Source organism: Hippoglossus stenolepis, chromosome 17 (assembly GCF_022539355.2).
Source record: "Hippoglossus stenolepis isolate QCI-W04-F060 chromosome 17, HSTE1.2, whole genome shotgun sequence".
Classification (NCBI taxonomy): Eukaryota; Metazoa; Chordata; class Actinopteri; order Pleuronectiformes; family Pleuronectidae; genus Hippoglossus; species Hippoglossus stenolepis.
This window is the reverse complement of record NC_061499.1, coordinates 9,222,819-9,275,430: the sequence shown is the minus strand read 5'-3', so window position 1 is coordinate 9,275,430 and position 52,612 is coordinate 9,222,819. Positions and strand designations below refer to the sequence as shown.

Sequence of the window (52,612 nt, the reverse complement as noted above, 5' to 3'; positions counted from 1 at the left end):
AAATTTGGTTCTTTCACTTCTCCAATGGCAATAAAAGAGCATGAAACAATATAGTAAAGTGGAATGTTTATTTTCCCATTAAGAATTGGTTATTTATAATATAGTTAAATCTTAATATGTATTGTGTTATGTATTTGAATTTGGCCATTCCACCAGTCGTTTTTCTAATCTTTCTGTCTGTTTTCCTGTGGGTCTCTCCAGCCACCGGGGTGATTTTTTAGTGAAATCTGATCTGGGGCTGTCTCATCAGATCCGTCCCATCAGTCCCACAAGAGCTGTCATTTTGGAATAATAACAAACCTCTGATGCTATAGTTTGAAATATAGTTGCCAAGTTTTGACAATGGGAATTTTGGTTGCCAGATTTTCAGATAAAAAAATATAGAACATTCCTTGTCTAAGTATCCGCCGACTGATGATACTAAAAGGGTAACAGATCAGATCTCTCCAATCAAACCTGTCCCATCGGACCTGTCCCATCAGACCCATCGGATCCGTCCAATCAGTCCCATCGGATCTGTCCCATCAGACATGTCCCATCAGTCCCATACAAACAGTCTGTGATCCCATCCGTCCTGTCCTGCTGCAGCACTGCATCGCCTCCGATCTGTGACGTCACACGCGACGTGTCATCCAGGGGGCGGTCGCAGCAGAAATCCCCTGCACAGGCTCAGATGAAGCCGCAGCTCTGAGGCAGAAGCAGGAAGAGCTTGATCTCACTGCGGAGGGAGAGCAGCCATGGGGAACGCGCAGGAGAAACCCTCCGGCAGCGGAGCAGCGCGATCGGATCAGGCCTCAGCGGGAAGCGGGACGAGGAGCCGGGGCGGAGGCGCCGCGGACAACCCCCACGGCCAGAGACCCTCGCAGAAGGGGGTGGCCAATGGCACTCGGAGGGGGACAGACGCCGCCGGAGGACAGGAGGAGCGGGACAGACCTGCGGTGGACACGAGTTACCTGGACGCTCCTGCCGGGGCCCTTCCTCCTCACCTGGGCCGGCTCAAGAACGAGGGGAACCACCTCTATAAACACGGACAGTTCGGAGACGCCCTGGAAAAGTACACACAGGCTATTTGTGGGTGTGCTGAAGCAGGTGGGGAAGACATGAGCAGTTTGTTGTCGTCAGAGAGACGGATACTTGTGGTCATAACATGTTTGTACCTTCGGGCATTTGTGGTAGAGGGCATTCTTAAAGCCTGACGTACATAATTGAGCGGTTAAAAGAAGCGCAAAGAGCCCGTTGACATTGTCTGTGTCAATACCGTTTGCGTGCTAACAACTAGCTATTATCTTCTTAAAGGTTCAGTGTGTAGAATGTAGTGACATCTAGTGGTGGAGTAGCATGTTGCAGCTGAACACCCCTTACCTCACCCTCCCCTTCCAAACATGAGGGAGAACCTGTCGTAGCATTCAGTTGTCATAAAAACTCAAAAGGTGATTGGGCTACTGTAAAAAACATGGCGGCCTCCTTAGAGAGGAACAGCTCCCGATGTAAATATAAAGTATTTAAATATAAAGGACCCATTCTTGGGTAAAGTAAACAACAATACGTACATTTGAGATGAAACACACTCGTGAAAACATTACTAAGATTATTTTATATTCTGCCAATAGATCCTTTTCACCTAAATCTTACACACTGGACCTTGAAATAAATTAATAATAGCTCAGGTTCGTGAAATGTCACAACCTACTTGTTATATCATGAATTTTTGATTCTATAAATCCAAAGTTGACTTTTTCAAAGTACTTGTTTGATCACAGTGCACAAACGGCAAAATATATTTTTTTAACAATCACAAAATTGCTGTAAATTGTTAATCGATAGAATTCTCCAGCTGCGTATTTAATGTTCTACTTAAAAAAAAAGATTGTAGTAAAGTATAAATACTTAAATCTGCTCTGTTTCAGAAGCAACATCTGATGGACAATAAGTGTTATAATGTAGAAACAACAACAGATGAGTAGCACAGTGTCAGAGAATGAAGCGTCTTCTAGCATCTGTGTATTATCGGGAAGGGAATTATAGGAAAAGGTTGAATTAGTGTCATTTGTCTCCATGGTCCACAGTGTCCCATGTCCTATGAATGCATCATGCCAATGTCTGCCATGCTGCACAATTCTATCTCTATATAATAACTGAAGCATAGTATGTGCAGGTCACTTCTCAGTTATGTCACTGGTCTGTTTGGAGAACTGGGAATCTTTCCTTTTTAGCCGAACATTTACCAACATTATCTAAAACACGAGGAGTGATTGATGAATGAAGTGGAATGTTGGCACAAGACAGAACCACTGACCGTAGAGAGAAGTCATGTGTTGGTGCAAGGAGCTTTTAGGTGAGATTGAATGTCATGCTTCAGAGCAAGCGGCCAACTTTTCACAACTGGCCAGAGTCATGGCTTTTTCTGCAGCACCGGAGACAAAACAATAAGACTCGACCTATTATGACACAAGAGAAGGATGCTTCAGGTGAGACGGACTGACAACAATGTGTGAGGTTGGCTTTTTTGTAGGAACATTACAAATCTAGAGCAGTATGATCACTGCTGACGTTAGTTCCAGGACCGAAGCAGTGCGTAGTGAATGATGCTCTGCTAAGTGTTGTGAAACCGCAATGGAGGCTCATGAAAGAAAGGACAGAGAAGAAAATGACTCTGCCAGAAGGACACATCCATTCATCTGTCTACCGTTCCCCCTCTCAGCATCTCTGGACAGTCTAATGATTTTAAATAGAACTGTCTGTGTTGACTTGATTTCACTGTAGCCCGGAGCTCCTGGTCCAAACCGCTGAGGATACCATCTTTATTTTCTCAAGAGAAGCTGTTATACAGTGTTTTTACACTGAGCTCACTGATGACTGTGTTCCTTTTCTATCTGGTCTCCCAGTTGAGTGGTTGTTGTTGTTTCCCTGCAGGCATTGATAGTCCAGAAGACGTGTGTATCCTCTACTCCAACAGAGCTGCATGTTACCTGAAGGACGGAAACAGCAAAGACTGCATACAGGACTGCACCAAGTACGTGATCAGTGTCCAACCTGTGTGTCTATGTGTGTGTGTGTGTGTGTGTGTGTGTGTGTGTGTGTGTGTGTGTGTGTGTGTGTGTGTGTGTGTGTGTGTGTGTGTGTGCGTGCAGACATTGCTTTCCTATGTAGTTCTTTTATTAGGTAAACAATAATTAAATTTTCTGTTGACACTCAGAAGTGATGGAGAACTGTGTTTTGAAAGGTGTAATGAGTTTATTATTGCATTGAATTCCTTACATGTTACTCAAATAGTCTAAGAAATCATTTAAAGAAGAATTGACCTCAAATGCTTTTTCAGTTACTTTTGAAGGCAGACATTATTATTTCATACAAACACATTAAGGGATTACTTGCAATGTATTATCCTTTTGCAGGTCATGATTATGCTGCCTTAGATCCTCACTTTATCCTCACAAGAGAATACACAGACAACAAATTAAAATGTACTTTTCCACACATTGCATAATAGCAGACAGGAGATCTTTATTGCGTGTGAAGAAAAGGGACATTTGCTTTGTGCTTAGTTTATAATACCATCACCGTGGCTGTCACAGACCGGAGCTTAGCACAGAGCCACAAGCTCAAACACAAGGTTGTTCAGCATTTCCACAAAATCTTTAATAGTTGTAAATGTTTCATGGAATAGTTTTGGATCCACAGGGTTTGTTTTGTCACTGTTGGTTCCGGAGGCTTCAGGAATCTCTCAGTCTCCAACACTCCCTCACATGTTTATGAATGGAAAGCTTCAGATCATCCCAGCCACACCTGTGCAGGCGTGGAGGGTTTGATCCTCTGTCTCTGCGTCTTTCTGATCCTCTTAGGGCTTTGGAGCTGCAGCCCTACTCCGTGAAGCCCCTGTTGCGCAGGGCCATGGCCTATGAGTCACTGGAGCGCTACAAAAAGGCCTACGTGGATTATAAGACCGTCCTGCAGATGGACACCGGGGTGCAGGCGGCTCATGACAGCGTCCACAGGTCAGCTCAACTCAGCTTAACAGTGAACCACCCTCGTGTGGCTTATGTAACCTTATGAAAGAAGAGGAGCTATTTACATGTTGCAGTTTCCGAGTTCATTCGAAAGGGGAAGTCACATTCTGTTTTAGCTTGCACTGCATTTTCATTTATTTTAGTTATATAATATTTATCAACCTCAAGACATAATGTTTTGACTCCACTGGGCCAAACAGACACGCTTGTGTTGAATGCATTATTTTTTACACCAGTCTCCATTGGACATAATTGATAATCCTTTAAAATCTTATTATCCTGTCTGGTTGTGTGGATGTGTGAGTTCTTATCAGAATTTCCTCCTGAAATCCGCTGCTGTAGCGTTAATAATCATGGGAAGTGGTCAGGAAACCTTTGGTCTCTACTACAGAGTAGATGAAAAAATATAAATATTCTAATTCTGTCCCTGGAAGGATGCACCTGAGGAGGGCACGAGGGCTAAACTTCTCCTAACCTCACTGTGACCACAAATAATGCTGCATTTAAAAGTCTTTGAAATGGGGCAGTCTGTTATTTTCTGTAGCAGCCATGGAAGCAAATGAATGATTACACTCGCATGCAGCGGTGATGGCTGCCACTTAGTCTGTGGACTGCAGCCCTGTGTTGAGACAACACGTTCAGGAACATGACGAGCGCCCATTCGCCAAGTATAGAAACATCACGTAACCTAGTAGTGGCCGCGGCATTAATTAAAATACAAATACAATACAAACATTCACCAACACTTGAGCCATTCCTGTGCTCATCTTTTGCTCTCCTTGTCTTTTTCTGCCAGAATCACTAAGATGCTGATCGAGGAGGAAGGGCCCGAGTGGAGGGAGAATCTTCCAGCGATCCCTGCCGTCCCTCTGTCTGTCCAGCTGCAGCACAGACAGAAACCAGTCAGCATTGAGCTGGCCCAGGCTCGAGCCGCGAGGGTTGTTCAGGACGAGGGTGAGTGACATCACATCCAGTGAACTACATACGCGTGTGCTTTAAATGTGAACATCTGTTAAGGGGGTGGTAGCCTCCTAGTTTTCCCTTCAATCATGCACAAGCACACACATGTATGTTACACAGCATACATTAAGCAATTATAGCATTCACTATATAATTGTGATTTACTGGTTTTAAAAAGAGGTAAAAACATTCTCTGGTTTTTGACATAAATTGCAAATGTTTATTATTTTTCTTCTTATGTGGATAAAATCATTTATTGTTTTTTCAAATCTTACCTAATGAATTGAGGTTGTTTGAAATGATAGCATTGAATTATGGAATCATAAGCCATCAGCAGCAGCAGAAGTCGGTCATGGGCTCAGTGAAGGCACCCCTGCTGAGTGACAGAGTGTGTGTGTGTGTGTGTGTGTGTGTGTGTGTGTGTGTGTGTGTGTGTGTGTGTGTGTGTGTGTGTGTGTGTGTGTGTGTGTGTGTGTGTGTGTGTGTGTGTGTGTGTGTGGTGGATTATCAATCAATAATGCAGAGGGGGAAGGCGATCTCCACAGAGCGTAATGCTGCTGTAATGGAACAATCCAGGTCAGGTTTCCTGTCGGCTGCTCACACAGACCACAAGACATGTCTCATACATTATATAATATATATTTAATATATTTAAAAACAGGCAGTGTAGTACACAGCTATACAAACACACCAGCACATACATCTTATTTGTATTCACCATGCAGAAATGCCAAAGACAGGATTTAACTCTTAACACTGATAAAGGACAGGACAGACACACACACAGACACATATACATACACCCTTAAGGACTATAGCACCTACAAGTACAGTGTTAATCTCAGAATAGCCCACTGCTGTTGCTGGGGAGATAGAAACTTGTTGTCAGTGTTAAAAACGACGTGGTGGTGAGTTCCTATTTTCACTGCAAATATGCACCATTTTATTATCTATACCTTATCTTCCATATGTATAGCAAGCGGTTTATATAAGGCAGACTTTTGCCTTTTTGATTAGTCAAGAGGGGGAATTCTAAGACTTAATTATCAATCTATTAGATACTACTGCTTTGTATTTGATATATTTCCCTATTTAAAATATTACAGTTAGATTCACAACACTTAACATTGTAACAGTTTAAAACAAACAGATAGACGTTAAGATAATATAGCCTCTGTTTATGTAGAAAACGCTCCCTGGAGGATAATAGTTTATTTGTTCTAGTTCTATATTGAAACTGAAGAAAATCTATTTTCTGACCCAGTTACTAATCAGTTTTTGGGCATTTACTACATAACACCACATTTAAGCTTGTGATTACAAGCTTCAGTCCAACATTCATTTTATTTATCCATAAAACATTGAAATTACAGTGATAACATCCTAATTAACTAATGTTGATGACCAAAACATGGAAAGAAATAATACACAAAATGAAATCATAGATACTCAGTAAAGCGCATACCTCAGTCCCCTTGAATTCAATCAAGCTGCACCAAATTACACACACTCCAAGACATCAGTTTCCTGAACATGCCTGATATTATTCAATCAAGATTCATGAATTATTCCCTGTAAAATCTGTGAAATGTAAGTCCCACAAAACAACGGTGAAGCTCTTGATTGGCTGTAGAATTACACCAGGGAAGGACCTAAGTTAATTTGCTCTGGTGCTTTCTTGTAAAAAGCTGATGCAGGAGAGCGTTGGGCTTTAACCAGACACAGACACAGCCCTGAGGTCTAGCTGAGGGTTTTATTAAAATTATATTGCTCTCCTGATGCCTGCTTCTGTTTATCCTTCCCTTTGCCAGAGCAAGAGGCTTATTGTGTCGCCACTTATTTCACATCCCACAAGTGTGTGGTTTTTTTATTTTATTGTTCATAAACAGGCACACTAAGGAAAGACTGACTATCATACAACAGTTGCCGTGTTGAACTGTAACTCAGGGGTTTTATTTGCTCAGTTATAAAGGGATCTTTGGAATAGAAAGTCCGAGACGTGTTGTTATTGTCAGGGTGTGTGTATGACTAACATGAGCCAGCATTCGACACCTTGTTGAGTCAGCTGTCTGGTCCCACTGGATAAATAATTTAGACTTTATATCAATAACTGGGTCGATTGATAAAGGCCCAGCCTGGATTATCTGTGTGTAGTATTCACACACAGATGTGTGTGTGTGTGTGTGTGTGTGTGTGTGTGTGTGTGTGCCCCCAACTCATTGGACATAGTGGCTTCCTCAGCACAGTGGAGCGCTCAGTAAGCAGGAGTTGACTCCTCTGGTTCATTTAGACTGCTGCTGATTGACTGATGGCTTTATTGACCTTACTATGAAAAACTTTGTGTGCTGACCTGATGTGAGAAGCTTCTTTAAAGACAAATGCATCCAATACGATTTTCTTCTGTTGTGTGTAATCCATCCATGAGGTCTAGTTCTGTCATCTTGCCATCTGTTTTTGATCAATCAAAGGGATATTGACTGTTCTACAGACAGATATTAAATCACTGCAGTTTCCCTCAGCGGGTTCAGTGTTGAACACATTTTTCTTTCAACAGTCAGGAAAAAAGAGTCCCAGTTTACTTTACTGAAACAGAAAGGCAACGATCTGGTGAAGAACGGCAACTTCCAGGAGGCTCTGGAGAAGTACAGTGAATGTCTCGCTTTAAAACCAGACGAATGTTCACTCTACACAAACAGGTAAGAATGAAACAGCCCTGGTGTGTAAAACCTAAAGCCTTTTCAATTTTATCACACATTTTAGAATTGGTTGATTCCTGGACTAGAGTTCATTAAAAGTTAAATGTAACCTGTGTTTTGAGAAGAGGTTGTAGTTTTAATTATAGACTCCTGCATATAAGAAAGAAGCTGATGACTTTGCAGATTGAGGCATTAATAATAGAGAACATATAAATAAAACAAGGATGTATCAGCGTGTGACAGGTAGAACATTACAGGATACAAGAAGCCTTCTTAAATCGGGCTTATACCAGGCCAAATAATATTCATGTGTGATTGCTCATATGAAGATAGCTTGGTCCTACATATGATTAATTGTAGCTAAATCCTGACACTTTGATTCCAGAGCCATTTGCTTCCTGAAACTGAATCGCTTTCAAGAGGCCAAGGAGGACTGTGACTCTGCTCTGCAGCTGGAGCCGGGGAACAAGAAAGCCTTCTACAGACGAGCACTGGCTCACAAAGGTTTACAGGTGCCTGCCACTCTTCTTTTTTTTGAAGATATTGGAGCAGCAGCGTTTGCACATCTAATTATATCTTAATTTATTGTGTGTGTGTGTGTGTGTCACAAACCCAGGACTATCTGTCAGCCAGCACTGACCTCCAGGAAGTCCTCCAGATGGATCCAAATGTCCGGGAGGCCGAGCAGGAGCTTGAGGCGGTGACAGGTTTACTGAGACAGAGTTTGATGGACAACACTGCACACACACCAAGGGTGAGAGAGCCTTTAACACACACGCACACACACACTACTATAGCTGTGATTTGCATTTCTTTGCTGCTGGCTGGATTTTATGTTGGTAGCTCTAACATTTATCTCACCGCAACCCACACCCGACAAGGTCGTATTTCAAGTACGTTACACATGATCTCACAACAAACAACAAACTAGAAGGGTGCTCGGAGAGTATGTACCTCCCCCCTGGCTGACGCCTCATCTCCCCATGTTATAGAGAATAAAATTAAAATATCTGCAGCCACTGAAGAATTTAACGGGTTCCTCCCTGGGTCATGCCACACGCCTCGACCTAATTTAATGGAAATTGGTTCAGTTATTTTGGAGTAATCCTGTTGATAGTCAGACAAACAAATAAATGGCAATGAAAACACAACCTCCTTGGCGAAGGTAATGAAACCTCCAGGAAGGCTAACATCTGCTGATGTCCTCTGTAGGTTTGATGTTTGTGGATCAAGAGGCAAAGGAACGAAGCAGATGTGGACTCTCACTGCACTGTAGCAGCCCTGGAAGAAAAACACTTTTAAAGCCATCAACCCGAGTAAGTCATTCCTGGGACGGGCTCCTCAGAACGACCACCGTTTGAGCTCTGCACCATCTGCAACGTGTGTTCAAAACCACACCATAACTTCTGAGCGCACAACCTTACGTAATGAGGGCAGCTTTGTTTTTTTTTTAAAAAGGCTATTGTCATAAAACTTGACCTGCTTGCACTATAAAACCATTCTCGTTATGATGTAATATACTGTACATACAGATTCATGTACCAGGCTGCCGAGCACTGTTCTTCGTTTGAGTCAAATGAGGAAAGAGAGGGTGTGTAATAACGAGTGCCTTATTGAGATTTCTACCGGGTTGGGATGAAATACGCCAAGAAAGTTTTGCTCTGAATTGTTTTTAAAGACGTTGTGTTTGGTTTCAAAGTGATTCACTGAGCTCATGACAAATTATTGTCAGGATAACGAAAGGCAAAGAAAGATGTAAAAAGGTCAATAGGTCATTATCTGGTACGTTCTCTATGTAACCAGGGTTCAAACTCTTCCAGCTGCGATGCAAGACATGTCACCGTTTACGATTATTATTACATCTGCTGCTAATTCAAGAAGACAAGCCAACAACTCACTATAAACCACTGACTTCACTGGAATTACAAGATGGTAAAATAGTCATTTAAGTTAGAATATCCAATCGATTAGGAGCTCAGTGCATTCGCTCGGTGTTAAAGTCAATCAAGAGGTTGTCGCTTTTCCTGGTTTTAGATAAATATGCTCTTGTGTACTGTACGACTTACCGTAGGTCTCAGGTTCAGTCGTGAACGTTGACAAATCTCCTGCTTCACCTGTTATAACTAATGTCTCCACAACCTCCCAACTCCAACGAGGACAAAAGCAACATGTTCGGGTTGTATTCATAGAACCCGGCACACAATCCTATAAGAACAACATCCTAAGACACATTCATATCACAGGACTAAACAGTGATTATATACGTCTCTACAGATTCAAAGTATTGATTCCACTCCAAGCAAAAGTGTTAAACTCCTGAAGCTTAAGTGGCTGAAGTCAGGGATTCTGCTTTAAAGTTTAATGAGTGTTAAGTTCCTTGGAGCCTAATTTCAGTCGGAATTAACTGAACTTCATTTTTCTTTAATTGCTCCCTCGGTTCGAGTTCAAAATGATAAATAATCAAATGGCTGGTTTATATAAAGATGGATGACAACCTGATGTCAACCTCCCTCCCACTGTACAAAGATTAACGGACGCCGCCATCTTGTGCTGTTGACATCATTTGAATCCTGAGTCTGCTCAGTAGTGATCATGAAGCGAAGCCGCAACACGTGCTCCCGACCAATAGCAAGTCAGTCTCGGCTGTCAATCATGACATTTTCTCTAATTTTTGGGCCTGAAAACACTAATTAAAACCAAACTTATTTGAAATGTGAAAACTTGAACACACATCTGCTTGATAAGCATTACCTAAAACGACAGAAAACCTCTTTGAGAAAATGTATTTGTTGTGTACTTTGAATTTTTAGTTTGGTCCACGTTCCATCAACTAACATGGAGGAGGTGGGTGTTTATGACCAATACTGCAGCCAGCCATTGTGGGGGGGGTGATAAAGATGATTTGGTATCGTCCATCTTTATACACAGTCTATGATCTGACTGCATTTTAAAAGCCTCCACAGAGACATGGTTCTGTTTCTGGTAACGCTCGCTGTACCTGATCCGCTCTGGAGTTAACAAAGCTCCGCCCAGTGATTAACTACACTTAAAATCTCCTGTGTGAGGGATCGGGTTTTCAACAGTGGGAATGTTTATACAGCACAATGTGCCACCGCTTTTATTTCACGTCTGCTTCCTGATATCGACGTTTTCATGTCCAACCCAAACTTCCTGGTTTTATCTCATTTTCTGGTTTTGGTTGTCCAAATAAAAGCATAAAAATAACAACTATAAGTGAAAACACTTGACACGAGGCTCCAGCGTTCCAGACATTGTTTGTCTTGCTTCTTGGAATGTAAAAGCATGTACTGTATGTAAATAGATTGAATGCAGATGTAAATAATAAAGTGCAATGTGTACGCTTTAATGTGCCCGTCTTATTAAAAGTTCACTTAGTTCTGAAGATGTAACCAAATGCTCAGCTAAAAGGAAACGAGTCAAAATTAAATATAGTTATGTTTATGCTTTTCACCAAAACGGCTCCAGCTGCAACAATTCTTTGTCCAAAAAAAACAAACAGACAACAAAGCTTGATTGAGGATTTTATTGTTTAAGGATATGCATTAACATGCACATTATAAAGCAAATAATTAGGAAATATATACTTTTTGAAATATAGCATACGCTGATTTTGACCAAGTTAAAAAATAGACCTGGTACTCGTCTTCAAATAATAATATAAAACTCACTGGAATCAAACATTTTTTTCATTCACATAAATGAGGTGGGAATTTCCTGCAGCTGCTGAACACAGAAGTAGTTTAGTTCACCTCACTCAGATACTTGTGCTGCAACTTGCTTTGGATAAAAAGGGTTTTATTGCCTCTACCAACTCGGAGACTTTGGCTACTTAAGAGAAACGTTCTCCACACATTTTGGTGGTAAAGATTTAAAGTAATGCCCCCAAACTAGATTTCACTCCACTGTTGCATTGTCGGGTCAGCTGGTGTCTTTTTTTCTTTAACTTCATGGACTGAACTCATCATGTATTAAAGTGGATTTAATGGAAAACCTTTTCACATTTGTCATTTTCTTATGATTTTTATGTTTATCATTTGAAGACACACAGAACGAGGAAATGAAAGTAAAAATAAAAACGCTATACAAAAGGATTTTCCCCCCTGAAAAGGCACTGTGGGTCCAACAGATATCAAATACAAAATTATTTGCATCAATCATTAAGAAAAGACCAGCGGTCTGATTAAAAAAAATTATATTTTGATTCAGATGTTAATAAGGGAGAATCAAAGTTGTAACATTATTACTGTACATTCATTAGTGAATATTAAACCACCGACAGATGTATGTGCTCTAATACTAAAGAAGAGTTTCTCGTGGCACAAGAAACTGTTTTTTGGAAATAAGTCTAGATGTGTTTCTTTGATCGGACACATCTTGAAAGCTTTATTTTTTTATTGCAAATACATGTCACTTGGACAGTGTTCCAGTTTAAGTGATGTTTAAGAAATGCTACACTAATATAAAGACGGTAAGTTTGTTTTTTTGCATTTCTCAGTTTACAAGGAATAATGTAAATGGAATTTTTGTTTAATACGCCTCTCAAATTAAATGAAATACTAAAAATGGCTGTGAAAAATAAATGTAGTGAAAAATTGGTTACATTTGCAACCACAAATATTTTTTACCACTTCAGACAGTCTAAAAACTAACTTCAAATAAAAATGAAGGGTTACAGTTCGAGTCTTTCAACTTAATTCCCGCCCGATTTTACTCAAAACCATTTTTACTGGACCCAACACAGGGCTTCAACATTAAAAAACAACTTTCCCAAAATGGAAAATAAAGCAGAAAAACAGACCAAAAACATACGGGTCACATTTTAAAACAAAAGCAATAATAATAATCACTTCTTTATAGATGATTATGGAAAAAATACAATATGCTACTGTAAGGACTGGTCCCGCTCAGGTTGAGGTTTAGACGCTCGAGTTGACAGAGGGTCGAACAATCCTTTAACCTGTGGTGTTTCTCACCATTAAGAAGTCACAATGAAGCGGTGGCACAGCGGTGGACCACAGTGATGGCGTCTCCCTCCCTGATTCAAGCAAAAACCCTGGAGGGAATCAGACTTTTGCAGGTGTGACGAAGGAGAAAAGCCGGTGACGCTTTATTTATAATAGCAGCTCAGTTTACTTTTGAAAGGAATATCAGATGTTTGACTTGCTCTCCAGCTTCAGTTTTTTTCTTCCAAGTATGAGAAAGGGGTAAAAACTGGAGGCTGGATTCAGACAATAATTCAGGGAATAGCTGGGTAGATTAACAGCCTCCTGTAGTATCTCACCACCCTGATAACCTGCTTTACACCTGTCCACGTACATTCAGCGCTACCTCCTATAGGCCCTGCTGCTCCAGCTTCACACACCGTGCCTCTAAATGGCACCCAACGACCTGCTCTGACTTGACTGTGCTCCCGTTCACTTGGTTATTCACAAATCTCTCTCCACCTCAAACCTCTCTGTAACTCTACAGTCTCACATTCACGTAATATTCCTGCTTCGCAGCAGATACAAATATCGTATAATATTAAACTCGACCACCAGCTTCCAAAGAAGAATCGGCTGCTTCGGTTTAAGAGTGAAATTAGGTGATAAGGCTGATAACTGAGCGAGCACCGGTGACAAAGCTTCAGATATCTGTTTGTACACAGTGAATCCTCGTCGGGCTCTCAGGCTCTGCTGCAGTGTTATTGCTGCCCTCTGTCGCGCTCTCTTCCACCTCCGGGTCCGCGATGGCACCGACGCTCTCCTCGCTGATGTACAGAAACGTCCCGCTGCTTCCCTCTTTTGGCGAAGCGGGTGGAGAAGCGGACAGCAGACGGTGCGTGAAGGCCACGTGGCTGCGCTGAGACGGATAGTGCTCCAGGCGGTCGTTCTCCACCTCAGGCATGGGTGTGAGGGCGACGTCGATGAAGGCGGCGGCAGCGGCGTGATGAGCGTGGGGGTCCATGGGGGCGGAGCAGAGGGGATGAGCTGGTCTTGAGGTTTCGGGGTCTGAGCAGCTGAGCTCTGACGAGAAGTGGCTACAGTGCGAGTCGGCCACTGAGGGCAGGCTGCCGCTCAGGGATGGGGAATCGAACTCGGAGGAGTTGGTGCTGCGCTGCTCCAGGAGCTGAGCATCCATATCTCCTTGTGTTTCATTCATTCTTCTTTCTCCCTTGCTGCCGCTGACTCTTTTCCAGAGCTTTCCTTTGCTCTTTTTGCCCCCCGACGTGGAGGGTTCCTTCGTCCAGGGAGGTGAGGGGCAGCAGTGGTTGTCTTGCTGAGCGCAGCAGCAGGTGGACGGACATGAACACGGGCCACCGCTAGCTCCTTTGAGACCAGCGGTGCTACTGCTACAGCTAGCTTCATCCAGGCTGCTGCTGGCGCTGCAGTGTCTCACCTTCTCCTGCTTGGACTCCACGTCTGCCTGAACTTCCAGACTATTGTCTCTGCAAAATAAAACCACTCACATTTAACCAACAGTATTACAATAAGATTTTTTTAACACTGTGAAAACTTGCTGATTGTAGGAGGAATATCTTTTCTGTTCTGACTACCGACCTTTCCAGAGGCATGTAGGCACTAAGGATGGATCCTGCCATGGCTTTTGTGCTGGCGTTGTCACTGATTGTCCCGAGGCTGACGGTGGCCGACTCTCCGCTCAGACTGCAGCGCTCCTTCTGGACGTCAGCCTGCACCTCCATCCTGGGGAGAGAACAAAACATTTAATACCACGAGACAACAACATGAACTCAAGTGAAATATGATTGAACGACAATGTATAAGTTACTTATGTTTCTTTTACCCCTTTCTTTCTTTTCAACATTTAAATTATGTATATGTTTTATTTGTCTATGACTCAACACCATATTGTATTACTTTGCTTGTTGTCTTTGCTGTTTTTTTTTTCTTGTATTTATTTGACCGTCCCTCTGAAGCACTTTGTAACGGCTATTTTTTAAAAGTTATTATAAAATCCTAAATACACCTGCATGAAATAAGTCATAATAACATTTGTTCGGATCAAAATCAAGCGCATGTTGATTATTCAATCAATTTCCGTGGCTGTAATTTAAACCATAAGAATGTATAACAAAGCAGAGACAATGAGGTTGAGTCTCTCACCTGTTGTAGCAGCTGCCCGACAGGCTGCCAGTGATGCTGGTCCCGGCGAGCGCTGTGGTGCTGGCGTTGTCGCTCATGTTGTCACGCTGAGCCGAGCTCATGCCGCAGCGCTCCATGTGGCTCCCGCTGACGCTGAGGCTCAGGCCCGTCAGACCGCCGACGCTCGCACCATCGCCAAGGCTGGGGTTGTTGAGCCGCGTCTCTGCCACCGAGGTCGTGTCTGTGGAGGAAAGGACGGAAAAGGGATTTAGTAATTTCATTGAATTTACAGACGGTTGTATCTGATAAAAATAACTTCACAGATGATCCCTATGAACCCACAGACCCTGATCAAAGCATGACACCACATGACCGTGAGGGAAAACAATTAATTGCTTGAGAAATCGTAAGTATTTTTGTATTCAGTGACTGTAAATGCACAATGACTTCAATGATTCAAGCTGAAAAAAAAGCTAAAAAGAAGCAGAAGATAAATTGAGTTTATTATTTTAACTTTAACCAGTGACTTTACTTTCACCGCCTTTACTTAGAGTCATGAAACAACAGATTGATGAATTCTAAGGTGTGAATAAGTGCCGCCATGTCTCACACCTCCCTGCTGTCTCGTGGATTTTTAATTATCATTCAGAGAAGCTGTGAGAAACGTGGTCCCTTTCCTCAAGCACCGACGAGGTGAGAGAAGAGGGCTCGACCTCAAACAGCCGCCAGGTTGATGCTGACAAACACACACTTGACAGGAGAAACCACTGACACTGCACCAGTCGTTTGACACCATCACACAACTCCCAACACTTATCGGCTTCTCACATCAACAGTGCTGGCATTTTGTGGGCTATGAATAATCTGCATGAGCAGACAAAGGGCGTTGATGCAAGTGTGCTTCTTCATGCCAATGCAAACACATACCAAACCTCCTGGTTGCTAAAAACTCTCGGTGTTTTCCAGATACTCCGTTTCTATTTTAGACCTTAAGAAAAAGGTCACATGCGCCAGTCTACAGCAACTACATGTTTATGAATTAAAGAGAACAACTTGATACGTATAGAAGCAGATCATTATTTACCTTCCTGTGTTTGTAGTTTTATTTTCACCCAACATGTTTTGATTGCATATATTTGGCAGACTCACTATATCACTTTCAATTTCCCCTCGTCGGTTTACCAGTAGACTTACCTGTGGCTGCAGCTCCACTGCCTATGTTGTCATTTTCGTCATCGAACTCGATTCGCACCCCTTTGCCGTTGCCCGCTGACACTCCACAGCCGCCGCTCCGACACAGTGAGATGGGGACGACTCCGTAGACATAAGCCAGCATGATGGGAACACCGATGCCTACACAGCACAACGTAAACACTCACTTTAAAAGCAGAAGTTTCCTTGTGGGTCAGTGGTAGACTCCAAATACAGTGTATATAACATGTTCCTCACCAAACACTAAAAACATTTCACATTTTGAGAAAGATGACATGTTACAATTCAATTCAAAACCCCCAGGTGAAGCTTTTCCACAGTGTTCACTTTCTACTACTGAGCCACTGAGAAAACGAAACCCTGTAAATAATTTAAGTGTAGTTGAGAAACAGATGGTGGCGAAAGACAAGAGGGGAAAAGAGAGAGAGAGAACAAAAACACTTCTTTCTTACCAACAGTGACGGCAGCAACCACAGGCGACACGATCACCGACAGCGTCACACCGCCTGCGATCACCAGGTTCCTCTTGTGTTTGGAGATGTCCTTTCCCTCATAGCGGTTATGGATCTGAGGGGAGGAGATGTGTTTATTGCCTTAAAGGGTTCAATCACAAAATGAGAAGATGTGACTGCGAAACAACAAAAGATCATATTGTCCATGTCATGTTCCTCACATCTTAAAACTGATATATGGCTTCATAACAAACTGGATTAGATTATACACATTTTATTCAATGATGAATCTCTCCAGAATCTCATCTGCCACGTTGAACAGGTTCACATGTGATCCCCAGTAAATTCAGATCTATTTTCACTGTCTTTTGTATTTGTGTTTTTGGGCTGTTGACTGAAAGTGTTTCTTTCGTTCATCAAATTGCAGTGAAAGCAATTCTCACAATGTGATTCACACCTGTTGATGTCGTTTTAGTTGTGGTGTTGACTCAGCCACCCACATCTGATCTTTAAAATATATTGTTATGGTTATCGTTCTTGGTGTGGATGGGCCTTTAGTCAACCAATCTGTTTCAGTGATTCCACATCTCTTGGTTTCTAGCACGGTTATTTTCTACCCTGCCTGCCTCTCCTTTACACACTATCAGAAAAATAATCATCTCTTTCTTTCCTTCGTCTCACTTTAGGTTTACAAACAAGTCAAAAAGTAGTTGGGTTTTAAAAATCAACTCTACAAGTACAATTGTACCGTCTGTTCCCCTATTACATGTTATTCCTACGCTGTCTGGAGGTAGCTCTCACCTTTCTGCCCACATAGACTGGGATGCCAATGATCATTGCGGGGATGGCGATGCCGGCAATAAGGGCGATACCCACAGGAGCTCCGACCAGTGTGCCGAGCTGCCACAGAATCTTCTTCTTTCTGCTCCAGGGCTTCTTTCCCCAGAAGGTGCAGCCTGACGGACTGAGAGGATGGAGAGAGAGAAAGAGAGGAGAAGATTTGTCAGGGGAAAACTGAGAGACAGAAATGCATGCATGTGTGAGAGAGTATATTATACACTAAAACGATAAGAACTTAAACTAATGTAAAAGAAGTCAAATGTCAGCTGAAACACAGAAAGGTAAAAGGGCAGTTTTCATCGACTTTATGTTTGTTTCACCTTAAATAGTGCAGGTCAGAGATCTCCTTCATGCAGAGCCAGCAAAACTCACAACCGCATACAGCACAGGTCATGTGATTACAGCTCCCATCATTCATCTTGATGATGTAGGCAGCACACCGAGGACATGGCTTGATGTCATCACCTAGAGGAGGATGATAGAGGTTAATACAGATAAGAAATGCCTTTTATAGGCAGTATTTTTGGTAAATATTTACAGTGAATATTGTGTACTGAGAAACCTTTAATCTATGACTGAGAATAAAAAAATGTGATGTATGAGCTGAAGGTACAGATGTGCGGTACCATTTTTTATCTGTGTAAATTCCTAAAAACTGGCCATGTTAGTCCATGTGCATTAAGGGCCTTCATTTCTAAACTACCTGCGGCTCCGCTCTCTTGGCTGTAGCTGAGGGACGAGGACCTGAAACTCCTCAGCCGGAGGTGCTGGGCCCGCTGTTGCCGTGCCGTGTCACACGTCTGGTTGGGATGCCACAGCTGTTTGCAGTGGTAGCAGAACTCTGTCCCGCAGCCCTCACGTCCACAGGTGATCTTTGGGCAGCTGGCACAGCCAAACGCAATGACGGCATAACTGAGAGAGGAACAATACAGACAATGTGTTTTTTAAATAGTTGCCAGTAGGAGTGCACGGGTGTAGTAGTGCAGCACGACACTAGGGGTCAGCAGGGGTAAAACGACAAGTACAGGAACAGTGCAGGAGAATTAAACTGGGTGGGTAAAATATCTAACGTGCATAAATACAAGATTTCACAGTTGGTGACATGAACATCGTCAGGAATGTGTTGGTTACGTAAACACAGGAAATTAGCTGCTACATACTTTCCATGATGATTCCACCTATAAGCTCTGTTACAGTAAATCAATACGGGCACAATCACTTCTGCATGAGCGCATGTCACCATGGTGTCGCTCATCAATCATTGCAACACCCAATTGAAAAGCTGTTATTGAAAACTGCACAGCAGGATGGAGCGGAGAGGGAATTTCCAATAACTGCTTTATTATTGTAAGCACACAACTCTAACGCAGCTTGACAAACAGGTACCACAAACATCCATTGTTGCAGTAGTCATTCATGACCTCACACTATTATTGCTTCAAATAAATGACCTTATTATTTTTTGAATAGTAAAATGAAAGGCAGAACTAAGTCGCTTTCTGACTCATAAAGCGACTTATGTCTCACTGGTTTGGATAAAATGAGACATTCAAAGTTTTGTTGTTGAAACAAACACCATAGATACTGTGGGAAGGACCAAAGAGCACCTGGTCTATAAATATAATATGTATGTATATATAATGACAACCTCAGCTAAACCCTGTGACTCTTGTGGCCATTCAGGCTCCCACAGCAGAGGCATCATGGGAAAATTTGAACCAGGCAATAAGGAAAAACAAACACTTGTGGACAGATAAAGTGGACAATTTGTTACGGTTCTATAGTGAGACAGAGGCCCAGTGTGTGTGTGTGTGTGTGTGTGTGTGTGTGTGTATGAAGCCGTCAGCTGATCCACTCAGACCCTGTATGCTACACCACAGAATCTACGGCTAAAAATTCTATTGACTTATTTTCATTTCTACAGCGACAAAGAGCTGCGTATTCAAGTCAGCACAAACGCCCTGGAAAAGATTTAGGACAAATAGAAATGATGGCATCAGCTGACACACACACACCACGTCTGTTGGTCCATCTACACACATACACACACCTTCTAACTGGGAAAAGATCTTAGTTCAAATGAGATAAGCATTTAATCAAATAGACATGCTCAGGTGATACTAGACAAGCAACAGTGAGTTAAATTATAACAGAGCTGGTCAGTGTGTGTCAGCAGTGACTCAGAATTTATATTAGAAAACATGACCCATCATGACCTTCTTTCTGTCAATGTCTGCATGGTTTGGCTCATACATTATGTAATATTTCCTATAAAAGCATACAAGCTCGATTACACTTTTTTAAAAGAGTGAAAACTCGAGCGCTGATTTTTAGTGAGCAAAATTATGTTTTTATTTTCTTTTAATAGGTTGCCACCACAAAGTGCCTTCCTTCCTCTGTAACAAATTAATATAACAAAAATAAGATTGGAGTACATAAAATGCTCTGATAGAAATTCATTATAAATAATATAATAATTACTCATCATATTTTTGGTGGTTTCATGATTTCTGGTATCAGCACTGATCAGTTTACTCAACATAACCTCTTCTTATCTTTTTATTATTATTATTATTAATAATAAATTATAATTTCACAGTGCCCACCCTGCTAGATTACATTCGACAGTCCAGTTTTGGGGACGTTGTGTGTGTTGAAGCTAAAAAACATTCCGTACAGACAGTTTGCAGACAGTCTGCAGTAACACCTTGGTGAAGCAAACTGATGCCAAATGGTGTTTGACAGTTGTAACTGGATGGGAGAGATTCCAAGTCGACCTTTTGCTGTTAAAACTATCTCACATATATATTTCAGTGTAACAACACATTTCTGTATGACGCCACTGCAAGGTCAGGACTCCCCTGTGCATAGATAGAATTTATTTCCTCATGCAGAGGATTCTTGGGAGTTAATATCCGCAGAGCTGAACAACAAAGCCCAATAACTCATGAGTGCAATTACACGAGAATCATCAGCGAGGGCATTAAGCAGTGGAGAGTGGGGCGGGGAGCCAGAGCTGAACTGTGTGGAGGAATAGAGCAAGAAGAGCTGGAACAAGCTTATGAAAGAGCCATTCTTCGAACAGACAGGGTCAGCAGTGTTGATGAGACAAAGCCATGAGAGGGAGTGAAGGGTAAAACCATTTCTGAATTCAGCCATCATTAAGACAGGGAAAGGGCGCGACTGAACCACAACGCTGATGAATACATATGTAGTGTTAATTAAACCAGTCCAACAAGCGCCTGCGGTAAAAAAACACAGACGGGTGCAAGTGTGGATGAGCAGCACAAGTACACGGGGCAATGAGCAACATGAAGCAGAGTGACCTACTGAGCAGGGACAGTGTTATGTCAGCCTCAGCTGGGGCCGCTCTGAGCAAACTTCTGCTTCTCTACCAAACACACATGACCCTGAACTGACCCTCAGCTCCACCGTCACCTCCATGTGACAGGGTCTGAGTTAGAAATAAATCATTTCTAACTGAAAAGTAACAAGCGAGTCAAATGTGCATTTTTTATAAAGTGGCTAAGGGAATTTTTGCAGAACCTCATTTTATCCATCCGTCCCTCCATCCGTCCATCAACAACCTTTCACATACACCTTCAGACCATATCGAGTCTCTAATTAACCAAACCCCAATCTGTCTTCGGAATCCACTTTGGTAAATATGCTTATTTATGACATGTTTTATTGTTTAACAATTTGAATATGTATTCATATTATTCAAACTGCGTCTGAGCCCCTATTCACTGGTAAATATACTTGTGTATTTAAAATACCTCTACATTCTATTAGCAGCACAAAAATGACGGATGACTCATTCGGCTGACAGAATACACAGCTCTCTCACTTCTACGAGTTATTTATAACACACGCCATCAATGCAAAAGCCTGGGTGAGCTTCAAAAGGACAGATTACAGCCTGTGAGTTTCCTTGATGCTGCTGCTTACTGTTATTTTGGGACCCGTGTGTTGGTTATATCAGAACATCAAGCATAAGGTAAGTGGAACACAGATTCTGAAAGGTTAAGATTTTGTGGAAATAATCTCACAGACCGGAAACCTTTATGGCAGATTGGATAAAATAGATTAAATAAATTGTTGTACGTTTTGCTGCTTGGCATTATTCATATTTGTAGGTAATTTTTTATGTAGAAATCAGGTTGTTGAAATATGTTAGTCACCGAGTGAACTTTATAATCCCATTTTCTTACCCACAGTCCGGGGCAGGACACCAGCGGCAGTCAGGCTCAGCCACCAGCCACCTCCTCAGCATAAACTCCTCATACTTCTCCATGAGGGCTCTGTTTCCCAGGATCATGCGGATGTCATGAGGATTGAAGCGCTCCGCACACTCGGGGCAGCTGATGTTGACGCGAGACTCTGAGATCTCAATGCGCAGGTACTGTCGCAGGCAGTCCGCACACGAGCGATGGTGACAGGTCATGATGTCCGGGAAGCAGTCGCGTCCATGGCGCAGCAGGCACAGGGGGCACTCCAGGTTCTCTGATATTGACACTGATGAAGTTGACGCTACGCCCGGTATAGAGTGTTCTGAGGTTTTATCTTGGAAAGTCTCTGACTGCACAACTTCAGTGCTGACAACGGCGTCCACTACAGATCCAGTCTGCAGAGGCCTGGTCTTGCGCTTGGGGTCGCGGTCAGGTCGTCGCCGCCGACCAAACAGCGCGTGTAGGGACAGACGGCGCTTCTTGGGGGTCTTTCTAATCGAAGGGAGGCTGACAGAGGAGGTGGCAGATTGAAGATCTCTCTCTGAGCCTGTGCTGCCATGATGTTGCTGGTGCAGGCTGCTCATCATGCAAGCTGTGTTGGTGTTAGCACCAGAAATTACCACATCAGGAGAGGAGATGAGGCAGAGCGGAGGGGGGGAGAGGGATTGGGTTTGAAGGGACAGGGTGATTGGGGAAGGGAGCGGGGCAGCTGTTAGCTAGGACATTGCGGCTTGAAACTAGTATAGGAGGTTTTGAAGACCGTGGTGTGGTCTGTCCCAGGTGTAAACCACAGTGATGCAGGGGCGAGGATGTAGATGCTCAGATATGGGACACCAACCTGAGAGAAACAGAAGAACAACAGAAAATAAGGTACCGAACCACAGCTGAATGCATTAACTTTTAATGCGCTGCTGCAAAAACAGAAACAAAATGCAAAACCTGTTCTTCAGGAAGCTAAACAACTTCTCTCCTGGGGATACGACAGTTAAGATATGATATAATCTAATCAGCAAAGTCTATAAAGCAAGAACATCCCTTGAATTAGGTTTTGCAGAGTGCAGACATTTTCATCAGGCATGTCTCCCACGTACGCATATTAGCCTGCTTGCATACACAACTGCAGGCTTTCCCCAGAGTGTGCATTAGTCAAGTGTTGGACAAAACAAGTCCAAATCTTCCACGATAGATCTCAGATGTGGCCACAGCTGTGCGGCCGCACCTCTACACTCAAGTGCTCCCACATGTTCGTATTTTACGATGTGAACAACTTCAGGATAACTCATCACTTGTGAGGGCAGAGTTTCTGTAGTGCAGACCTACATCCACACTAGACATACGTAGTATTGACGAACAAATTCCCTGCATTTCAGAAAGGGACACAACCTCGGATTTCATCAGTGACACCCAAGGCTGTGCTGCCGCCATAATGTACAAAGTGCAGTATATGTGCGTTTAATCAGGTTAACCTGTCAACAGGATAAATAGTTAGTCTCAGTAGCCAATAAGACAACTGACCAGAGGAAAGTGTGTTTTCAAGGTTTTTAAATCCAAACAGATGTTGAAAATAAATTGCATCATCCTTTTTACAACACAAAGATTCCAGTTGTAAAAAAAAAAAACTGCTTTACGCACGTAAGCTATGACAGACTTTCCTTTAAATACCTGTTTGTTTTTTTAGGCCAGTTCGAAACATTCAATGTATGTTTAGTATGTCCACTTTGTCCGACTTCTCTCTCTGCTTGTGTGTGCACCAAGGAAACCAAGACGTGGCTAATTAACAAGACGACAGTAAATCTCAACAGGGGCAGCGATCTCGCAAAGGCTCAGTCTCATAAGCTAAAAACCTGGCTGACTGGCTGCGGTTCTTCTTTCCTCGTGATGTCAAGCAGGCAGAAGTTAACTTTTATTACAGCTACTTCTGTGTTAAGAGTTTTTTTTTTTTTTTTAAAGAACTTCACTTCTCTGGACATTTAATAAAGCTGAGTGTCCTTCCCCTTCGATATCATCCAAATAAGTTAGATAGGTAATCCTTGATTGATCCCCACTGAGGAAATTCTAGTTTTAGTAGCTCAAGGGCAGAATAAATACATGTAAAAATAAGAATAGAATAACATAGAGGTGTTGATTTGTTTTTTTCTGTCGAGCAGTGATCAGTTTCCCCAGGATCTTATCACAAGTGGTCACTTCATGTGCACTCGAGAGTCCATCTGATGCTGGCTGTAAAATGTGATCCATCTAAACTGGCTGCTGACACATTTGAGAAGCACTAAATATGGCCTCCAGCATAAAAGGAAGATATCTGTACTTCCGTGTACAACAAAAACGAGAGAAATGGCCTCGTCGTTCCAAAAGCCTTGGAGGAATGTGCATAGTTAACTGTGTTCTAAAGATAAACGTGAATTAAAAAGCCTGTCAACCATAATTGCATCTCATCGAGCCATTAGCGTCGAAGCCAAGTTGTAAAGAATAATGTTTTAAATGACTAGGAAAGTTTTAAAGTCACATTTGAAAACCAAAGTCAGCACATCGGAAATTTCGGCGATAGGGGTAAGACGAGGTGATGTGTGGTGATGAGATGACACATCAGACAGTGTGTAATGCATCTGATTCGAATAAAACTCAAAATCAAACGGCTATGGTCATACAAATACTTGGGTGTGGTCGGCCATCTGTTGTCCTGGAAAGATCACATGGAGTATGTCCACATAGTGTCTGAAGTCATTTGGAGGCAGTAGACAAATCCTTTTGTTTAGTTTTTTACTTTTGTCATACAGTACTGTAGTACTACGTGGTACAAGTAGTTTTACTTTGAAGTCAAAACTGCTCCACCAAATTTAAAAAAGCTGGTCAAAGACTTTTTGGAAAACCCCCTTGAGAAACACTATGACTCAGGATTCCACAGTTACATTTGAAGGCTGGTGAATAATCGTTTAACAATGTCAGACTGAAGCACATTTTGTTCACCAGTCGATCCTAAAAGTACCTAGAAGGCCACTTTGGAGAGTGCGTGCCTCCGCCAAGGCTAATGCCCTATCATGCCATGTTAAACAAAGTGAAAGAAATGACTGGATGGTGTGTATCCTTAGTATGTCTAGTGTTGTAAATGGAGCTGCTGCTGTGATGCAAGACAAACTTTACATGCGTCAGACGATAAAGTATTATCACTCAATCATTTAACTCAAGTTGTATCAGGGCCCTGAGCCAAGCTCCCTGGGGCAAAAAAAAGTCCCAATACCGGAGTTTCCCTGAGGAGAAGGAATTTTTTTTGAAAATCTCAGTTCCTCTATCAGAGTTTATACCATAGAAACCGAGGGCTGAATCAAATTCATCGGGGATTCAACTCCTAAAAGAAAAACATCCCTGCTCGGGAAGCTGTACTTTCTTAAGTCTCATGAACTTCCTGATTTTGGCTTCTAGCACCGAATGTCAACTGACTGTTTTCTCTCTGCGCTGTTACATGTCTGCAAACACTTAGTTTTGCTTTTAGTTTGTGCCCAGCAATAATCTAAATGGATCAGCCGGAGTTTTTAGACCTGATGGACCAGAAGTTCAGGCTTTGTTGTTCTTTTCTGCATTGCACAAAAATGATTGTGCTTTTAATACGTCAGCCAACTAAGTTGTTCTAATAGTCACACGACTTCAGCCCCGCTGTGGAAACACAAATCACCATGTGCTGGAGGAACTTTCACCCGAGGGAAATGAAAAGGTCATTGTTTCTCAGGACATTAAATGTTCCTGGATCTTTTGGTGGGAAACCACCTTCTGATGCCACTGGACACATTGTGTCTCGTGGTGGAGACAAGACGCCTGTAAACCTTTATGAGATAGGATCTTCAGATTATCAGGTAACATCTTTAATCTTTAAATACCTTCAGTCAAGTAGAACGATCTCTACAATCTACACTTGAGTGCCCTGGCTCTGAGCTGTATCATGACCAAGGAAACAGAGGATGCTTGGTTTGGTGAGGCATGAAGATAACTTTGCAGTATGATGTCCTCACACTATAATTCCACATCATAACAAAGCTCATCATAAAAGTCCAAACCCCCAAATCACGTGCATGAGAGGAAACTTTAACAAGACTGAGGAGCAATTTCAAGCAACCCACAAGTCGATGTGAAATTACACTCCCCAGGAGTAATTAAACTGGAAAAGCCTCAGCTCTGTACTGACTGAGAGTGAGTGACTGGGACTTTCCATGTGACTGTGGTCAGTGTGCGATTGTGTTTTTGTGTGTATGTACATGCATGTATTCAAGTTCTAAGGCAATCACATGCAACCACGGCTCACACACTGGGATGTTGTCCCAGTTCCTGAGACAACCCCAGGGCACGAAGCCTACCGCGGCAGATTAAACGGTTTCAACCTTCCGTCCGCTCTACAAAGAGTTTGCATCGGCTGATGCTATTATCATGATTACCGTTGTAATATGATTCAAACCGGTGGTTTTCTTCTGGAGAATCGGGTCAATGCAAGGTCACCAAGTTGAGGTTTTTTAGGAAGTCACACTATAATCTGTGTGTCAAGATGGATGAGGGGAAAAATAGCAACAAAACGTGTCACCTGAGTCTAAAGCAGTAATGGTTTTAACAAGTTTAGCCCTGCAGACCACTGAGCAATAACATGTTGGCTCCAGCACTGCAATAAACAAAATAAATCCAGGTTATCATCGCCTGTAATTTCACAAAGTGACAATAAGGTGTATAACCACATTGCAATGGAACAATTTGTGCTGCACGTCTATGACTGCACGCTGCTGTGTCTAACCCAGTTTCACGAGCACCATTTGTAATTTTTTGCGGACTATTAATAAGCCATAAACAGAACATGCCTGTCTCCAAAAGAAACATCCTTTCCTGAATATTCACACTAACAATGTTGCACGCAAGGCTTATCATTTCCAAAGTAAACAGGAGAGCTGAAGCCTAAATAAAACAGGCTCACAGTGAAGACATAGCATCTGCATGCAATTTCTTTCCAGTAAAAATATATATAACCTTCAGCTGACCTGAAACCCGTCTCCTTGAACAATTAACACACAACAGTTAGATTTGTCATCTCTCAGTGTCCCAGAAAAATTAACAACAACAAGATGATGTGGTTTAAATCAAGTAAAAATTTTTAATTTCACAGTAAAATGAAAGTCACAGTGACTATTCAGTTGTTGATGTTGTAGTATATATGTCAGACTGTAACCTTAGGGTACTTGTGTAACCTGGGTTCCTTATGTTAGATGTAGAATGGAGACGCAACAGTGATTCGGCCGTTTGATTACCACCTGTCCAAGACTGGTTTTCTTAATCCAATGTCGATATTTGAGAGTTACTAGAATCTGAAATGTTAATAGAACCTACACAACAATATGCTTAAACTTTTGTTAATAAAGAACTGTGACAAATACTCAGCAGGATATTTGATAGTTGTTAAATAAACGTGTCAGTGCTCTGTGGTGGGAAGTCGATAAAGAAAAAAACTGCTCTGCGGTTTCTCAACGCTTCAGTCTAAATTTAGGTGACGGTGGGATTTTTTTGAAAAACTCCTAGTTTCAAAGAAATCGCTTGTGAAATGAGCGGCTTCCACGACTTCAAACCAGTCAAAGTATTCTTCTGCAAAGTGTTCATCACGTACACTAATTTCCGCTGACATTCCAGCTGGAGGACAGACTTCCTGATCATGACAATGCAGCCAGTTATTACGACTATGTACAGAGGAACAGCCAAGTGACAACAAACAATTCCACTTTTTTTACATAATTTTTTGTTTATCTAGCTGTTATATTTCAGTGTTTTTAAACTGCTACAATATTCTAAAGCCCCGTTCCTCTGAACAAGTTCATATAGGAATAAAAAGTTATTGTTAGACTGGCCTGCACTCATCAGGCCAACTTTCTGTCAGCCGGACATCGTCACAACCAAGTAGCTTAATGAATCTCTGTTTAGTCTTTCATCTGTCAGCCCCAGTATAATAATAAGGTGTGATGTTGGACATAGTGGGGACAGGAGACAGTGGAGTGAATACCTCTGAGGCTGCTTTTAGCACTGTTTACTAAACAGTCAGATTCCGAGCCAACAGAGGAGGGTACTTTTCCACTGTATCTGGTACATTACGATGAGGCAACAGTTTTATTCAAATGTCACTGACAATAACGGTGAGGATGCAACTGATGATGCAAATGAATTGTTTATGGCACTAAAAAAAATGGTACATCATATAAAAAAGCTAATTGAACATGAGGTTTTATTATTTTGCATTTTCTCTATTTAGTGCCAAATAAAGAAATAGACTTATGTTTGTATGAGGAAATGCCAATTGCATTTATATATATATATATATATATATATATATATATATGGCCAACTAATTGTCTTAACTTAGTCGGACGCTACAATTCTAAACTGAAAATGTCTGCTCCGTGCAGCAGCAGAGTCACATCAGAGCAGCCGAGTCGCTCTACACATATTGAGCGGACACGTCTTCTCTTTTAAAATGTTTGGCCTAATCCGTAACACCGATGTTGTCGTAAGTTTATCACCCAGTGGAAAATGTTCCATCCTGTGGCATCGCTGTGGTCCACACTCAATACAGACTTAGGTTAACTGTCCTCGTCTTAACCAGAACAGTCAAGCCATTTAGAATAATGACTGCCTGCAGAAAACCACCGAACCAAATGCTAGATTAAATGAATTTTCAAGCAAGACCGAATAAGTAGTTGGTGAATCCACTCCATCCATGGCTGTGCAAAATAACGATATATCTATTACATCACGACCTGACCTCACTCGTTCACCCCACTCAGACCACGACACGCCAAGACGCTCTCTACTGCAACAGGCTTTTCACCCCAAACAGCAGGGGAGTAGGAGGCAGATGGGGGGTGTGATGGCGGTGACAGCCCTGCTCCATTCTGTGCTACATGAAGGAGGAAAGAGACATCGACAGCGCTCGTCTCACGGTTTAATCAAAGCCACTGATTTGACAGTGTTTGAATTAATTCAACTAGAAAATTTGAAGAGATGTGTGGGAAACTGAAAAGAGCTTTTTGATCTTATTAGTCAGCTCGTATCATGTTGAAATCGTCAAATCTTCAGTTGCCTTTGAGGCCGGGCAGCTGTTCATGTTTACTGATAGGTTTACAAAAATGTCAAGATAACCACAAACTGTGAGAACACTTCTTCTCATTGGTCCCACATAACAAAACCACACATATTTTACAGACGAATCGTAACTAAAGAATTCAAAAACAAAGTTTAAATGTCCGCTATGTGTTCCTGGTGCACAAATGTTTGCTAGCTCAAACAGTCAAAGTCTAGAACCGGCCCCGAGCTTGTCGATTATTGCAAAAAAGCAAATGTTTGCTTCGCATAACAACTCATTGGTCTTGTGTGTCGATGTCAAATGAATGACAGAGGAGCGTTGGACACTGAATTACACAAAAACAGCTTTAGATAAAATATTTTCATTGGCTATAATGGCAAAAACCTTCTCCAGCCATAAAGGTGAACATCAGAGAACGTCCTCAAGAATTTAAACATGGATTTCTCAAATTTGACAACTGAATTTACTAATTGATATCGATCTTACAGGTGGACATGGAAATGGAAAAAAGACGTTTCATTATGAACCGGATGGCCCCTGCATAACTGGTCACCAAATTTAGGTCAGTTAACCATAAACTAGTTCAGGCTGAGAATGGGTGGCGGGTGATGGCTTTACAAACCAGTTTCTGGTATATTAAAATGCTTAAACAGGAATTTAAATACAAAGAAGTATAATTCTGGGCCGATATTCTAGTATATAAAGCAATATAAAGCATTGTGCAATGTTTCCAAATGTCCTTTCAGCAGCAAAAAAAACAAAACATGGAATTAAGCAATGTGGTGATAAATGATGACACGGCAGTTACACTCAAATCCTGAAGTTTCACCAAACTTCTATGCATGAAATTTTGTTTCAGTATCATTGGCTGAGTGCAAGGCTGAGATTGGTCCAGTTAAACAGTAACAGGTTGTTAGCAGGAAACAAAGCACCGTGACTCATTGACAGAAAAGCTCAGGTGAGGACGGCGTAGATAAATGAAGCGAGCAAGCTGTAAAAGTCCCACAGTAAATACAGACGGACTGTGCCCAGCGGTTGATACGATATCTACTCAGGAAAAACCATGTTGACTGTGCCATAAAAGTGACAACAGAAAAACAATGTCGGTGATTGTTCCCATTTGCTGAAGGATACTTGTGTTTAGCAACAGCACGAGTCAGACTCATTTAATGAAATATTAATGTAACATGAAGCTGATCCCCATTAAAAATTAAAACCAGTATTAACTTAATATATTTCAGTGTAATTAACATTAAAAAATAAAACAGTCTTTGCTTTTAAGTCACACTAATCTTTACAAATTACCCAAATTTAAGAGAATAAAAAGGGACATGAATGGATGACAAGGATTAATAATTCATATTAAATGTTTTTATAAGTGTCCTTTTAAAAACGAATCAGTTATTTGTAAAGCAGCTACAAAAGACATTGAGGGTTTTGTAACGTGCAATATTTGTAAACCATTACATGATTATACCTTAACCACACACAATTATTGACAAATGCGTTAAAAACCGCTAAACAAATAAAAAGGTAAGAATAAGAGAGTTAAGTGTCCCAGAGATTTATAAGAACAAAAGTAAAAAGGTTTGCATGGTTAACGTTTAAAGGAGTTGATCCTTAAACCGTGAGTGCAAACAAACCGAACACATGACGATATCTGTGTCTCAGCCAGGAAAATAAAAAACCCAACAATAGCCCACTGAGCTCCAACACACATTGTGTTTTACGAGTAGTGACACGATTAAAACAATGAAGGAGAAGGCTGTTTAAAAAAAAAAGAGACGTCATCTGATGCTGGGCACAGTCCCACTTCACATTTTGTTTACACTTTCCACCTGGCTAAACAGCTAGCCTGCTAAGCTAACCCGATTTGGCTAGCAGGGAGCTAAGTGAGCAACTTTAACTGCCCGGAGAGTTTCTCCCTGGCGGAGCTGTGGCTTTTTTTTACCCGCTCGTCAGGTGATTAAATCGACAACAAAACACGACCCGAGTCTAAATTAGCGGACACTTCGCGTGAAGGATAAAAGCTGGAGGATTCCTGCCGCCCCCTGTAGTCCCGACGATGGGACTTTACAAGCTAACGATGCTAAACGCTGCTAGCCTCTCGTCAAGCCCCGCACAGGAGGAAGTTCCCGTTTGTTGCCATCTCTTCACCAAACGATGGCGACTTCTGGCTTTAAATGTCATTTTATGCAGAAACACTCACCGTTCAGCTTCCAGCAGCTCGCGCCGTGCGTCCCCTACAGAGGAAGCTCCGCTGCCTCCACGTCTCCAGGAGCCCGGAGAAGAATGTGTCACAGGAAACTTCGCAGGACGAACTGACTACATTCCCCGACCGCTGCTGTCAAGGCAGAGAACTGTGCCACGCGTCAGGGTTCCGGCTGGATTTTCACTATAAAACACCAAAGTTTTCAGGAGACATCAGTGGAAAAAATTGAATTTACTTTGCAATAAAACTATTAAAAAAAATAATTGAATTACTTGTTATTGTCACTATTATCCAATTTAAATTCAAAGCTCCTACCAGAAAAATACACTTTTGTTTTGACTTGTTCACAGTTTGGAATCTATGGTAGAAAAAGAAATACAAACATAGTAAACATCTTGTTAAATGCACCTCAGAGCCATAGTACAAAATAGAGACAAGTAATAACAGTTACAAACAGTAAATTGGTACAATTGTGTTTGTTTATTTTGAATTGAAATGCTTGGGTCACAGGCTCTCTTCTAGCAATGCTCAAAATATTACACAAGCATAAAATATGAACAAAAATAAATATAGAATAGAATATTTAAAAAATATATAAATATACAAAATTAACAAAAAAATACATATATATATATATGTAGTAAAAAAGATGTTTACTATGTTTGTATATATATATATTGCACTACCTAAAAAAGTAGTGCAATATATAAGGCAAATATGGTAAGGTGCAGAGTTTTTATGCCAGATTTGGGGAGTTAAAAATCCTTATGGCCGTAGTGCTGAAGCAGTCCCGTAGGGCCGAGTCTGAACAATTGTGCTCCATCAGAGTGCCATCAAAATTGTGCTTTAATTTGTTAAACTCAATCGGAATATTTCCTCCTGAGAGCAACTGCTGACTTGACCATTGTATATCTACTGGTTGATACACTGCCACGTTGTGGTCATTGCATGGTACTTCCTCATACATAAAGGGACATACACAACAGATTTCTTAACACTAAGAAGAACTTGAAAATGTGCAAAATCTTCAGAATGTGCTCTGTGAAATGACTGGATTCAATAATATTTCAATTCAATTTAAATTGAATATCAATTTTTTATTATAATAATCAAATTACGTGGAAGTTTATCAAGGATTTGTTCATGATGAACTTTTGGAGAACTGATTTTCCATTGGTCTCAAACTCGCCTTCAAATTATGATACAATAGAAGGTGAAAAGTGGTAAGTTAGATATTTAAAAAGATTTTCTGACATTCATAAGCAAAATAATAATATTCATTTGAACCGGGAGCTAAAAAGTGGTTAGTTTGTTATTTTAAGAATAACTTTGTGTAATAAATTATTATTACAAAAAATACCTTCTAAGACTCGCTCGTAAATTGCGAAAAACAGCGGAAAGCTGGGAGCCTTCTTCAAAGGAGCGAGTGACAGTGTCAGTGGTCAGAGATCATAGGAATCTTTGATGTCGACTTAGACAGTTGCAAAGGAGAAAATGTCACCTTTGTTCTTTATTATTAGTATTATTAAAGAACAAAGGTGACAAACAAAAACTGCGGGAGGAGTAGCGGGACGCATTATGTGTGCATGCATTGCATTACTGGACACATACTAAACATTAGCATCAGAACAAATACGTCAGAATACAAACCGATCCATTCACACAGAAGAACTCTTTCATTTCTCCTCACACGGACTGTGACTCATCGCGTCGCTCGTTGAAAATCTTTGTTTCGCTCTCTGACAGCCGCCGAGGGGACCTGGCTTCGCGCATGCGCACACGTGGCCTGCTCGGTCGCCGTTTAGGTCGCTAACAGAGGGAAGCGTCGCCTCCTCGACCCTAAAAAGCTCCGGAGCGCTGCGGGAAAGTAATGAGGTAGAGAGCCGGACAGATAACTACACCAACCCCGCGTGGAAAACACCGACAGCCCCGCTGCGAACATGGACCAGGAGTTCGAGGACATAGACTCCGAGGGCCGGTGGCAGAAACTCTACTTAGTAAGTCTGTTAGCATAGCTAGCACGAAAGCTAACAGTCGGTATCTGGAGCGCGCAGTTAATATAGCAAGCTAACACTTTGGCTAGCTCCGATAACTGTCATGTAGCGTGTTAACCGGCGATGTTTTTATTTAAGTGAGTGTTTTATGTCTGTTTGAGATGTTTCTAAGTTGCTGCTACACATGACAACGTAAACGCGACCGTGTCGTTAACGTTGAGCATTTGGTTGGTTGTTTCTGATCAGCTGCTTTATTTTTGCTTTTCACTTTTTTGGCTGTTGTGATTGATTCAAACCGTTAATTCTCTTCAGCGGGATCTTAACGTTAAAAGGTTACGATGTTCAGATCTGAGGCTGAGCTGTGTCACTTCACTATCAAACTATCATCGTTCGCGTAGGGATTGCAGTGTGACTGTGCAGTTGAGCCCCCTGACAGAAAAGTCAATGAGGATTTCCACGCTTCTAAAACACCCTGTTTCCTTTCTGCAGGAAATCAGGAATCAGTCCCACGAGTGCTCCTACAAGGTGGCGAAGTATCCAGAGAATCGCAACCGCAACAGATACAGAGATGTCAGTCCATGTGGGTAAACATCTGTGTGACAGGTCCAACTGTTTACTCACACATCAATTTCCAACTGTTCCTCAAATAAAATGTCCCCTCTCTCTCGCCCGCCTGCAGTCGATCACAGTCGGGTGAAGCTGGAGAACACGGAGAATGACTACATCAACGCAAGCCTGGTGCTGATGGAGGAGGCCCAGAGAAGTTACATATTGACCCAGGCACGACTTTTTTATTAAGGAATAACCAGAATAGCACAAAGTAGAGCACATACCTCCTACCAAGGCGGAACAGTCCTACACAGGGCTGTCTGCTTCTTATAGGAGGTATTTAAAACCAGAATAGAGAAGTGGTCTGATGATCTAAATTATTTATTTGACATGAAAACCAATGTAACATATATTATACTCTTAACTACATGTATCTGCTCATACCTGGAAAAAATGTTCAAAAATGCCCCCATGTTAAAGAAAGTGATAAGAAAATCATGGATCCTCCTCTTAAGTGATCCTCCTTTCAACTAATCCACATCCATGCTAAAATTTAGGCCCCCCCCCCCCAAGTTGGGTGGAAATCTGTTTAGGAGTTTTTGAGTAATCCTGCTTACGAAGAAACAGACATGTTCTTCGTAAGAGTGAAGGGTGAAAGGGTGGAAACCAAACCTCCTTGGCAGAGGGAACAATCATCCATGCAGATCTATTATGTGGTGACTAAGAAATCAATTTGTTACCAAAAAAGTTGATGTATAAGGATGGAGAGTGTGCTTAGTTTTGGCAAGTTGTGTATGTGGTCATATAGAGCTGGTGGATAAGTGATTCTTCTGATGCTGTGTCCTTGAATCTCTCAAACCGTACTTGTTACTACCTCTGCTCTTTTTCATTTTTATGATTATTTACTACTTTAAACTTCATAGTCTCATACACTAAAAGTAAAGAAGTTGCAAAGTTTGAGACAATGGAGTTTACATTTTTTTGACGCATTCATAACCCGAGTAATCGCAAACATTTCCTCGAATAACTTTCACGAAGTTTTGATTGTTTACACTTTTCAGTCTGCACTACTGAACTTACCAGACATACCAGCAATACTTGTTTAATGACACTGTTTTTATACTGTCACCATTTTATACTGTCAAGGCCTCTTGGCTCACTCTTATCATGTCTGACCGTCGCCATGTGACTGTTAAATTTGTATGTGTGTTGTCCACAGGGCCCACTCAGAAACACTTGTGGCCATTTTTGGCTCATGATCTGGGAGCAGAAGTCGAAGGCGATCATCATGCTCAACAGGGTCATAGAGAAAGGCTCAGTAAGTTCAAAATAAAACACACAGTTTATTGTCTGCTTTGACATCTGGCATTTGTCTTGCGTGCACACACCCACACACAGAGACTGCAGAAATGCTAATTAGACCCAAGCAATCATCGCACACCTATCATTCATGCTCATACAGTCATGGCTCTTTGTCAGAGTTTGCTGCCTGATGACTTTTAAATTATTAATGCAGCTGTTTCAAAATATTACCTTGATTTTTGCTTGAAAGGTTTATTTCAGAGCTTCCCTGTCCTGTCAGCAGGATTACTGATTTCAGTGTTTTTACTGCAGGTTCACAGAATGAGGAAGAGGGATGAGTTCCAACCTTTTAACTCCTTTAATGCTGGGGTCAGGCCACAGGAGTTTTAAAAGCCTAACAACTTTCTCTAATGTTAATAAATAAAAGCAGAAGGCTGAAGGAGTCTGGATGAGAAAATGGTCATTATCAGCTGCTCTGGTCTCGCTGTCTCTCATTGGCTGTTGTTGATTTGTTCAGAAAGTACAATGATTCTGATTGTGTTTCGGGAGGTTTAAGAATGAAAACAGTCATATGATCTCGGCCAAACATCAGTATTGGTCAAGGCTCGAGAACCGATTTCTCCTCTTGATTCACGAGGTTAAATCAGCCCGAAATTCCAGTCATCTGACCCCAGCTTTACTCAAACGATCGTGTGATGTGATGACCTGTTCAGGCCTGCGTTAACGTCCATCTCGGGGTAATCCGATCACATGTGGACGGCGCTAAGTTCGTCAGTTCACACCTGGCATCAGAACGCGTCTCTACATGTGACTTGAATGACCGCTTGACATCTGATCTCACTTCCCCGCACTGTATGCAAATAAACACGTACGACAGAGCTGCGTGCAAAGACCAAATGTGATGTTGTTTTTAGCCAGTCTGACTGTGGCCGACAGGTCTGTTCTCAACGTGTGTGTGTGTGTGTGTGTGTGTGTGTGTGTGTGTGTGTGTGTGTGTGTGTGTGTGTGTGTGTGTGTGTGTGTGTGTGTGTGTGTGTGTGTGTGTGTGTGTGTGGTGTGTGTGTGTGTGTGTGTGTGTGTGTGAGTGTGAGAGTGAGAGAGAGAGCAGGGCAAAGAGGATTGGGTGAATCAATGCGCTGCTGTGCGAAATGACCAGAGCAGCTGAGAACTCTTAGTAAAGCAGCTGGAGTGGGTCTTGCTGCGTAATCAGATTCTCTGACTGTGTTTTCTTGGAAATAAGAAAGATAGAGCACCTACTCCACTGATGTCATTAACCTCACAAGGATCTTTTATGTAGGCCAGCTCTCCAATCCTGTAGATGGGAGCTTGCATAATAGACTTACCATCATCAACTCACCCTCTGCTCATGTTCTGTTTATTTGAAAAACACTGAATGGTGAGGTGTTGGTTGCTGGAATACATAAAGTATCTGTCACAGTATTTGTTTTTAGCACAATATTCACAGATTACTTTCTGCAACCTGAACATTTTAAGTTAGATTAATGGTACTTTTGTTGTACTACAGAATGAGGAATTGTTTTGGAATTCATTTTGGCTTTTTGAATCTTAACTTTGTCAAAGCTAGACTCGATTGTTACTTCTTCTTCTACTATTAATGATAATAACAATAACTAATCAAATTAATTTATATAGTGTCTTTCTTTCAAGAAATCCAGCTTAAGTGCTTCTTTATGTAACGAAAAGAATAACAATGATTAGGTTTTAAAAAATCATTAATATGTGTTTCTGCCTTGGTTATTCTGTAAAATATAAGCTTGCATATATGCAAATATATAAGCAAATACCGATATGTCTGTGAAAAGCACGTATCAGGTGGTTTTTATTGTCTTTTTTCTGTTTTCTTCTCCTGTCACAGGAAAAGTGTGCTCAGTACTGGCCCACATCTGAGGAGAGGGAGATGGCCTTCAGAGACACGCGCTTCGTGGTCACGCTGTTGTCAGAGGATACCAAGTCTTACTACACCACCAGAGTGTTGGAGCTGCAGAATATTAATGTAGGCCAGAGGATTGTTTAGCATGAGGGGAACTTCCAGTAAATGGTGGCAAAGGAGAACTGAAATGCTTCAGGAGTGTCTCACCAAGACGCTTCACACAAACCTGTGTTTTCTGAGGCTTGTTAGACCTGAAATCATCCTTGTTTGCCCTGACTTTCAGAAAGATTCAACAAATACTTACTCGAGTTTCACTATCTTGCACGCTAAAGTTGTGGAGGTGGTGAGAAAATGCAAATGAGATGCAGATAATGCGGCAGAGCAGATTTCTCAACATGAACAACATTGTGCAAAAATGCTTTTTTCTTTTTTTATCCTGGTTTTAAAAAATGTAAATGATTACTTTAATCATACAAAATATAAAACCTTACCTAAAATAATGCCTGAATGATCACAAGGAAAAACAAGAATGAAGTTCACTTGTCCCAATTTGCTGTTTTGATGTGTCAAGTTTTTAGAGCCTGTTTTATTGCATGAATTGAAAGTGAAACTGTCGTAAACGTTTATTCAACTGTCAAAACATTTCTAAAATAATTTTCATTGACCTCAGCCAGTACTGATAAAACCAGTCTTGAGAGTCTCACTGCAAATACATAAGTTTTTTTTAGTTTTCTACCTACTAATATAGCCTCTGTTTTTTTGCCTTTCACAGACAGGGGAGAAGAGAGAGATCTACCACTTTCATTACACCACATGGCCGGATTTCGGTGTCCCAGAATCCCCGGCGTCCTTCCTAAACTTCCTTTTCAAGGTGCGGGAGTCAAGAGCGCTAGGTGCCGACCACGGGCCGGCTGTGGTGCACTGCAGCGCCGGAATCGGACGCTCAGGGACGTTTTCATTAGTGGACACATCTCTGGTCCTGGTAAGCCTTGTCTCCGGAGTTTCCCTTTGAAACAAATGAGTCACCAGATGTTTCGAGATTAAGAATTTATCTTGTTTGGCTGAGTCAAATTTAACCGCTGTCCTCTGCAGATGGACAAGAGGAAAGACTCGTCATCAGTGGACATCAAAAGCATCCTGTTGGACATGAGGAAGTACCGCATGGGCCTGATCCAGACCCCTGACCAGCTACGCTTCTCCTACATGGCCGTGCTTGAGGGATCCAAATACATTATGGGAGACTCCTCCGTACAGGTACCCACACCACACACGCCAACACAGAATATAACCAATCATACAAGTACTTTGTCATGTCAAGCACCTGAAGAAACTACAGATGCAAAGACCTTGTTTATGGGAGACATAGAGCTTAAGGGCAGTGCGTGACAGGGACCGCTTTTAAATGTCCAAACAGCAGGATGCCCCTTTGACAAAAGAGATTGTATCACATGGAGTTTCTGTTTAACCTGTATGCTTGAGGTTGATTTACAGAAGAAAGATTATGCTGCATGGTATTTAAATCAGTTGATCATTTGATTCACTATATTAATTCACTCACAGGAAGTAGAGGACACATTCATACTGATGACCAGACCCTACATTAAGTTTCCTCAATATACCCTCATATTTCTTGTAATTGACATAGGTCTTCATTTTCATTCATTACAGTCTTCTAAAGTTTTTAAAAGTTCTTAAATTTAACTTGAAACCCTCCTGCATCAAAGGCAAAGAACCAATTATTGCCCTGGGGTTCAAGTCCCAAAAATATGTCTTGTGTTATATTGAATGGAAAAATACCCTCTGTCCACAGCCTCGTGTTTACATCTTTGCCTTATGTCACTGCCCTCAACTATTTCCTGTAAGATGAAGACAGGAAGAGAAAGACACGTTTTACATGTGCTTCCAGGAAATTTGATGCTACTGTCATGTTTTTAACCCCTTTGGCTCCATTTTGTTTCACCCACTAGTCTTTATAAAGTATAGTAATTTTCTTTCATATATATTACAAGGTCTTTATCCTGATCTAAACACAGACTGACAATGTGTCAATGGGATTCTTTCATATTCTCTTTTTCTCTGCCAGTGCCTTCCTTCCTTTTAAGCCTCTCTTCATGGGATAATAATTTTTGACTTTGACTTTAGTCAAGAATGTTAGAAGTCAATAAGGAAGTATCAGATCACAGTGTTTTGTACGAGTCAATGTCCTGAATTGACTTAGCAGTGATTTCTGTTTCTCAAGCTCCAGTGTTGTTAGCATGTGACCTTCTCGATCTTGCAGAATAAGGCAAATAAACGTTATCACACAGGAATTTCCCCAAATCTTGTTATAAACAAATCAACCAACTGTAGGCTGGTTTAATCAGTGTCAATAAAGATCTGGTGGCCTGATTTGATGCAATTATCCAAAGCAATATAAAAGTCTTTGATGGATCCCTCTGAAATTCTTATGTGTTTATTTATTGCATCAGTAGTAAAACTTGACTCTCTTCCCTGTTTAATGTCCTTGTCCCCATGTAGAACCGATGGCGTGAGTTGTCCAGAGAAGACCAGGAGCCGTCGTCAGAGTCTCGGCTCTCCGCTCAGCCTCAGGCCAAATGTCCGACGGAGCGACTCAACGGCAGCCAACGAGGGGGTCAGCTGGAGGAAGGAGAAGACTACAGGCAGGACGCCAAAGTACCTGCACAGTCCCCCTGCAAGGAACAGGAGCTGGACGGCAGCACAACACAGTCAGTACACTCAGCACAGTTTGTGGATGATGCACTGATTGTAATCAGCCAAAGCCATTTTATTTCAGGACATTAGTTAGTTTTTAGTTTTTATATATTTGCTTTGAATTTGTGATCATAATCGGATCCAGAGTGCAGCTCTTTTCAACCAATATTTCCGTCTTTCAATATAACGTCTGTGTTCTCTCTACCTACAGGTGCCTGGAGGGCATCGCATTTCCTCTTGATGTCATAATGTTGCTGGACAGAGTTGTTTCACCCATTTCCCTTGTATTGTTTTGCAGCAAGCGACGCAGAGAAGACAGTATCTCTAAATCAGGAACGGCCAAGACATCCCAAAGCAAGCCCAGGACAAATGAGTCAGAGAAGAAGAGAAAAAGGTGATTACATCCTCTGGATCCAAGCCACCTCCTATTGTTTTTCGTGAACCAGGTATCATGTTGTTATTGTATTCCAGGAGGATTTGTCATTCACCATTACACTACTTCTTTTGTTGTCAGACAAGTGTCTTCCACAACTCTCTCAATGTCGATGCATAAAAGACATGAGTCAATTTCCAGCCTCATGTCTTTTAACCTCACAGAGGGAATCCAGACTTTCCAGAGCATGACTCATCATGCTAGTAGCAGAACTGAGGCTTCATTTTATTTCTAATTCTCTCTTTCACTAAGAGTGAAGCCACTAGTTTAGCATTCTGCCACTTGCACTAATGTTCTCATAAAGGCAGGAGAAAGTTAGACCTGAGGAAGCACTTCTTTCGCTGACTGCACCTCCACAAAAAAAAAAAAACCTGCTCACTATGTCACTTCTCAGAAACCTTCCCTTTGTTGTGTGACATGTCAGTATTGTTCCAGTAATACAGCCAAAGCTGCACCGTTTCTGACGAGGTCTCACTCTGCTGTTGTGGTTCTTCTCGGACAGTTTGGGCTGCATTTGCTGCACATGACAAGAGCAGGCCTGTCCAGCGGGGGGCAGCGTATCTTTACCCCCTTCTGAGACAGCAACAACAACCACGAGGAGCACATTTAGAGGAGGAAGTTTGCCCACAACTTTTAAAAAGAACTCCCACTCTTGTACGTTGAGGTGTGTGTGTGCGCGTGTGTGCGCCTGTGTGCGCCTGTGTGTACTGTCTGTTGTGTTTTTCTCTTGGGGTTTTGTTCTTCTCTTTGTGATCGCTTGGCTCCTGCGGTTTGGAGGTGTGTTGATTTTGGCTGCACTCTAGCATGGTGTGTGTGGCGTGTGTGTGTGTGTGTGTGTGTGTGTGTGTGTGTGTGTGTGTGTATGTATGTGTATGTACACTCGTGGTTTTAATGGTTGTTGAAGCTCTAAAATATCTGGTTCACCTGGAATAATATAAGATGCTAATTTTCACAGTGCATCAAACAGTAAAGTCGGATTTGGTGGCACATTTCTAACTGAATGTTATTGAGTGAGCGAGCACAAAACACGTTTACAATCAACAGCCACTGCTTTGAACATGAAACTACCACTATTTTGTTGGCCAGTAAGGTGGATAAGACACAACTGTAGAATTGCTGAGGATCCCTTGACAACTGTATTAAGTTAAGTCCTTAAAGGAGATATATTATGCTCATGTTCAGAGTCATGTAAGAAATGGCGGCCTCCTCTCTCGCTTCTCTTGGCTTTGTTATCGAATCGGCCGGATCACTGATGAGGCCTTTCACAATCTGTGTTTTCCACAGACTTTAACTTTTCAGACCTTTTACGAGCTCCAAAAACTTCTATAAAACACTAGAAAAAGCTGAACGAGCATCATACGTCTCCTTTAAAAAACATTTAAGAGTAAATCCTTGTCCTGGTTGATGCTGTCAGTCCATCGTATCAAATGAACTGGAGCTGTTGAAGGTTTGTTGCATGTTCCTGTTTTGTTTTTTCCTGGTACCTCTAACTTTGTTGTGAGGTCATCGCGTGGCGGTGCGGAAGTTTGAATTTAAATGTTGGTGTTTGATTGTCACCAGGAGATTTATAGTCAGGTCTATAATGGGTTTTGTTGATGTTAAATATGCTGAAGGACCTGTTGAACAATTGAAACTTTATGTTGATGCCTGTTGTAATTGATCATGTTAGATATTTAGGGCTACAACTTTTACAACCTTTAATTATCTGCTCATTTAAAGACGGCAGTGCTCATCTTAAGTTCCCAGAACTCATACACGGATCAATTCACGCAAGATACTCTATTTACAAAGATGTGAAACAGAAGAAAAGGGAATATTTGCTTCATATTTGACTTGAACTAGTCTGAAAGTTCTTGACAGGGTAGTTTTAATGTTCTAGCTCCACCAACTCTTCCACATCACCCTTAGACAAGTCCTAGTTTAGCTTACAGATAATAAAAACCTAATTATTTGCACGATTTATAAAGAGAAATGTTTTTAAAGGTTAAATTTACAGCTGAAAACGTCTGAACAGTGTGACATGTTGCTTTTTAAACACAATGGCTGCTTTTGCTGCACTGATAATCAATCTAATGATTTGGACAAAGTTATCTAAGACGCTGGATTTTGCCACCACCCCTGCTATCAGCTGACCCCCCCACCCCCCTTTAGATTCACACTCCCTGTGGTTAAAGTTTTTACCCCTGACGCTAACTTGATTTTTTGTGGCACAAGTTGCTTTGATCACTCTTGTGCTTTACTCACACTTTCGGTAGAAAAGAGTCTCTAGTTCAACCTCTTGAAATATTCTGTGTCTTGTGACAGGGCGAAAACCAGCGACTGCTAACCACCTCCACCTGTGGCAACGCGACTACAGCTCTGGCAGCAAAGCCACCATCGGCAGGGAACTCCAGCTCCCTCCTCTGAAGGAGCTCTGTCCTCCTCTTCCTCGACTCCAAACCACTCTTCCTCATCTCCACCTCAAAAGCCAGCTCTCCTCTCTTTTTTTTCTCCATCGCTTCCTTTCGTGTGTCAGCCCAACAGCATTATTCAACATGTCACTCCCACATCCTCCTCACAGCTTTCCCATAACTACTCCTCCTCCTCTCTGAACTGTTTACAGCCGACACTTTAACATTCTTTGAAGAGCGCACATTCAAAAAAGACAAACACACCAGCCCCCCTCGCAGCCCACGCCTCAACCGCCGCCCACGCGGCTCCCGGAGTCAGGAAAACATTATTTTTGCTTTAATATTTTTATTTACAGCTTTGTCTCTCGCTATCTTAAGCTTCTTTGCAATGACAACATTAGGACAGACAATAGCAGTGGCTATGCATTGCCAATTCGTAATGGTGTTCATATGTGTATTTTTAGAAAAACCTTTTTCAGAGACAAAAATGATAAATGTTCTATTTTTTATAAGAGATTACTTGAAGTTTTTCACAGTGATGGGGGTCGGTCAAACGACAAGCTCTGCCGCCTCCTCCCATATGAGAAATTCAGTGGCATGTAATGTTTTCACGATGTACATAGTGTTCTTTTTAAAAGATGTGTGTAAAAAAAGACTTATTTTGTTGCTTGTAAAAAAACAAAAAGGCACACGATGTCACAGATTTGAATACAGTAGAAGGATGATTTGATGACTCGTTCTCCTTTTTAAATGAATTTGTCTTAAGCTTTTCTCTCTCTTAGAGTAATCTAAAATAAATACAACTGGTATCATCTAGTTTACGTAACAAACTGTGTTTCACTGTTTCTTTAACACAAATCTGCATCTTATGTTGTGTTAAGCAGCTGCTCAGACTTTCATCATCAAAGGAGGATGTAAATTACAGCAGCAATTATTTGAACAAGGACGTTTTGGCGAAAGTCTTCATTTTCTGACTTCCCTTCAAAGGGCTTTTGAAGGGAACTTGGTTCTTAAGGTTCAGGTTGGGTTTGTCATTTAGTTGTGAGAGTTAAGTTGATTAAGTTGGTTTCTGCTCTCTGCTAAGAAATAGTCCGGCACGCACCCAGATTGCAATTTTAAGATTACACTTAGGTTTTTGTACAGCATTACTAAGTGTTTATATAAATGTGCTATATTTATACACATTTATTTCACCAGCCTTTGAGGCATAGTAGGTTCCCCATATTTAGTTAAGCAATGTCAATGAGCTCCAAAGGGGATTTTTAATTTACTAAAGACAAGTGAGGTTTAGTTATCTAAGTAAATAAAAGTATTAAAGCTACTGATGAATTTAGGACGAGATGATGGAGTTCTCCTTTTCTGAGCCAAACTTTCATTTTATGGTTCCTCATTAAAGCTGACAGGACATTTCTCTCACACAGCAGGAAAACCACACACTTGGCAGAACAGCAGCACAGGGTCAAAGTATGACTCACTTCTAATTTTCTGTCACCACGATGTAAGATGTGAAAACATGTTGTAGAGAGGAATCAAATTACAGAGAGGTGGGACTGCTCGGAATAAAACGTGGCATCTGGCCAGCCACTTTCGGTTAAGTAGGTGGAGGCGAGGTCCAGTGACCGTAATACAAACAAAGTCTTTTATCTTTGTGAAAGCATTCAAACTGGATTCATGTAAAAATCTTTTATTGGGGGAAATAAAAACATTCAAATACTGCATTTTTACAGTATTCCACACTGCATTTTTACAGTATTCCACAAGTGCACATCTGGGTCAAACCCTGTACATAATGTAATATTTGTACATCTAAGGAATATGATTCAATTAAAGGAAACTGATAAGTGTGTAATTTAATATGGGGTTATTTGTTCAGACCAGGGAACTCAAAATAATTCATTATTTTTTTTAGCAGACAGCGTCCGGTATTATCAGACACAAAAACCTTTCAATAAGCAGATTTCTAAAATGCAAACATGTTGTTGCTGTAGGATTATTATAAGCAAAATAAACAAGCGTGCATTAGAACATTGCAGGAGGGATGCCGCTGCCAAAAAGAAGACTCCAGGACGGTGGGATCTTCCATTTGTTGGGCTCTTGGCTCTGAAACAGGATGGAGACAAACCAATGATTAGATATTTTTAATCTTAAAGTTGTTAAATATAGTCAATAGACATTTTTGCTTTGACATAACTGTGATATAATACTTTTCTTAGTCAAATTTCAAGTCTCTTCAGGTTAGTTTTCCTATTGCACTGTGGATTATTGGAACAATAAACACTGCAGTATGAAACGTCTCGTTTGCGCCAATGTGTCACTTACAGGGTTGTCCAGCAGGTGGAGCCAGTCATTGAGGTGGTTGACTAGGGTGAAAGCGTCTGGAATGTTGTCGCCCTCTGAGCAGAAGAGCAGGATCACAGCCAGTGGAAGATCCTCCACACAACTAAACACAACATCCAACACACACACACACACACACGGTCAGATAAATATAGATAAAAACCTATAAGCACAACATATCCTTTCAGTTATTTAATTCTTTCTAAATAAGTAATTTAAGAATGTTGAATTAAATACAGGAAACATCCATAACCAGCTGGAAATGTATAGGCATCTGTAATATAGCTCTTCAAAGTTTTTGTGGTGAAAAGATACCAACAATATTGTGTGACATGGCGTTAAAGAAAAATGATCCTGACGCATTGGATTGTTTGATTCCTTTAATTATGGCTCCAGTTTTTGTAAATATGAGTTTATGTATTACACCAGAATACTACATAACCAGCTCAACCCACATGTTCAGTTGCTGTAATTGGTTAATTATATAGAACCATGTTTCATGTTGAATAGACAAACATCAGTTACAGCTGTATTTTTAACGTAGGCATAGAAAAATTACAATTTGACTGGAACCATTTCATTCATGTACAACCATGATTTGAGGTCTGTATGAATTTAACCAGCCGGCTGATGCAGCTCTTTAACTCTACCTGTCTGTGTAGAGTCCTTTGGTGATGCCTCCTCCAGGGATGCTGAGGCGCGACTCTGCGTTGGCGTCCGTCAGTCCAGGGAACGCCGGCAACTGCTCCATTTCCCTCCAGCCCAACTCCTTCAAGGCGTCTGCACTCACCTTCAGCAGCGAGGGAGTGACCAGGTACCTCAGAGGAGTGCTGCAACGCACGCAAATACAATTTCTGTTAGACTTGAGATGTAAAGGGAAAGAAATGACGTGAAGAATATTATTATTATTATTACCCTTTCATCTGTTGGTCGTCTCTTTGGTAGGCGTGGCTGCTGGACAGAATCACAGTCCGGGAGAAGCCGCTGGTTTTGATCCAAGACACGATCAGCTGACGGAACTTTTTGGATTTTTTCTGCAATTAAGATTAAGGTTAGAGCTACATATATAATAATATATAATTCAGTCTGGCTTCATGGAAACACACACTCCATAATACATAGAAATTAAAACATACCTTAAAAAATAGCTTATACGATTAAAAACGTAGATGTCAAACACAAAAAGAAGAAATAAAAGATATTCTTCATGTCACCTTCTTCCACGTCAAAATGCTTTGGATCATAAAAATATAATGTTTTGAAAACAGGTTGACAGAATCAGCTGATGCAACAGACTGTGGTTTCACCTGAATGATTGGCGCTCTGATCTGAAGAACCGCCAACTTCAGTTCTGGCGCCGTATAAACTGTGGATGAGAGAAAGTCAGATTAATTCTGTGGCTACAAATAACATTGCTGATGACCTGATTCACAGTTTATTCAAAGTGTCACCGTTTCATCTACGTGTGAAAGAAACATCATTCAGTCTTTTATTCTAGTCCTTGACAACAATTTAATGAGAATGAAAAGCAATCGTCACTTGTCAACAAAAGAAACAGCTTAATCCAAATCAAGTGAAAAGATGGAAGAGCTACTTTTCTCTGAAAACTTAGAACATAGATCAGTGTTGTTGTTTTTTTCTGTTTATGCAGATAGCTAACCAGATGTTCACAAAACACTTAAGTCATTGTTATTAATTATATTAGCAGGACATGAATAAGTGTACTTCACAGGTTCAATTTGCACATTGACTCAATGGAGAGGAGCAAAATAGTGACGGCTTAAAGACGCCACCTTCTGCGGGGGTGTGCAGCTCCTCAGCGTCCTCTCTGCAGGTGCTGTACGGGTTGTTCCCGGCCATCGGGATCAGACAGTCCGTGTGTATGTAGCCCACTCGTTTCATGTTGAGAGTGGACACCATGAGGTCCACCGCCAGCTGAGCCACGTTGCCGACAGCCACCGCCGGCTGGAAGGAGAACAAACAACAGCAGCTTTGAAAACATGTGAGGATGTGGCTGCTTTTATTGTCTTAAATGGCAGGAAAGGGAAAGAAAATGTTGGTCTGGACAGAACAAGCGACATGAAGACATCTTGAGCTCCAGGTAAGTGTAATGGGTGTTTTTCACTATTTACTGTTTATTTATAAAAACTAAACAACTAAAACATGCACAGAGAAAATAATTAGCAGACGAATTCATGATGAATAAAAATAAATTGCAATCCTAACGAGGGTGGTTAGAATTATTATTATTAACACTTAGGGCTCCTTTTAAAACATGGCTCCTCCTTAAAAGTGAATGTATTCATATTCTTTTTCACCGTCAATCACTTTAATTTCATTTAACCATCATCATAAATACAACATACTCATTCATTGACGGCATTTTAACCCTTAACTGTGATTTCTATTCCTCAGTATTTACTGACGTTGTGAAAACCAAACAATTCATTTATTAACTGAGGAAATAAACAACGGATGAATCAATTGTGTTATTATTTGAAATTGAATCGAATGAATTATACTTTTTAAAACTTCAATGAGACTAATGTGTTTCTTAGTTGACATAAATTAAAAGTTACATGACTTGCACAAACGAGACAAACTGTAGGACAGTAGAAATATGTCCAAATGTAACACAAAGACACAGACACGACACTCTACAGGACATTTTCCCAGTGAAATACTGAGTTGGTTCTCAAGTTGTTAAAAACGCAGATTTGATAAATGTTGTGTGTTTTCTTCCGGATGTCGGACTCACCATGACGAGGGTGAAATCTTTGAGGGAGGGAGGAGAGTTTTCTGAGGAGATAAACATGGCGCTGTTCAGGGAAACCAACTGAGCCACGGAGATTTATAAATTAACTGAAACTAGAAGTTCTTCAGACTGGATTCACTTTTATTTTCATGCCTGGTGTTGAGGTCCTTCTAGAGACACAATCCCCGTCCACTGCTGATGATTCGCCCGTTTTGGTAGCCTCTGTAGATGCCTGATGTATATTTTTATTTAAAAAAACAACTGGTAGAAATAAATACGATAAAGAGTTAAACGACCATTCACAATCGGTGTTTATCTGTAAATACGTTTTTTGTGGTCAATATATTCGACATAGATTTAGTTTTTATTTTTATTTTAATCTGGGATATACACGGTTAAACCGCAACTTCGCAAAGATTTACTGCGCAGTGAAGATGTGCAACTCACGTGTTCTCCTGAAAGAAGCACAATCTTAATGAAAAAAAGGATAACAATAATAGTCATTATAACTTGTATATATCTTCAACCTGTCTTACAGCATGGTTTTTAATCCTGAAAAATACATACAAAGCCAAAAGGACATAAATACAAAAAAATACTACTAATAAAATGTTTTGTAACAATCCACCTATGTAAATACATCTATAATATCACCATGACATGTGCATATGTAAATTATCTGCAAAAGAATATAAATAACTTGTGCAAAATACAGTATTTTATCTGCTGCATAAAAATGTGCACTGATTTTGATTTGAATTTAGAAAATCACCCTGAAGGGGAAATGCATACAAATGTAAATATTATGAAAGCTTTGTATTAACAGTCAATAACAGTGAGGATCTGACACGACAGATTGTGTTCAAGATTTCAGGCAGCTTTATTATGTTTTTTGTGTTACAGTTAACACATAAATGCATTTAACACACTTTATTTATCATCTAATTATTGTCTTTTATTTTACCTCCTTAATCTTTATCTTGATGTCCTTCACCGACCTCTGTTTGTTTGTTGACCTGTGCTTGTTGACACGTATCATATTGGATGTTGTTGAATTGCTGTCCTTGGGATCAATAAAGTTGTCTGAATCTTAAATAACTTTTCATTACTTTTTCTTGGTTGAGACACTAATACTAACAATTCAGTGCTTCTACACTCAGACAAATGATGTACTTTCATGTCGGCTTGACTTCATTGGGGATGGGTTGTCCTGTCACTGCAGCCACAGCGCTTTCTACCATCGTCTGCACCATCCGTCTGGTTGTGGCGTAAGTGTTGGTGCCGACGTGTGGGGTGATCAGCACGTTAGGAAGAGTGAGTAGAGGATGATCCCTGCACCAGAGAAAGAAGAGCAGTTCATTTCCAAACCATCAGTTTTGTATGTTTAATGTGAGTGTGTGGGTTCTTTGAGACAGACGAGACCTTGGTAGAGGTTCAGGATGAGTCACGTCTAACGCAGCAGCTCCAATTGTCCCACACTGCAGAGCTTTCACCAAAGCGTCCTGGTCCACAACCAGACCTGAGTGAGACACAAAAAAACAACGTTAGACATAATGAAACATCCTTAACATAGGTTTGTCTTCGGTCTCTTAACATCGTCCTCACCTCTGCTGATGTTGACCAGCGTCGCCGTGGGTTTCATGAGGGACATCTCTCTGTGGCTGATCAGCCTGGTGGTCTCAGGGGTCAGGTTGACCGCCAGCATCACAAAGTCCGACTCCTTCAGCAGGTCGTCCATGTTCTGACGGTAACTCGCTCCCACCGCTCGCTCATCCTCAACGCTCCTGGACAAACAAAAATAAGGGTGATTGTTAACAGTCTTTTTGACTTGATATTTACAGGATTTTTTAAATATCTGGTGTCAGCAGTAATATATCCACAAGTTTTCAAACCCTTTTAGGTGCATTATTGCATTTTGACATTTTATCATTAAAAACATTATACATTTTTTACACCTTTATTTTCTGGCTTCACAACAGATGAAGTTTCAAGATGTGTTGTGCTTGATATAAAATAATATGCAAATTTAACACAATTGTGAATAGTTTATTTTAGGAATTGAAATTTGATTTATTCTTGAGTGGGACTGTTTGGGTCTTGAGTTTAGCGTCATTAGAGACAATTTAAATTCATGTACATTTAGCTGCTGTACACATCCTATGTTTATTCCACTTATGTCTATTTTTCTTCAGTTTTCTTTTTCAACAAATATGTCTCTAAATTAACGTCTTGAAACCTTTACCTTCTGTTCCTGTTGTGATACAAGATCTTCATGTCAAATCCTTTGCTCCTCCGAGCTATTTTGTATCCGATGTCTCCCATTCCAATGATCCCCAGAGTGGCCCCTGTGACTTCAAATCCCATCAAGCATAGTGGTAAATGGCTCGTCTTGGGGTCAACGGCTGCTTGGTGACCTAAGAAGAAAAGGATCAAAACCCTTAAAATCACCTCTGCTGAGGAGGTTGTGTTTTGATGGTCGTTTTTCCGTCTGTCAGCAGGATAACTCAAAAACAACCAAACCGATTTCCATGAAAGTTTGTGTTGGGAAACGACCCAAAGAAGAAGACAATACATTAAGAAGCAGCACCAGATAAATGGGCGGATACATGGAATATGGTGACAAAATAGTCATCAGTCATTGGCGGAGGTTTGTGCTTTAGTCTTTAACATCTTTCTGGAATTGAGTAACTAACCAAACCTGATTGATCACTAAAAAAGTCGTATATACATTAAACACATCTGTCTTAACTTTAAGACCAATATTATGCATTTATTAACTCATTAATTAGATACATCTTCAAATGTTTCCACAGACAAACCAAAGTGTTTTTCCCTCCGCACATTAAAAATACATCATGTTTTATGTTTTTACTTTTAACACACTTATGTAAAAACTGTGTAACTAACTGTTTTTTAAAAGATTACTAAACTACTTGACCAGGTCACTGTATTTTTTCTATTTAATTATTTAAAACATTTACACTTCCTACTTTATTTGTATTATTTTTCTCCTTCAATGCATTTTTAAATCGATTTATCCTTTTTATTTCTTTGTACCTCTTTTATTCTAGTCTTTTTAATCTCTTATTTTATCTGAAAAGTTGCTTTAAAGTATACTTTCTGATTTGAAATTGATTTCTTTTAATTATGTCCCTGTACAGCTCCTAGCTCTGTGTATAAAAGAGTTGCTCTAAAAACTATCAGGCATCACCATCCAGTCGACCTTTGACCTCACCTTCAACAACCCTCCGTGCCGATGCCAGCAGCAGAGCCATGGCCATGTCAGCGGTGGCATCGCTCACGACGCCGGGCGTGTTGGTCACCTTCACCCCGAGGCTGGAGATGTACGGCACATCCAGGTGGTCGATGCCCACTCCTCCGTTGGCGACCACCTTCAGCGATGGCAGAGCGGTGAGCAGCGAAGGCTCAGCTGCAGGTTGAGCGTTCCACACGAACATGGCCTGGATTTTATCACCGTACAGCTGAGGGTTCTGTGAAAAGTCTCTGTGGCAGACGATGTGGAAGTGCTGTTTCATTACATCGGTGACTTCTTCCAGATAACCCTGCTCGCCCACCTCTGAGATCAGAGCCCACGGTTTCTCCTCGTCCATGACCTGTGGCAAGAGGAGAGAGAAACAAGCTGGAAATGAATGTTGAATCCACTGCATTACTGTTCTTAACTACATTTTTCATGCATCTGTACTTTACTTAAGTGGACTTTTATATTGCATTTCATGTTCCTGTTGTTTTTTCTACATTTAATGATATTTCCAGTTTATTAGAAATGATAAGTTATCAATAAGGAGAGGGGAATTGTTCCAGTGATCCAATCAAAGCCGGCAGGTAAGATTCAGCAGAATCACTGATGAAAGGAAGCAGCCACAAGGGTTTAGTCCACAGTACTTTTACTTATACTACTTTAAATATATTTAAAAGCAAGTTCTTACTTTTACCCAAATAGAAAAGTTCACTTTTACTTGAGTACATGTTTGTCGTTTAATTTGTACTTTTACTGCAGATTATTGTTGTCGGAATAAAAAAGAAATAACCGATCAAAAACCCCAGATACACTGGTTTTGTGTTTTACTTAAAAAATAAATAACAGTTTCTCCTGCAAGGTAAAACATTCAGTATCTTATTCTCTTGTATTTATCATCTACTCTTCATGAGGACACGTCACTGAGTGACAGCCACAACCGAACCCGTTGAACCAGTTCTGTGAAACACTGATCGATTAACCGTACTGATGACAGCCGGTGACGCACTTCACAGAGAAATCAGCTGGTTTGTAAAGACGCACAGAACTTATGAATGAACCGGACCACACTCACTCACGCGCTGGTGTTTTGATATCGCTCTGATTGACCCAGGAAGTAGTACTCAGGGGGAGGATTTCAAAATAAAAGCTTTCTAACAGCGGGAACAGTGACATGAAAAATAAAAACACAAGTAACAACAATGATGATAATACTATTAATAAGACTTTAGGTTAGGACAGACAAAAGGAAATACAGTAACAGAGCTAAATGAAAAAGGTACGAGTACCAGTATTAGTACATTTAATGGAATCTAATGGCCAAACTGTTCAGTGCAATTTGAACTTTACCTTAGTGTGTTGCAGTCGATTTACAGATCTGTGCAGGTTTGTCCCTTTAAGAGTCTGGAATGCTTGAGTTGAGCCCAACAGTTTCCTCACACACCGGATATAGCAGAGACTTCTCATTCTGAAAGATAATATATCAATGTTTTACCATTTATTTTAATATGTTACACAACAAGGGGATGATTTGATCATAGCATCTGAAATGTAATTTCAATGAGAGTAGTAATAGTTCTCACCTTCTCTCAGCCCTGCTGCTGCTTCTTGACTCTGGAGTCGACACTGTGGATCAAGAGGGAGCAGAATAAGACATTTAGCTGCTCTATGGTCAAATGTGACCTACCCTTAGCTTTAGATGAAGATTTAAAGAGAGGAGGTTGAGAATTCATTAAACACAAGTGAACTGGGTTCAGCCGGAGCTGCAAGGCAATGATTGGTGCACCAAGCGAAGCCCTGAGACTTGGATCAAGGGTCAGTTACCACCCCACTGTCCATAAAGAGACAGTACATGACACTGACTACATATGGTTCACCAACTCTCCCCAGTCTTGTTAATTTAATTATGCTTCCTTGTGATGGCTGCACCAGCAACCACACATTAATCCTCGGCAACGTGTCATCAATTTATTTATGTTTTTGTGAGAATTAAGGAAGTTTTCTCTGAGTTATCAGTTTCTGGGGGTTGATACTGCTGGAGAGGTCAGCCTGTGGTTACATGAAGAGACAGTGAGGCAGCCTGAATCTACAGAAGAACTGCAGCTTCCAAGTTTTCCAGGACGCTTGGAACAACGGAACACATGATTCCCGACAAATACCTTTAAAAAAAGCAGTGTGCCATT

General features: G+C 41.1%; 5 protein-coding genes across 12 annotated transcripts; 2 read left to right on the top strand and 3 right to left on the bottom strand.

The window, feature by feature from the left end:
- The first annotated feature begins 649 nt into the window (after window positions 1-649).
- On the top strand, window positions 650-11,030 carry spag1a (sperm associated antigen 1a). Its single transcript, XM_035182128.2, has 8 exons — window positions 650-1,089; window positions 2,914-3,013; window positions 3,843-3,995; window positions 4,804-4,961; window positions 7,522-7,663; window positions 8,049-8,175; window positions 8,280-8,417; window positions 8,876-11,030. Exons 1-8 carry the CDS (start codon window positions 738-740, stop codon window positions 8,879-8,881), a joined length of 1,176 nt encoding a protein of 391 aa, XP_035038019.1. The 5' UTR covers window positions 650-737; the 3' UTR covers window positions 8,882-11,030.
- Window positions 11,031-11,192: 162 nt separating this feature from the next.
- On the bottom strand, window positions 11,193-30,957 carry rnf19a (ring finger protein 19A, RBR E3 ubiquitin protein ligase). The gene is made up of 10 exons (XM_035182127.2): window positions 30,808-30,957; window positions 21,485-22,340; window positions 17,974-18,182; window positions 17,591-17,735; window positions 17,232-17,394; window positions 16,431-16,545; window positions 15,961-16,119; window positions 14,788-15,007; window positions 14,224-14,367; window positions 11,193-14,111 (listed from the first exon to the last, which is right to left on the bottom strand). The coding sequence occupies exons 2-10, from the start codon at window positions 22,087-22,089 to the stop codon at window positions 13,310-13,312; spliced, it is 2,562 nt and encodes an 853-aa protein (XP_035038018.1). The 5' UTR covers window positions 22,090-22,340; window positions 30,808-30,957; the 3' UTR covers window positions 11,193-13,309.
- A 1,618-nt stretch (window positions 30,958-32,575) lies between these two features.
- On the top strand, window positions 32,576-42,911 carry ptpn2b (protein tyrosine phosphatase non-receptor type 2b). 4 transcript variants are annotated; one of them, XR_004698759.2, is made up of 11 exons: window positions 32,576-32,807; window positions 33,294-33,384; window positions 33,484-33,584; window positions 34,573-34,671; window positions 36,526-36,669; window positions 37,319-37,528; window positions 37,639-37,800; window positions 39,064-39,272; window positions 39,557-39,652; window positions 40,194-40,345; window positions 41,996-42,911. XR_004698759.2 is itself a non-coding variant. In XM_047344144.1 (10 exons), the coding sequence occupies exons 1-10, from the start codon at window positions 32,751-32,753 to the stop codon at window positions 42,015-42,017; spliced, it is 1,185 nt and encodes a 394-aa protein (XP_047200100.1). In that variant the 5' UTR covers window positions 32,577-32,750; the 3' UTR covers window positions 42,018-42,911. The 4 variants fall into 4 exon arrangements, 2 of the variants coding, with proteins under 2 accessions (XP_047200100.1, XP_035038640.1); XR_004698760.2 differs by having other exon boundaries at window positions 32,577-32,807; window positions 36,532-36,669; XM_047344144.1 differs by lacking the exon at window positions 40,194-40,345 and having other exon boundaries at window positions 32,577-32,807; window positions 36,532-36,669.
- Window positions 42,912-43,749: 838 nt separating this feature from the next.
- psmg2 (proteasome (prosome, macropain) assembly chaperone 2) lies at window positions 43,750-47,376 on the bottom strand. Its single transcript, XM_035182755.2, has 7 exons — window positions 47,177-47,376; window positions 46,212-46,383; window positions 45,726-45,784; window positions 45,334-45,452; window positions 45,069-45,248; window positions 44,401-44,521; window positions 43,750-44,181 (listed from the first exon to the last, which is right to left on the bottom strand). Exons 1-7 carry the CDS (start codon window positions 47,231-47,233, stop codon window positions 44,101-44,103), a joined length of 789 nt encoding a protein of 262 aa, XP_035038646.1. The 5' UTR covers window positions 47,234-47,376; the 3' UTR covers window positions 43,750-44,100.
- A 653-nt stretch (window positions 47,377-48,029) lies between these two features.
- zgc:136493 (uncharacterized protein LOC692276 homolog) lies at window positions 48,030-52,220 on the bottom strand. Of its 5 annotated transcripts, XM_035182750.1 has the most exons (7): window positions 52,013-52,220; window positions 51,780-51,897; window positions 50,409-50,787; window positions 49,416-49,587; window positions 48,779-48,957; window positions 48,596-48,692; window positions 48,030-48,505 (listed from the first exon to the last, which is right to left on the bottom strand). In XM_035182750.1, exons 2-7 carry the CDS (start codon window positions 51,894-51,896, stop codon window positions 48,349-48,351), a joined length of 1,101 nt encoding a protein of 366 aa, XP_035038641.1. In that variant the 5' UTR covers window position 51,897; window positions 52,013-52,220; the 3' UTR covers window positions 48,030-48,348. The 5 variants fall into 5 exon arrangements, with proteins under 5 accessions (XP_035038641.1, XP_035038642.1, XP_035038643.1 ...); XM_035182751.1 differs by lacking the exons at window positions 51,780-51,897; window positions 52,013-52,220 and adding an exon at window positions 51,505-51,575; XM_035182752.1 differs by lacking the exons at window positions 51,780-51,897; window positions 52,013-52,220 and adding an exon at window positions 51,509-51,569.
- Between the last annotated feature and the right edge of the window lie 392 nt (window positions 52,221-52,612).

Bases quoted from the DNA above. Each gene is read 5' to 3' on its own strand.
- spag1a (XM_035182128.2), top strand. From the start codon at position 738: ATGGGGAACGCGCAGGAGAAACCCTCCGGCAGCGGAGCAGCGCGATCG. The intron at 3,014-3,842 runs GTACGTGATCAG...TGATCCTCTTAG, and splicing joins TGCATACAGGACTGCACCAA to GGCTTTGGAGCTGCAGCCCT. The intron at 4,962-7,521 runs GTGAGTGACATC...TTCTTTCAACAG, and splicing joins GAGGGTTGTTCAGGACGAGG to TCAGGAAAAAAGAGTCCCAG.
- rnf19a (XM_035182127.2), bottom strand. From the start codon at position 22,089: ATGATGAGCAGCCTGCACCAGCAACATCATGGCAGCACAGGCTCAGAG. The intron at 16,546-17,231 runs GTGAGAGCTACC...TCCTCCCCTCAG, and splicing joins CAGTCTATGTGGGCAGAAAG to ATCCATAACCGCTATGAGGG. The intron at 14,112-14,223 runs GTCGGTAGTCAG...TTTATTTTGCAG, and splicing joins GCCTACATGCCTCTGGAAAG to AGACAATAGTCTGGAAGTTC.
- ptpn2b (XM_035182749.2), top strand. From the start codon at position 32,751: ATGGACCAGGAGTTCGAGGACATAGACTCCGAGGGCCGGTGGCAGAAA. The intron at 32,808-33,293 runs GTAAGTCTGTTA...TCCTTTCTGCAG, and splicing joins GGTGGCAGAAACTCTACTTA to GAAATCAGGAATCAGTCCCA. The intron at 33,385-33,483 runs GTGGGTAAACAT...GCCCGCCTGCAG, and splicing joins ATACAGAGATGTCAGTCCAT to TCGATCACAGTCGGGTGAAG.
- psmg2 (XM_035182755.2), bottom strand. From the start codon at position 47,233: ATGTTTATCTCCTCAGAAAACTCTCCTCCCTCCCTCAAAGATTTCACC. The intron at 46,384-47,176 runs GTGAGTCCGACA...TTCTCCTTCCAG, and splicing joins AAGATTTCACCCTCGTCATG to CCGGCGGTGGCTGTCGGCAA. The intron at 45,249-45,333 runs GTAATAATAATA...CGTGCGTTGCAG, and splicing joins GACGACCAACAGATGAAAGG to CACTCCTCTGAGGTACCTGG.
- zgc:136493 (XM_035182750.1), bottom strand. From the start codon at position 51,896: ATGAGAAGTCTCTGCTATATCCGGTGTGTGAGGAAACTGTTGGGCTCA. The intron at 50,788-51,779 runs GTAAAGTTCAAA...CTCTTGCCACAG, and splicing joins ATCGACTGCAACACACTAAG to GTCATGGACGAGGAGAAACC. The intron at 48,958-49,415 runs GTAAAGGTTTCA...TTGTTTGTCCAG, and splicing joins TATCACAACAGGAACAGAAG to GAGCGTTGAGGATGAGCGAG.